This window comes from Jatropha curcas, chromosome 2 (genome assembly GCF_041381405.1).
Source record: "Jatropha curcas cultivar XTBG-Jc1 chromosome 2, XTBG_Jcur_1.0, whole genome shotgun sequence".
In the NCBI taxonomy this organism is placed as follows: Eukaryota; Viridiplantae; Streptophyta; class Magnoliopsida; order Malpighiales; family Euphorbiaceae; genus Jatropha; species Jatropha curcas.
In genome coordinates, this window is record NC_143152.1 from 9522960 (window position 1) to 9595048 (window position 72089).

Consider the following 72089-nt stretch of genomic DNA (forward strand, 5'->3'; position numbering starts at 1 on the left):
CTATAACATCAAAGCCTAGCATGAAGGCATGTACAAAATCTGCACATTTCTGCAGGTTACTAACATCTGGTGTATCAGATCTGGTTTTTAATTCAACCTTTCTACCCTTGAGGTTCATACGGATATCAATCTTCATTTGCTCATATACAGGAGTGTAAATATCCATCCACGCTTTCTTGAGAGGTGAATACCTATGTGGTGGAACCGAAACCTTCCTAAATTGAACTCGACCATCAGACATCTCATGAGCCTTCAAAGGCTCAAACTTTGGCTTTGCCGGCAAAGATGTTTCATCTATAACCTTTTCTACTTCCATTGAAGAAGGGGCTTCACCAGACTGCATTGTGATTGATAACCCAAATTCTGGAATAACAAAACATTTGATTTATGATGTAATATATTCATTCAAAAAAGCCATTTAAAAAGTTTTAACAATATAATCCTAACAGCATAAACCCATGAAAAAAGAGGTCCGATATGAACATGATAACAGACTATAAAAAGAAGGAATAAATTCCATGGCATGAAACTCAACACATGAAACAGCAAAATCACAATAATCAATGTAAATTCAAGCCATGATCTTTTCTCTATTTTCTTTGTAAAATACTATTATCTAATTAAAAAACAGAAGATAGGAATAGAATAGCAACGGGAATAAAAATTGCCCCATCCGACAATCTTTTGTCATTCACAAAATCCAAACCATTCCAGAACTGACTAATATAATCCCTACTTCTGTACGAAATCTGAGCTATACTAACTGAACCCCCCAACACAAAACAAAGAAAAAAAATCCTTTCCTTTCAAAAGTTTCAAGGAATTCCTTCACCAAAACATTCATGGAAGCGATTCGAATAAAAGTCTCACAAGCAAAATAAAGCTGAAAGCAACAGCACACCGAATTTCATTAATCAACAGCTATATTGTAAACCAACTCTGATTTTATGATCCAAAAGGCCATCACTCAGATTCATACTGTGCAATTGGAATCACAAGTTTATAACTTCAACCGAGAATAACAAAACAATCATAAATTTGGGAGCAAGAATCAAAGAACTATTATACCATTGAATTCGATTTTAAAACCACTGAATTAATGAGAACAGAAAACAAATCAAAGAAAATTCCTTACTCACCAAACGCAGATATAGCCAAATTTTATCAATGCTTTCGTTTGAGTGTGAAGGGGAGCGACTAGATGACTTGGGAGTTGGGGCCGAGTTCTGTCTTGTCTCGTTACTGTATTCGACGGAAGAGAAAATGAATAAAAGGAAATAGGGCTTAGGGTTTTTCAATTAGGTATGTAAAAGTGAGACTTAAATATGAGATGCTCGCTGCGACGCCGTCAAGTAGAAAGAAGTTACAGGTAGCAGTGATTTCACTTTAGTCCAAATCAGTGTTGTTAAATCCAGTCCAGATGTGACCCGGCTAAAGGACTGGGTGAATGGTTCATGGTTTAACCGATAGCTTAATGGTTGAATAATGGATCATAAAAATATTAATAATATATATTTAATTAAATAATTATAATTTAAAAAATTATAATATATAAAAAATAATTAAAATATAAAAAATCAGTTTAAATCAATTGGATTTGTGTAGATCGAACTATTTAACCATATCAGCCGTTTCAATCTGATTCTATTCTTTAAATGCTTTGAAAGGAAAACTCTGATTTTAAACTGATTCATCAGTTATCTGGATTGACCAGTCTGGTCCGCCCGATTTAATAACTATGGTTCAGATAGCCACTTATAACCGGCTAGCCGTGAAAAAGGTAATAGGTTTAAAATATATTAGAAGTCAGCAGTGAGAGAATAGACTGCTCCCACAAATCACAATAAAAATGGACGCAATAGCTAAAGCTGATCAGCATTCATCAGTTTCCACGGATTTTGCTTCTCAATTTCAGTTATTCTCTTTTTTTCAATCTTTTATTATATGGGAATTGGGGATTTTAGTGTTTGGTGTTCTGTTGAAACTAGTGTTTTGTTCAGTAACTATTTGTGGCATTGTTGGTTTGCATTAGATGTGTTCATTGACGGGATATATTTTAGGCTTGATTTGAAAAACTTAAACCGACATAAAAATTTCAGGTATTTAATCTTGAAAGTTTGTTGCAGATGGTTCAGTAGAAAGCATATAAATTGTACTAGGATTCTAAATTTGAAGAAATTAGCTATAAACAGAGCTGAAATAATTGAATTATAACATTTAAATTATAATAATTTTATATATAAATTCTGACCTATAATATGCTTTGTGCTGCTGATTTAGTTGCCATTTTATATATAATAATTTAACATCTATATGCTTCATTTTAAGTTCCCTTCCCTTGTTATGCAAGTTCTTGAAAATTTCTTTTTCCAGAGGGAGTGAATCAGATTAAAGAATTAAGAGTGGACATTGATGCATTAGAAACCAAAATTGCTGTCTTATTTTCTTAAAGGTTTCAGTAAGAGAATTTGAACAAAGTGATATATTTACTCTTTCCTTTTGTTTTGTTTGATCAGAAATATGTGGACATAGTTGAGAGCTTAAAGTTGTTGACAGATGAACTATGCAAGAGCTTGGAACAACATGGTATACTTACGATGCTAGATGGCCAGTTCAAGTAATTGGTCCTTAAAAGCTATAATGTTATTATAGATTCTGAAATAGAATTTTTCTATTTTGTTAGTTGATCTGTTTGGCATTGCTGTTATAGTAATAATTGGAAAAATCACTATCTTGAATATGTTGATTATGAACGATCAAACTTGTCTTTAACTTTAGGGCAAATTTAACCCAGATTCGCATAAAATGAATTATCAAGATTTCTCCAAGGATGATCTCAAGGAAGGGAGTGAAGAGGTTGCTAAATACAAGGTGTAGAGACTGGCCCTTTTAGAAATGAAATTACTATTTTGTTACTAATGGGCTCTATGCTAATGTTGTTAGTGTTATGTCTTCAATCATAAATTCTCCATATGTGATGAATGCTTGTTTGTAAACAGACTGATGCTTTTGTGAAAATTTTGAAATTTTACTGTTTTTGCTTGCAAAATTATGTATATTTGAGGTTTTTTGTGGTATGTTAGTCATACTCATTTTGATCAAACTATCAGAATTAAATTTGTACTTTGTTATCAAGCTGTCAATCCTCATTTATTTTGTTCCATGTCAAGCTGCAAGTACAATAACTAAAGGATTGCTAAAACAAAAATAACCTTAAAACTCAATTGTGATTCCTGCCTGTCCACTTGAAATCTTTCTTTTGGTCTTATTTTTGTTTCTTCTTTCTCCTGGACTGCTTAATTCTATTGATTTTTGTGGTTCAAGTAACACTGACACTTACACCAACAAAATGAATTTATTGATTTTGATTGATTTCTTCTTGATTGCTGGCATCGAAAATCGTTCTCCTCTAGACTATTGCATTGCATCAAAATCTGTCTTTGCATTTTCCATATCATGGCTTCATCTCCCTTTCGAAGTGAAAACTTCTGTGATAATATTTCATCTTACTTCATCAAATTTTGTCTTTTGGTATGTGTTTTCAAGTCTTTTGCCTACTAGTTTTTGTACTTCATTTGCTGCTTTATATTCTCCATTCGGCTCACTTTGCTATTGATTCTCTTCCTGTCAGGATTGCTCCATATGTCAGAGTTATTTTCTTTATCCTTTTCATCAGGTAGTAAGTGACAATAATTTTCCATTTTCATTTAAACTCATTTATGTTTTCATAAAGATCTTGTCTCTCTATTTTGTGCTGACATATCTACTTTGCATATTTCCAACAATCCTGTTTTTCACGAAAGAATTGAACATATAAAAATAGATTGTCATTTTGTAAGAGAAAATATCATCATTGGAATTATCTGTTAAAGATTGATTCAAATAATAATCTGTTCAGTTTAGATATTTGCTATTAGTTCTACTATTTTATCTGATAGTTTGTTAAGGTCAAGTCATGTTACTGTTAGTGCCATATTTATCTACTATTATTGTTTAGAGTATGGCTATAAATAAGCCTTCAACTCTCTGTGTTTAATCATCCAAAAGTGTGGTTTTCTTCATTTTCTTTCTATCATTTATTGTATTTCAGTTTCAGTTTCTTTCACTTTGTTTAGCTTGATACAACTGCAGATATCAAGTTCTTGTTTTTATCCAACATTGTGGTATCAGAGCCTGGTTCAGGTTCTTGTCTGGATAGTGTGAGTTTCAATAGAGTGAAAGAGAGAAACACGTGAGGGAGTGAAATACAATAGGAACTCAGGTCATGGTTGTAAATGGCGTCTCCTCTTCCACACAGCCACTCATACCCATTTTTGATGGAGAAAAGTATGAGTTTTGGAGCATCAAAATGAAGACACTCTTCAAATCCCAAGATGTTTGGGAATTAGTTGAAAAAGGTTTTGCAGCTACTGATGCTGATGAAGCAAGACTCAAAGAGAACAGAAAAAAAGATAACAAAGCTTTATTCAGCATTCAACAAGCTGTTCATGATTCAATTTTCTCACGGATTGCAGCAGCAAATACTTCCAAAGAAGCATGGGAGATATTGCAGAAAGAATATCAAGGAAATAAATCCTTGACGGTCAAACTTCAAACACTACGCCGTGAATTTGAGAATTTATTGATGACCGAAAATGAGACGATACAAGGTTTCATGTCTAGAGTGTCCACAATTGTGAATCAATTGAGATCATATGGTGAAAAAATTACTGATCAAACTGTGGTTGAGAAACTTCTAAGGAGTTTAACTCCTAGATTTGACCATGTAGCTGTTGCTATAGAAGAATCCAAGGACTTGTCTACTCTGACCTTTGATGATCTAAAAGGGTCATTGCAATCTCATGAAGCAAGAATGAACAGCAGATCTTCGGTGAAAATAGAAGATAAGGCATTTCAGGTTAAAGCTTCCTCATCATTCGGTGACTCAAGAACGGCTGGTAGAGGAAAAGAACATAACAGAGGAGGACGCAGCGGTAGAGGCAGTAGCAGAGGAAGAGGAAGAGGCAAAGGAAGATCTTATGAGCATGATGATCATAAAGAAAGTGGTGAATAGAGGCATTACAGCAGCAATGTTCAATGTTATCATTGCAAAGGTTATGGCCATGTGAAAGCAGATTGTTGGAAGCTGAAAAAGAAAGAAAAGGCAAGTTATGCAGAAGTTGAGGCAGAAGAAAAATTATTCATGGCCCAAGAGGTGGAGCAAGATGTGCAGGTGAAAGTGCCAACTGAGGTGTGGTTCATTGACAGTGGTTGCTCACACCACATGTCGGGTGAAAAGGCTGCATTCACATCGCTCAATGAAAACTTCAAGAAGGAAGTAAAGCTTGGTAATGACACCAAGATAAAAGTGGAAGGAATCGGCTCTATTGCAGTCCGGTCAAACGGTAATGTGAAATTACTAGATGATGTTTATTTTGCACCCAATTTGACAAATAATTTGCTGTGCGTTGGTCAATTAATGAACAAGGGGTATTCAGTTTTATTTGATAATAATCGTTGCGAGATTAAAGATAAAAAATCTGGCAAAATTATTGTTAGTGTTCCCATGGCTCAAAATAATTTGTTTCCCCTTGATGTGTCTGGAGGTGAAAGTTGTGCTTTAGTTGCTGACAATGAACTTAATGACTCTACCTTGTGGCACCTGAGGTATGGTCATCTAAATGTGGAAGGGTTAAAATTGTTGAGTAAAAAGGAAATGGTTTATGGGTTGCCTAGAATTGGCCAAATTGGTTTATGTGAAGGTTGTATCTACGGAAAATAGAGCAGAAAATCATTTCCTGTTGGAAAGTCTTGGAGAGCATCTGAATGTCTTGAATTAGTACATGCAGATTTGTGTGGACCCATGCAAACAAAATCTATTGGAGGGAGTCAATATTTTTTGTTGTTTACTGATGACTGTAGTCGTTTCAGTTGGGTGTATTTTCAGGTTACCAAGTCAGAAACTTTCCAAAATTTTCAGAAGTTCAAAGTTTTAGTTGAAAAGCAAAGCAGCCGAACCATCAAAACTCTTCGCACAGACCGGGGAGGAGAATTCTTATCTGCTGATTTTGATTCATTTTGTGAAAATAATGGCATTCGGAGGGAATTGACAGCTCCTTACACACCAGAGCAGAATGGCATTGCTGAGCGGAAAAATCGTACTATTGTTGAAATGGCGAGAAGTTTATTGCAGGCCAAAAATCTTCCAAACAATTTATGGGCGGAAGCAGTAGCTACATCAGTTTATTTGTTGAATATATCTCCTACCAAAGCTGTTTGGAACAGTACACCTTATGAGGTTTGGTCAGGTATGAAGCCTTCTGTCAGCCACCTGAAAATTTTTGGTTGTATTGCCTATACCTTAATTAACCAACAAAAACGACAAAAACTAGATGGCAAGTCTGAAAAGTGTATTTTTGTTGGTTATTCGTCACAATCCAAAGCTTATAGGTTGTACAATCCTATTAGTGGCAAAATTATTATCAGCAGAAATGTTATATTTGATGAATTAGCCAGCTGGAGATGGGATGAAAGTCAAGCAAAAATAACACCAACTGCTGAAATTCCTATTGACGATGAGGATTTGGTGGAAAAAGAGATACCTATTGTCTCAAGTTCCTCTCAATCAGTGACTAGGCCAAGGCGACAAATTCAACCATCTTCACGTTTAAGGAATTTTGAGGTGTTTCAAGATGATGCCATCACTGCAGAAGGAGATTTAGTTCAATTTGCAATGTTTGCAAATGTTGATCCATCATCATTTGAAGAAGCAGCAGATAGTGAAGAATGGCGTACCGCAATGGAAGCAGAAATGTCATCTATTGAGAAAAATTGCACATGGGATTTGGTTAATTTACCTGATGGAAAAGATGCAATTGGGTTGAAATGGGTTTTCAAAACAAAGTACCAAGCTGATGGGAGCATTCAAAAGCATAAAGCTCGACTTGTAGCTAAGGGATATTGTCAACAGCAAGGTATTGATTACGAAGAAACCTTTTCCCCTGTTGTGCGCTTTGAAACTGTAAGAATTGTTTTAGCATTGGCTGCACAGCTGAAGTGGCGGGTTTATCAATTTGATGTTAAGTCCGCCTTCTTAAACGGTGACCTGAAAGAAGAAGTTTATGTATCACAACCAGAAGGGTTCGTAATCAAAGGGAAGGAAAGTAAGGTATACAAGTTAAAAAAAGCTCTCTACGGGCTTAAACAAGCGCCGCGAACCTGGTACAGTAAAATTGACTCTTATTTTCTAAATTCTGGCTTTGTTAGAAGTGAAAATGAGCCAACCCTTTATCTAAAAAAACAAGAGAAAGATTTGCTTTTAGTATGTTTGTATGTAGATGATATGATTTACATGGGATCATCATCTTCTCTTATTTTTGAGTTTAAAGAAAATATGATGAAAGCTTTTGAGATGACAGATTTGGGGATGATTCGTTACTTTCTTGGCATGGAGATTACACAAACAGCAGATGGGATTTTTATATCTCAAAAGAAGTATGCAATTGATCTTCTTCGAAGATTTTATATGCTAAACTGTAACTCCACCACAACGCCAATGAATATTAATGAGAAGTTTCAAGTCAATGATGGTTCAGAATCTGCAGATGGGAAATTATACAGAAGCTTAGTAGGTGGACTGATTTATTTATGTCACACAAGGCCAGATTTAGCCTTCTCTGTTGGAGTTGTTTCCAGGTTTATGCACAGTCCTTCAAAGCAGCATCTTGGAGCAGCAAGAAGAATTCTGCGATATGTTGCTGGAACTTTAAATTTTGGACTTTGGTATACATCTAGCTCAGAATTCAAGTTAAAAGGATTTACGGATAGCGATTGGGCTAATTCTGTGGAAGATAGAAGAAGCATTTCAGGTCAGGTTTTCATGCTTGGATCATGTACAGTGTCTTGGAGCTCAAAAAAACAACCAACGGCAGCCTTATCGTCGTCTGAAGCAGAATACATGGCTGCAACCGCCTCAGCTTGTCAAGCAGTTTGGCTTCGAAGGATATTGAAGGATTTGAATCAAGAACAAGAGGGAGCAACTGAGATTTTTTCTGATAATAAATCCACTATTTTCATGGCAAAAAATCCAGGTTTACATGGGAGGACTAAACACATTGACACTCGTCATCACTTCATTCGAGAATTGGTCACAAGTGAGCAAATTAGTTTGACTTATTGCAGCACTGTAGAGCAACTTGCTGATGTTCTGACTAAAGCTCTTCCACTTAAGAAACATTTGTTCTTTTGTTCCAGCATTGGAGTGTGTGATTTTGAATCAAGGGGGTGTGTTAAAGATTGATTCAAATAATAATCTGTTCAGTTTAGATATTTGCTATTAGTTCTACTATTTTATCTGATAGTTTGTTAAGGTCAAGTCATGTTACTGTTAGTGCCATATTTGTCTACTATTATTGTTTAGAGTATGGCTATAAATAAGCCTTCAACTCTCTGTGTTTAATCATCCAAAAGTGTGGTTTTCTTCATTTTCTTTCTATCATTTATTGTATTTCAGTTTCAGTTTCTTTCACTTTGTTTAGCTTGATACAACTGCAGATATCAAGTTCTTGTTTTTATCCAACTTTATCAAAGCAGAGTATGTTAAGACTGATGAACAGGTTGCAGATTTGTTCATTAAAGCTCTATATCCAGGACAATTTGATAGAAATGACCCAGGCCCAAGGCCCTTTTTAGTGTATTCTAAAAGATGCAGGTCTGCTGATGGAGCAGAATTGTGGACCAAGAAAAGGTGCCACGTCAAAGGAATTAGTTATGCTGCAGCTTATATATGGAATCAATTGGAGAGGGAAGATATCTTTTGGCATATAGAATGTTTGGTAGAATTCTCTGCACGAGCAATTGCTTGGTTGTTGATTTGTCAGCCATTATCTTTCTTTTGCTTTGGATATCTATTATTTTCTTTTGTTCCTTCTTCGAGTAACGAGTTAGAAATCTTGTAACCTGAAAATACAATCAATAGAAACTCTCTCCAGATTTCCTTATTGAGTTTATATTCTTTATTGTTATCTCCTCTGCTTCTCAATGTTCTCATCTCTATCATTGGTCTCACCTGTTGGATTCGAACCAAAACCAGAATGGACACCCGAGTTGAAACATTAGAGAAGGACATTGCTTCCATTGAAGAATCCTTAACCGCCCTTCAGCTTGAACAAGTTGCTGTTAAGCAAGTTGAGCATAAAAGATTTGTATGCTCCACTGGAGGGGAGTATCAAAAGTAAAATTAATTTAATTATGTTTTCATTGATAGTATAGTTTGAGAATATAAAGTGTACAAGAGTAATTACAATGTCAGTAATTACTTTTATTATTATATTTGTATAAATAGTTAAGACAATTATCAATAAAAGTAACCATTAATATGTTTGGCTTTTGGAATCCTTTTCTCTTTTTTCTCGCTAGTCATATCAGTAGCTCTTACTTTCTACTCTTTCTTTTAATTTTTATTCACTTTAATAAACTTATATTTATGTTTTCTTTATTTTTGTTATTGTTGTTTTGTTTTCATATTTGGTATTTTTTGTCTCTTCATTGTAAGAGGAATGACCATGGTTTCAGAATCGCTGATTTTGGTTTCAAAACTACAGGTTTCGGTTATAAAAAAAAGGTGGAACCAAAATCGAACCACTTTTAGACGGTTTGGAATTGCTGGTACCTGTTTTATTCCGACTTTGAACCGAAATTAGATAATATATTTCAAACTTTTTAAAATGCTTTTTTAGATTTGTAGCTTAAATAAGTAAATAATAATAATAAATATTACTATTGAAAAAACTAAACCAGTTTAATAAAAATTGTTTAAAATACTTTAAAAAATCACAATAAAATAATAAAAAAAAAACAAATTGAAAGTTCTTTTAAAAATATGTTTTTCATGATTTCAATCAGAACCGCCAGCTCTAATTTCAAAAACCGAATAATCGGAATCGAATTTAAGTACATGTTTTTCATTGGTGCGTGGTGCGCCTATTCATCATTTGTTTTTTGCAGATAGCAGTTCGTTGGTTTTTCGGGCGGTAAACAGTGAGGCCAAGGTTGTTAAAGAAGTCCTTGAGATTTATGCTTCAGCTTCAGGTCAACAAATCAATATGAACAAGTCTTCTCTTTGTTTTTCAAAGAATGTCAGGTGCAGCTTTGAGACTTCAAATATGTGAAGCTCTGGGTGTTGAGGAAAAGGCTGACTTGGGTACTTATTTGGTTTTGCCTACTCGTGTGGGTTTGAATAAACAACAAGTATTCGATTTTATTAAAGAGAGACTATGGCAGAAGTTGAATTCATGGAAGCGTTGTTGTCTATCGCGTGCCGGTAAGGATGTTATGCTTAAGACTATGCTAAAAGCGCTTCCAATTATGTTTTGAATCTCTTTTTGTTACCCAAGACCTTTTGTTGTGAGCTTCAACGCCTAATGAGTAATTATTGGTGGGGTAAAGAGTCGAATCATGAGAAAGGCATAAACTGGATGAGCTGGGATAGGATGAGTAGACCGAAATGTTTGGGTGGTCTGGTTTTAAGAAGCTCAGGGAATTTAATCTGGCAATGGTGGGCAAACATGCTTGGAAATTATTGACGAATCCTTCCACTATAGTGGCTAAGTTACTTAGAGCCAAATATTACCCAAATATTAATTTTCTTGATTCACAGTTAGGGAAAAATCCCAGCTTCCTATGGCATAGTAGATGGGAGAGTCGAACTTTAATTAAGGAGGGATCTTGTAAGAGAGTTGGAAACGACTCATCTATTCTAATATGGGAGGATACATGGCTACCATCTAAGTTATCTATGAAAATTTCGACTCCAAGAACAATTGATTGTAATTTGTTCCTTGTTTCCGATTTAATTGGCAATTTTCGGTGGAGGTTAGATGTTATTTCCCACGTGTTTAACGTTGAAGATGCTGCTGCCAATGCTTCCATTTCTCTAAGCCGCCGTTGTGTGAATGATGAATGGAGTTGGAGGTTCGACAAGAAGGGTAAATATTCTGTGAAGAGTGCCTCTCGGCATTTGACCTCTATTCCTATCACAAATATGCAACAGCAATATAGGCTATTGTGGCGAAAATTTTGGCACATTTCTGCTCCACCAAAATGTCTGAATTTGGCATGGCGAGTCTGCAACTCTGCTGTTCCTTTGATTTCGACTTTACAGCATCTGACAAATTCCAGTTCAGGGATCTTGTGTTTTCTGCCATGGTAGTGATGAAACTAAGTTGCACTTGTTTGTTCTTTGTCCGTTTGCAAAGGACTGTTGGTTGACGTCTGATGTGGGTTATCGAACTCCAACAGGTCCAACTTTTCAGGATTGGTTTGCCTGCCGTGTTGAGAATTATTCGGGTGAGGTTTTGCAAATGGTGATAATGATGTTATGGGCATCATGGAAGGCACGCAAAGCAGCAATTTGGAAGCAGGTTTGGATGCGTCCGAATCAAGTCTATCGCAAGGCAAAGTACTTGTTAACAGATTGGTTGAATGCTAGAGATCATCATCCTCGGGTTGGAAATTCTGCAGGAATTGCTTCTCGGTCGAAACCTTCTGCAGATGTTATCAAGGTTAATCTAGATGATGCAACTTTCAATGCAAATTGTGTGGGTATTGGTTGTGTGGCACGGGACAGCTGCGGTGATTTTATTCAGGCCTTGAAAATTTCTGTTCAAGGAAATCATGAAGCAGATGCGGTTGAAGCCATGGCAATACGAGAAGCTCTAAGCTGGGTAAAGGAGGTAGGGTGGTCTACTGTGGTTGTGGAGTCAGATGCTCAACCTTGTGTTCGGGCTATTACTGATCCTAGCTATGGTGATAACTCTACTTTCGATTTAATTATTCAGGACTGTAAATCTCTTTCACTAGAATTGCGAGATGTGAGTCTTGAGTTTATTAGCAGGTCTGCTAACGGTGTTGCTCATAATTTAGTAAGAGCGGTCACTAGTTTGACAGACTGGGTGGTTTGGTCTACTCATCCACCATATGTATTTTTTAGCTATTAAGGCTTGAAGGTCAATAAAATGGTCTTTCAATTTATCGCAAAAAAAAAAAAATTTCTAAATGTAAATATTTTTGGATATAAAGATAAAAAAAAATAATATGAAAAGTACTTTTAACATTAATCTAAGGCTCCATTTGTTTCCGGAAAATAACTTATCTTTGGAAAATCTTGAAAACATTCATTGAAAATATTTTCTAAATGACTTATTGTCCGTTGTTTGGTTATAATTTGAAAATTAGTTAAAAATATTAAAATTTTTAACTTATAAAATCATAAAAATAAAAATACTAATAATATGGATTTCATATTTTAAAAATTTTATTGTTAAATACAAAAATAATGCAAAAAAAAAAGATAAATTATGAAAGTCATCGTTGACCCGTGGTGGTAGTCGATGGTGGCCAATGGTGGTGGTAGTTGTAGTGGCTACTAATGATTAATAAATTAATAAAATATGGATCTATAAGGTTATAATAAGTTTGTCAAATTTCAGAAAATATTTTACGCTCTTAAAAATGGAAAGTCATTTTCTTTGAAAATGACTTAATTTTTCTTTGACCAGGAAAATATTTTCTATTGATCTATTTTTCTTAATTCCCCAAACAACAGAAAAATAAGGAAAATATTTTTCTGTAAGTTATTTTACATAAACAAACGGAGTCTAAGAGAAAAACTTTTTTTCTCCGCAAGAAATGAAAAATGAGAGCTTTTTAATTTAACACTAACAATAATGACGGAAATAATTAAAAACATAAAAAAGAGTTGCCAATCAAAAATTAAAAAATACAAATTAATTGGTTATAACTTAGCAGCATGATGTAACAAATTTACTTACATGTATAAATAAATTAAAATTATTTTTTTTTGGACATTCGGTATGATATTAAATTACTCATTTTTCATCCGTGTGAAATTATCCTTGCATTATATTTTATATACACAATCCAAATCATATGCATTAATTTTATTTTTAATTATAATAAAAAAATCATAATACTATAAAGATAGTTTGTTACACTAATGAAATTAAATTCTAACATCTTCTTATTATTAGGTTTTAGGCATACAAAATTTTCATTTTTAGTCCATATCGAAAAGTATTATAAATTTATATATTATTGTAGTAAGATAGAAGATAAATAAAGGAAAAAGAAGAAGATAAAACTAAGCAATGTATTAAAGAAATAAAAAAAAAAAAAACTCAACTTTATAATTTTGTTGTTCAATAATATTCTCCTTTGATGGAAATCATTAAGTAAATTTTAATTTCTTCTGAAGTTATCATATGTACACAAATATGATATAATGTTGATTGTTTCTAATTTGGAACTTGGACTCGAGAGTTATGCGAAAAAATCTCTGATTAATGCTTCTTATTTCAAATATTGTTTTCAATTTTCATTTTTCTATGTTAAGATAGAATGAGATGAATAGAGGGAGGGGACAAGTGACATACAACCTAGAGAATAAGAGAGTACAAATGCCTTCTTAGTCATTATTAACTCACAAAACTCAATGCACTAATTGAAACAATACATTTAATGCTTGCAAAGAAGAAGAATGAAAGCCTCAAAAAATTGAGAAGGCTATTACGACAATTTAAATAAAAATGGTGGATTTGATCAGGATCAAAATGATCCATTAATTTTGCATTACTCTTTCAATTTTTCACTCCCCTTCAACACTAGTGAATGAATTGATTAAAACAATCATATTAATGTCATTGCTAATATTGAGATTAAAAAGTAACAAGTCAAGACTTTTTCGAAGGACTCTGCGTGTAATAAATTTACACATCTATTCCCACTCTTTCAATTGATCCCTCTTGTGCTTCCACTCAAAGGGATGAAAGTAACAATATACACTTGGCTTAAAATAAAAAGAAACTCAGTCGTTTGCTGTTGATACAAATAAAAATCTCTACAAATATAACGTCTCTTTTTAGCTTTGATTAGCTGTAGAGGACTAAATTAACCGGGCTTTTGAGAATTTTTTTGATTGTTATATTTGGAATCTTTTGTGTTTCGTCTTTTGATGACGAGTCATATACGTGGATTTTAGCTTCTCATATTACCTCTTATTGGGTTTGTCCAAGCCTCATCTTTCCATCACTCCTACATTTGTGGCTCCCCAAATCCTTTGGACATTAATTAGACTTTGTACTACGCTGCAATCATCAAACTCATCGAGTCGAATCAAATCATACAAGAAAAGTTGAGTTGGGTATTATACGTTTCGAATTTTGAAAAATTAAATGTGAAAGCCAAAATGTCCATTTATCTCCTCCAGAAATCTTTGGAAAAAACAAATTGCTTAACTAACTAACACTACTAATTAATACTTATAAGAGAAGCTCAAGAGTTGAAGCCCCATAAGACGCATATATACTACTATATAAGAATGTAAAACAACAGTTCTCCAATTAACTAACAAATATTTAGGGGTTAGAGAACAGCTAAGAAATAATGGATGAAAGTATTGTCGACCTGAAGCAAAAGTCTGTTTGTTACTATAATGACAGTGATAGTGATAGTGATAGTGATAGTGAAGATGATACACAAGTAGATTTTCTTCGTAAAAGTTTAGAAAAAAAGATGAATATTGGCCCCAAGAAAAAGCTTCTTGTACTTTCTCCAGGAGTGTTGTATTACAGGGTCAGGGTATCCAACAAATACGGGCCTAAATGTGAATATTGCAAGTTAAAGTTTTATTCTTTTTTTTTTTCATTGATTATGTTAATTTAACATATTTAGTTCTTATTAATTCCTTCTCTTCTCTTCTCTTCTCTTCAGTTTGCAAGAGACCCCATTGTGAAGATTTCCTAAAATTTTGTTTTCAGAGATTTGAAGTTGGAATTTGGTCGACTGTGATAGAGTTAGTGGATTTACCTTCACACCCTCCCTAATATATTGTGTTTTGTTCTCTTTTAAATAACTGGTTTTGCTTCATTTCTTGAAAATTAAACAGAAAGAACTTGAATAATGCCCTGGAGTTTGTCATGGGAAGTTCGAAAAGCAAACTTCTTTTTGCTTGGGTATGTGCTATCTGCAGTTGATATATATTATATGAAATGCTATGCCAAAAAAATATATATTAACCACCTAAATATATGATTGGATTGAGCTTTTCTTGATTTGCAGGACCAAAAGTACTGCACTGATTCTGGATTCAAGACTTCAAATGACAGGCACAAACCAATCTTTTTTAAAGAAATGGAAAATTTGTGGGATAAGTATTCAGGAAAATATTCATCATCAAATACTTTGTTAATAGATGATGAGCCTTACAAGTCACTTCTAAATCCACCTAACTCAGCTATATTCATCCCTGAGTACAATTCAAAACAGGCTAATGATAATGTTTTGGGTAAGAGATAATGGTTAATTTTGTTAAAAAAAAAAAAAAAAAAACCGTATTTCCTGCATATTTTTTCTTGTACTAATAGTTAAAGTTACTTCTCTGTGAATATATAGGTCCTAATGGCAAGCTTCGGTTGTTCTTGGATGGCATAACAGAGGCTGATGATGTGCCATATTATGTGAAGGAGAATCCTCTTGATTTTGGTCTGTCTGCCATATCTACTGATCATCCTGAGTGGAATTACTACTGCAAGATCATCCGTCGTTTTGGAAAGAAATAATCAGTTGTATTTTAATTTCTATGATGCCATTTTAAAAGCTAGATTTTGCGGTTATTTTGTTAGGCTTCTCTAACAGTTGGATTAATGCAATTTTACCTTATAATCATGGTTATTAAAAGCTAGATTTTGTATTATCGACTGTTTTCAATTTCGCTTTACCTTATAATCATGGTTATGCTTTCATTTTATCAATTTGAAAGTAATTGCCTTATATATAGATTGTGACCAATATGGTGCATTGTAAACGTTTTCTATTTACCCTAAATATTTAAAACAATTTTTTAGAATATAGATTAACCACAAAATAACAATAATTAATCATATATATATATATATATATATGATCATAGTATATTAATTGTTTTATTCTAATTTTCTATTGTTTGAATTTAATTTGTAAATAAATATAAAAATATAAATGTTAAGGCATAATAATTAATAATATAGTACTTAACTAAATAAATAATCATTTGACTAAATATATAATTCGCACAATAAAAATTTTTCACTAAATGAAATAGCCATTTCAAAATTATAAATTTTTATTTGGCTATGTAAATAAATAAAATAAAATATTTTATTTTTGTAACATTCCAAAAATATATTTTTTTTAAAAATGGTTTAATATCATAATTACAATTTAAAATTTTTTTAACTATATTTGTTAAATTAAATTTGAATATGTTTCAAAATTATTTATCTATAAATCAATTATATATATTAAAAAATAAATATTTATTAATTTATGTATGCATAGCACGTAGCTAATTTATTTAGAAGGGAAACAAAAACATTAATCCCAATATACATTGCAATCTAACAGCTAAAGGCACGTTTTTATAGCAGCAGATCCTTCATTCAGAAGAGTTCTACTTTCTCAGCTTTTATGTTTGAAAACGAAATGACTTTGAAGTACAAAAATTAACTTTTGTATTTGATAGTTACGAGAATTTAATTAATGACACCATACTATTGAAATTTGTATTTTAATCTCCTAAAGTTTCAATGTTAGTATTTTTTTAATTACTCCTCCATTTCATTTTATCTATTTGTTATTTCTTCTTTTTGGAAGATTCCAAAATATTGACAAAGTTTCTGAATTTATAAAAATAATAACATTTACATGCACTTTATGTTATAATTTATGTTATAATATTTTAGAGATATGTTTTTTTTTTTTAAGGTAGATTTAGAGCCATATCGAGAACTTATTATAAAATATCTTTTTTTTTTTTTGGCCAAACATCGTGCATAATTTGATTGTAAACAATGGAGGATGGAAATAAAGAATTCATAGTCAAATCCAACTAGTTTGAAATTAAAATTCAGTCGTTGTGGTTAAGATAATGTTGTAGAAATAAATTTGTGAAATGCATAGATCCATCTATATGAGAGGTTTGTATATTCATGGTGTTTTTAAAATCGAACCAGGCCCACCAGTTGGACCGGTTAACTTGCGAACTAATAGCTGGCCCGGTCTGGTTTAACACTCAAACTCGAATTGTCAGAAAAATGTTGGACCAGAAAAATTCAGACAAACTTGGAAATCGAAAGAACCAATATGAACCTGGTTTTTTGGTTTTTCTTAGTCATTTTGAACAAAATACCTGTTGATAAACCTCAAGAGACTATGAAGGCATTTAAGCTTTGTGTTTTGGTGATCCAATTTTTGAATAAAATACCAGAGATTGGTGGATCTATTGATGCAAGAGGAGATCCAATTTTTGGTAGTGTAGTAGTAGTAGTAGTAGAAAGAGACAGATGGTGAATCTCCAACTATCTGGAGATGGAGTTGAAGTGAGAAAAATATATGAATATAAATAAAGGAATAACAAGAGGATGAAGAATTTAGTAGCCATCGAAGAAAATGGAATTCAAAAGATGAAGTGAAAAGAACAGTTTGGTGGTTGCAGTTTGCTCATAAATGACTTGCTATGTGAGATTTTAAAAAATAATTTGCAAATTGATAAATAATATATCTATAATCTATTATTTATACTATATATAAATATGAAAATAGAGGGAAATAATCAGATTTTCGATAGTGTCCTCAATGAAATTTAGAATATACTAAAATAATCTTAGTCATAGTCAATTAGAAAATTACATTTTATTAGTTGATTGTACATATTTATAAAAATTATTTTTACATAAATACATATAAATAATTAAACATTTCAAAATTCTATATTTTAAATTTTAAATTTATTTTTAATAAGTATATATGAAAATTTTTATATTTATTTTTTTAAATATTTGATACTATTCTAATTATAATTTAAAATATTTTATTTTGAAGAAAAATAAAAAATAAAAAATATTCTTTTTTATTAATATTCTTTTTTTCTTTATATTTGTATAATTTGATTGGATATAATTTTTTAGAAATAAAATTTCAAATAGAATATACATAATATTTTATTTAGGAAAGAGATAAAAAAAGAAAAATATATATTATTTTTATTTAATTTTTTCTTTATGTTTGTATGATTTGATTGCATATATTTTTTTAAAAATAAAATTTGAAGTAGAATACACAATTAAATCTTTCAAAAAATTTTACATTTTTTATTTTTTAAAATTTATTTTAAATAAAATGAACAATGATATCATGTTTTAGGTACATAGGTTTTTATTTTAAGTACAGAGATTACGTGGCTACAGGCTTTAAAAGATGTTCCATTTTCTCTTTACATTTTTGATTTCAAATCAAACTGTAATATTTGAGGTTTTAGTTCGTTGGTTTATTAACCGTTTATTAATCGATTCTCATCGGTTCTCTCTGGTTCTTACTGACTTTTTAGCTCCCGTCTTTATTAATCAATCAGGACAGGATACAGTTCAATCTCTGATTAAACCAGTCGAATCGATCACTCCGCTTCAATTCTCAGAACCATGATATATAGCAATTTAGATCTAAATTATCTGTATGCTTCCACTTTAGTTATAAATGCAAAAGCGTGAAAATGGTGTCAATAAGAAGAAAAATATTTTTTTTAAAATTATTTGATTAAACAACAAACAACAAAATTATTTTAAAATTATTTTTAAAATTCATTTTTAAAAATTACATAACATAATTATTATTTTTGGGTCATATAATTGCTAGTTGTTATTTAGTCTTTATTCATAAGTATTTGCTTAAAATCCAAAATATATCAATTGAAAATATTTGTTACTTGATTTGTGAGATTTCTGGCTATTTTTATTTGGACAAAAATATACCGTGGCTTTTCTATTACAAGATACACATCAGCTTTCACTCCATCATCGATGTTGTAGCACGTTATAGTCACAGTTCACCATTGTAGCTATTACTCTCTTGGAGAAATTGTAGCATATTAGAGTCACAGATTTCTTTTATCATTCCATTATAGCAGCACCCAAATTTGGATCCCTCGATGCCATGCCGGAAGTGCTTAAAATTATGATAAATTATTCTGTTTTGGAAACTATATCCAAAGTTATGTTGTTCTCAAAAATTATGAACATATCATACTACTAAATCTTCATTAATATTTTATATATACATAAAAAAATACCCACCTCCAATTAAATAATAAGGGTCTATTGAAAGTGAAAAATTCTTAACTAAAATCATATTCTCTTTTAAGAAACCAAAATTATTCCCCAAATCTATATTTTTCCAGACAAATCCTCCAAATTCTAGACAAACGTGCCAAAAGTCTTCTTTAATTATCATTCTTGAAATAAAGCAACATTTAGATTGAATTAAAGAATATGCCTCAAAAAGATATTTCAAGAAAAGACTGATATCTCCTTCACAGATGCGCAATACAAGCTCTATAGATATGACTAAATATTTGCTCTTCACAAAACCTACCCTCTTTCCCTAAAGAAAATTCAAAATCTGAGGAAAGAAATTTTGCAGTCATCAAGAATTCCTTCTGGGAATTCCCTTAACTTTTCAAGAACTATACTGTTATACTCTCAGAAATTTAGGAGCGAGTAAATTGTGAATTAACCCCTCAATGGGGTAATTTCTAAGTATATATATTGGATTCAAGACAATTATACTAAGACAAGGATTACGAATCCTGCATTATCTGTTAATTTGAATTTACTTAAAAGTCTAATATCATTATTTTAATATTATTTATTATTGTATGTAAATAGTAGTCTCCCCCTAGTTTTTTAGTTATTTATGTCTAGAAAAGGGTTATGAGTAAGTGTATTTTCTCACCATTTTTATTGCATTTTTATTATTTTATGTGTACCATTTATGTTAGAAAAAAAGACAACTCCTTCTATGCGAGGAACGAGGAGTTGGTTTGTTAGCCGAGGGATATTTAAGAGGCTTTTGATGGGTGTGACCTTTTCTCGCCCCTTTCTATATATAGGGGTCATTTTGCTTTCACTTGCTTTCACAACTTCATTTTCTATCTTCAGAGCTTCTCTCTCTAAATTGCTTTTGTCAGAGCTTCTCTCTCTAAAGTTTTCTTCGGAGTAAGTTTCTTTTTTCTGTCTTTCTTTTTCCTTGCTTGTCGAGGGGACTATGGGTTCATCTAGTGATGAGAAGATGCATACTCTAGTTGAGCTTTCTGAGGACGAGATCATTGAAGCCAACGAGGCCGAGGAAGGCGAAGCAAGGGATAGGGTGGAGAACATCAGAATATCTGTTGTTTCTTCGGACATTAGTGAGGGCGAGCTCCTTGCTATTTATACAAATTATGACCTTGGTGCAGATTACAAACTGACTCGCCTTGGGCCAGATGTGCGAGCCAAGGCCCCTTTGGATGATGAAGAGTTTATGATACTGTACGAAGAGCATCTTCGCTCTGGTGTTCAGTTTCCTCTCTCTGAGCCTCTAAGGTCATTTTTCAACGAGCATGGGATCACTATCAGTCAATTACATCCTAACGACTTGAGGCTACTATGTGCGATTGCCGAGCTAGCGTGCAGAGATGGCACTATGTTAATGGCTCGAGGTATGGATAGACTTTACCGAGTGTAACATCGATCGACTAAGGATCATTGCTTCCTCCAAGCTAGGAAAGATTGCAACCTATTTTATAAATCTTTAAAGATGTTGTCATTAAAGAATTGGAAGCATAAGCTTTTCATTATTCACCGAGTTAGAGAGTTCGGTGTTCCTACCTGGTGGTCTGGCGAACTTGCAAAGCACCACCCTTCTTCGCCTACCTCAGATGATTTGAAGTGTGTAGAGTTGATAAAGTCTAGGGGATTGAGAATGGCGAATTTGAAGCAAATTTACCGAGGGTTATCAAGTTCGCCCTTATAGTGGACCCATAGGCCCCATTCTTTCGTTTTTGGTATATACTGCTTCTGATTATTTTAAGTATTACCCTTGTACTAACATTCTTTAATTTTCCTTTTTTTCTTTTTCTTTGATGCAGATATGGCCCTGAAGAAATCAAAGAGCTCCAAGCTGGTCGAAGTCACCGAGGCAATGAAAAAGAAAAAGTTGCTGCGGAGAGTTCGGGAAGAGAGGTGCCTTCAATGGTATCGACACTCCTCCAACTGGTGTTGACCGAACTACCGGGGGTGCCCAATTCGAGCTGCCTCCCTCAAGCCCATCGACCTAGCAACCCAGGAAAAGACAAAGAGAGATTCCTATTCCTGCGCCCCTCCAGTGCCCCCCATATTCCTTCAAGGCCCTTGGACATCCGTAGCTACTTTATGCATAAGTATGGTGCGAGCTACAGTCTTCAAGATGATGGGCCTAGCCGAGAAATGTCTTAGAACTGTCTCTTCCCAACCAATGCTCATTATTACGAGCATTTAGACGATGTGTCGATTAGGTACTTCTTAAACCAGTGCTTTTTTCAGGCCATTAATGCTAACAACATGAAGTTCACTTCGATAACAAGTTAAAATCATGTTATCCCAAGATGAAAGTTAAGAAGAATCAAATGGAGGATGCCTTGAAGGATGCTAAGGTCGCCATGAGGGAACGAGGGGCTCAGCATAAGTCGTAGATTGTAGCTCGAGATTCTGACATAGAAATTCAAAAAAAAAACTTCAGTAACAATGTTTATAAAACATAAATTAATAAAATAAAAAATTATTAATTTCATAATTTATAGTGTTTCTAAAAATTATTTAATATTTATAAATTCTTTTTGTAAAAAATTATTTAGTATTATACATTCTACAATCTTAATTATTTTTAAAATATATTTAAAAATATTATATAAAAAAATTTGATTGGCCCGTATTGAACACAGTCCATAGTGAACCCCTGCTGAAACATCCTGTAATTTTGCTTTCAAAATATTTTTGATTTATATTAAATCAAAAATCTTATTTTTGAAGTTATGGGCCTTTGTAGGGATTTAAGTTAATTTAATTAGGCTTACAATAGTGTCAAACCCAGGTTCATAACGGTATTGTTGGGTATCAACAATTTGAGAATTTTTTTCTAAAAATAAAAATACTAATAATAAATAATAATAAATAAAATTAGTTCTTGTAACACAAGGCTCTAAAAATAAATTGAATGCTAGCATTTTAAAAAAAAGATAACAATAATAAATAAATTCTTACTTATAACCTTCTTAAGTTGTGTCACGTTCAAGACATGCTTTTCTTTTACTTTGCTTACAATCCGTTCCATGCATGCCATATTCTTTGCAAGTTAGTTGTTCATATATTTGTTAAGATATAGTAAAATACTGTTAGCTTATACTATGAGATTCTTATCTCTCATACTTGTATTTAAACCCATGTAACCTTTTAATTAATATATCAAACATAAAGAATTCTTCTATCTAGAACTCAAGATCTAAATTCTTCAATCAAATAAAATCAAATATCATACATTTATTGAGTATTATACTTTTCACAAAGAAGGGATGATACCCTCATGGAAGAAGGGGTGAAAAAATTTCAAATGTGGAGACAAAACAACAATAATAATAATAATAATAAAAACAAAGACAAAATAGATAAGAAAGTAGATATGAGTCAAATAAAATATCAGGAGAGAAAGAAAAAGTGAAAAATAAATGATTATTTTTACTTGGTAAATAACAAAGCTTAATAATGTTTAAATAATAAGATTAGCGAATGAAATAAATGTTAGTTAATAATAAAACGTATAAAAACAAATGTGCTATATTTTCTTTACAACAACAATGATGATTAATGAAAAATAATTCATTTTATTTAAACCAATTATTTGTTTTCATTGTTAAAGTTTATTATTTTAATTATTTGACTTATGCTCCGTTTATTTTCGTAAAATAACTTGCTGAAAAATATTTTTTATGAAAAAATTTTTCTTGAAAAATAATTTTTAAATGATTTATTTTCTGTAGTTTGGCTGTAATATTGAAAATTAGTTAAAAATATTAAAATATTTATCTTATAAGATGATAAAAAATATTAATAATAATAGAAATTTTATAATTTAAAAATTTTATTGTTAAATATGACAAGAATGCAAAAAAAAAAAAATGTAAATTATGAAAGCCGTCGGTGGTCGGTGGTGTTGCCGCCGGTGGCTGGTGGTCGGTGGTAAATGGTGATTGGTGGTGATGACTACAATAATTAATAAATTAAAAAAAAAAATTAGATTCATAAGATTTGTCAATATCCAGAAAATATTTTACTCTCATGAAAATGCGAAATTATTTTCCTTAAAAATGACTTAATTTTCCTTTGATGACAAAATATTTTCCATTGACTTATTTTCTTGAACGTTCCAAACAATAGAAAATTATGAAAAATATTTTCTTATAACTTATTTTACATAAACAAACGTGTGGAGCCTTATTATAATATATATTTCTATGAGGCTATGAATTGAAACCCAATTCTTCTCACGACACATTTAATTTTTCCTTATCAAGTGGAGAATAAGTTATTAACTTTTCTTCCAAAAAAAGTTGGAATTTGGAATGAATACAACTTAAGAGAATAGAGAAATAAATCATTAATTGTACCAACTTTACACATCAAAAGACTTAGCATCTTATTTAGTTATTTCCACAAAGAAAAGAAAAGAATACATACTTTAGTTCACAACATTATACTTGAATACTCTATAAAATGGGATGTTCATAAATTCTTTCTAGCTCATTCTCAAAAACCGAAACCCACTTTATAATTTTTCAAACACAAAATTAAGACATGGCTATAGAGTCATTTGCTTTTAATATAGCTGAAAAAGTATTGGAAAAGCTAGCTTCTAATGCTTACAAAGAGATCTGTTTTGCATGGGGTTTTGAAGGGGAAGTGAAAAAGCTTGAGGATATCTTGTCAACTATAGAAGCTGTGCTATTGGATGCAAAGGAGAAGCAGGAAAAGAACCACGAGTTGCGCCTTTGGTTGGCTAAGCTTAAAGACGCCCTTTATGATGCTGAAGATGTTCTTGATGAATTAGAGTGCGAGACAAAGAGAAGGGAAGTGCTTAAATTATATGGAAGCACCAGAAAAAAGGTACATGCCTCTCAATTGTTTTCACTCTTCATATAGGACAGGATAAGATTTGCCTAGATGATTAAAAGGTTTTTTAAAAAATGATTACTCTTTATTCTTTTATCTCCGTGTATGATTAGAAATATGTTAGGATACTGAATTGTAAATAATAGGTGATGTGGCCGTTATAAAAGTATAAATATTAATATGAAACCAATTGCTAGGGAACAACCTAACTAGAGTGATTGGGAAGAGAGAAAATAGAGAGCAAGATAGAGAAAAATAGAAACAACCTAACTCCTTAACTAATTGCTATTATATCCTAATAAAATACTTTCATTTGATTCAAAAAATTATTTTTAATTGATTTGGTGTATAGGATGAATGTATACATCGAATATAGATAAGTTATTCTCCTTCATATATATAATTTTCAGACTTTATATCGATAACGCAGAAAATTCGATATTGGAAGATTTTCCATTTTTGTTTCTTTCTTTCTTTCTTTTTTTTTTTTTTAACTGCCAAGTACTAGTTTAATGGCATGAGAAAATACTAGTTAGCAGTTATTAACTAGAAACAAAAGGCAATAGAATCAAATTACAGAAAGACACACACATGCTTATGAACATGTAATAATAATTTCAATTAGTATTACATTAATGTATTAGTTTAATAATACTTCTCCAATCAAATGTGGTCTGATTGGTCTTCCGACCTTTTATAAAAGATGAAGGAAGTTAGAGCTCTCAAGTTTTAGTGAATATTATTTAAAGAAAAGAGTTACCCCTGCTGTGTAGCCCACAATATTATTTCAGTCCATTAGATAAAAGATGAAGGAAGTTAGAGCTCTCGAGTTTTAGTGAATATTATTTAAAGAAAAGAGTTACCCCTGCTGTGTAGCCCACAATAGTATTTCAGTCCATTAGATAAAAGATGAAGGAAGTTAGAGCTCTTGAGTTTTAGTGAATATTATTTAAAGAAAAGAGTTACCTATGTTGTGTAGCCCACAATATTATTTCAGTCCATTAGGCTTTTTATGTATCAAAAAGAAATTTAGAATACAGAACTTTCCACCATATCTTAACCCAATTTGTAAAACCCAACCTGAATCTGTCCGCCCAAACTCTACCTGAGTCCAAACCTGAATGACCCAACTCCGGTGAGGGTCAATTGTGGGTTGACTTAGTAGGTTAACTTGTTGACCTCATTCAAAGACCCGATCCATTAACTAGACCCGAAACTGTCACTTGTTTGACATATAAAAAATAATAAAAATAGATTTTTTTTTTTTACTGTAAAATTTTTAAAATCAATATTATGATACTATAATAAATATACTTTTTGCATTAACTTATTTTAATTAATATACAATCAATTCAATTCAGTTATTATTATTTATTTTTCTTGTATACAAAATAATAAAAAAAGATGAGCTAGTTCTGTGTTCTCCAATTAGTCGGTAAAAAATAAATATTTCACAAAAAAAATTAGGTTTCAGTTCACATTTTTGTTTAAATATATATGTAAAGTCATATAATTTAGAAGAGAACTTTCAATAGCATGGATAATCATTTATTTTGAAAATAAAAAATGAATTATTTATCATTAATTTTCTAAAATTATATTAGAATTATAAATATTATGCACAAAATATTATAACTTAGTTGTCTAAGTCTCTTTATTTAGTAAGATCTATATTATTAATTAGTTTTAAAATTTAGATATTGATAGGTCAATTTTGTTAAACTTGAAGAAGGTTATTAATTGTATATTTCTTGAACAATATATAATTTTTTATTATATAATAGCAAATGAATTGTAAAAAGTTACATTTTCACATATTATTTCAATATATTACATGGTTTGTTAATATAACATATTATATCATAATATTATATTATATTAAATTACACGGTGAGTTTTATTTTCTATTTTATATCGAATAATAAACCTTATAATATATTTCTTAATAAATAATAATATATTGCATATATTTTTTATAGTATAGGTTACTTGTAGGAAATAATTATAACTAATTAAAATAAAGATTTATCAAAAATAATAACTAAATGTATCGTATTCTTAACATATTTAATATCTACCTTATATAGGATATTTAACCATTCAAAATTAAATTACCTTTATTTTTTCAACTAATAAAATTAATAAAATTAAAATCCTCTCTTTCAAAAAAAAAATAAATTAAAATCCTTAAAACTTCTTAAGGCATTTAATATATACCTTATATAATATATAATACAATTTTATTTACTCAATAAAATTTAGATTTAAATAGAAAATTAACATGATCAATCAAAATTAAAGTATCTTTATTTTTTTTACCCAATTAATCAAATTAAAATCCTTAATGATATTTTTTTCAATCGATAAACTTAGAATGAGCTTTTTGACAATGACATTATTCACCCACTTATTTTTACTTTTGTATATATTAATTATAGTTATAAATTTATATTATAAATATAGATATATAAAAGTTATTTATTGTCAGGAAATATATAATTCCCTAACTACATACTTATTATAATTCCCTATGTTCACCTCTCATTCCACTTTTATATATTCTAGATATAGATTTTATATATGTAGATTATAGATAATATTATATATAAAGTTTATTATCATTTATTTTAGAAAGAAAATAGAAATCAAAATTTTAACTATTATTCATAAGATTGCAATTTCTTTTATAAATTTTCTTTTATAAATCGGTAATCTAATCATATTTACCGCGTTAGATAGCTTACATAAATTAAAAGTCAGGCCATAATTAGGCATATGTGGGCCTTAATTCGTCCCACTAAACAATTTGGTTTTTCACTTCATCGGTAGACACCAAATTGGAAAAAAAAAATGCAAGTCAAACACCAAAAATTACATTATCCCATTAAAAAATTGCTACTTGTCAAAGATGTGATATTCCGGTTAGCGGAGATACATAATTATGTTCATAGACATTTTATTGTTACATAAATTAAAGATCAGGTATTCTTAAGTTACAAATTGAAGTTATACTCTGTTCAATATAATTCAGGGCAATCACTTGTTAATCAAATGAATAACCCGACTCGTCTGCAATCTGAACTCACTATACTCGACCCTCTTTCTTTCTCTAAATTTATATTATACTTATTGAATTTCAGGTTGGCCGCTTCTTTTCATCCTTTAATCCACTTGCATTTCGTTTTAAAACGGGTCAGAAAGATTAGATGAGATTGCAAGTCATAGAGCTAAATTTCATCTCAATGAACAACATGAAAATAGATACTTTGTGCATAGGACAAGGGAGATGACCTACTCCTATATGCAAGCCTCTGATATCATTGGAAGAGACACAGATAAAGAAAACATCATCAAACTTTTGATGAATGATGGGAAAATATCTGTTATTCCAATTGTTGGAATAGGAGGTTTGGGCAAAACTGCACTTGCTAAACTAATTTACAATGATGATCGAGTAAAGAGATTATTTGAAGTTAAAATGTGGGTTTGTGTATCAGAAGATTTTGATATAAAAATATTAACAGAGAAAATTATTAAATCGACAACCAATGGTATGAGACTTGAGATAGAAAACTTGAGCAATTTGGAAATGGAGCAATTAACAAAAGTCCTACAGAAAACCATTGGCGAGAAGAAATATTTGCTTGTTTTAGATGATGTTTGGAACAATGACCCCATGAAATGGAATCAATTGAAGGAATTGTTGTATATGGGTGGCAATGGAAGTAAAATCTTGGTAACGACTCATAGTAACCAAGTTGCCTCTATTGTGGGTTCTGTTCCTGCTTATGAATTGTTAGGTCTTTCTCATGATGAGTCTATGGCTTTGTTTACTAAATTTGCATTTACAAAAGGCCAAGAGAAACGCTATCCAAACTTGTTGAAAATTGGGGATGGAATTGTGAAAAAATGTAAAGGAGTTCCCTTAGCTGTGAAGACACTGGCTTCTCTCCTTGTTTCAAAAACTGACGAAGATTATTGGAATTCTATAAGAGACAATGAGTTATGGAAATTGGAGCAGGGGGAAAATGGCATTTTACATGCTTTAAAATTAAGTTACGAGCAATTGCCATCTGACTTGAAAAGATGTTTGGGTTATTGTTCATTTTATCCAAAGGACTATATGTATAATGATGTTGAATTAGTTCAAGTTTGGATGGCACATGGACTTGTTCGATCGATGAATGAAAATGAGGAATTGGAAGATGCGGGTTTGCATTATTTGAAGGAGTTAGCATCTAAGTGCTTTTTTCAAGATTTCGAGGAAAATTATGGATTTATTAACTGTAAAATGCATGATTTAGTGCATGATCTTGCATTATCATTGACACAAAATGAATATTTAATAGTGACCTCTAGCACTAGACAGATCCCCAAAAATGTTCGACATTTGTTATTTCCTGACAATGCTTCACTTCCTCAAGATCTCTCCACGATTTTACAAGGATTAGACCATGCAAGAACAATTGTTTTTATGAGTAAGGAAAGGGATCTTAACAGCAAATTAATGTTGGACGTAAATTTGTCAAGATTTCAATATTTGCGGATGTTGGATTTAGGTCATTTGAAATTAGACGTTCCACTAGAGAGAATAGGCACTTTAAAGCATTTGAGATTTTTCCGTTTACATGGAAATTCTAAGATTATCAAAGCCCCTGATTCTATTTGCAAGTTGCAAAATTTACAAGCTTTGTTACTTTGTCAAGGATTTGAAGAGTTGCCCACTAATATAAAGTCCTTTATCAGCCTTAGATTTTTACTAATGACAACAAAAGAGGAGAGGTCGTTAAATAATGGAATTGGATGCTTGAAATCTCTTCGAATTTTGTTTATTATTAAATGTGAAAATCTAAAATACTTGTGTGAAGATATGCAAGGTCTTAGTAAACTTCGAAAACTAGTTATTGCAAATTGTAAAAGTTTAATTTGTTTGCCACCAAGCATAAAATATCTGAGTTCACTAAAAACTCTTACAATTGGTGGTTGTGAAAATATCGATTTGGACATGGTGGATGAGGAAGATTTCAATCAACTCAGCCTTCAAAATTTGGCACTTGTAAAGTTGCCAAAATTAGTGAATTTTCCATATTGGCTTCTCCAAGGATCCAAGTACACTCTACAAAACTTACAGCTTGAAGATTGTTCTAATCTTGAAGAATTACCTGCATGCCTGCAAAATATAGTTTCTCTTCAACAACTGAAGATTGAAAATTGTTCTGCATTGGGAGAAAGATGTGAACGTCAAAAGGGTGAAGATTGGTCCAAAATTGCTCATATTCCTCAAGTTATTGTTGATGGCTGCAACATTCAATCCTCGCTTGACAGTGATGATTAGGTGCAAGTAATCTTATTTCTCCCTTCATTTAATTTTTATTTAGATTAATTAAAGTTCAAATTAACTATATGACATTTAATATCAGGCTTTATGATTTGGGAAAATTGAAAAAAAAATAGAGTGTATTTATCTGATTGGAAAAGTTTGTTTTACAAAAATGTTTGAATGATTGAGAAAACTAAAAATAATGGACACTGAAATGCTTATAATGTTTGAAAGGTATAAATAATTATGATTCTTTACTTAATATAATTTTCCTTTTAATAAAAATTGAAACTAATTGATCTAAAAATAAAAATTTAAGGACTAAACTGATAAAAAAATTAATTTTGGATTTGTTTAGATATATTTAAAGTAATAAAGAGTCACTTTAGAACTCAAGTAAATTTTCAGCATAAGCCTAATTTCAATTATGATATACTTTCATATTTTAACTATAAAATCATCTTGTTTTTTACTTTTTGCCATTTGCTGTGTCAAAAGTTTAGCTCTTACATTGAAATTAAGGAAATCTTTTTCTTCCTATCCAGCAGAAAAGTAGAGTGTCCATGTATGGGAAGTTATGCTGCCTCTACATGCTTATGAGTTTTTTACAAACAAAGGTAAATAAACTACTTGTCAGTTACTATCTAATCCAACTTTTACAGTGTTCGGTAATATAATATTTAAACCAGTTTTAGAATTTCATAAAAAGCTACTCAAATGGCTAATAGTTAAATGCTACTAAAACAACTAACTACTATTAAAACAGATACTTTTGTCCAACAGACTGTACATATATTCCAACATTTAAGCAAGAATTCTTTTAGGTTTTAAGTATTACACATGCTCTTCTTATTGCTGCCTTTTTAGATCCCACCCACTAATTAAATGAATTACCTTCTGCATATTATTTATAGTCTAATACATAAATTTGATCATAAACTTTGGTCAATTATCCTTGTGGCATCTTGATATGAAAGTGTAGGGTTACGATGGATTCTCCACAAAGTTCAAGGGGCCACAAGAATAATCGTCAAAAATACAAGATCAAATTTATGCATTTGGCCTATCATTTATGCATGTTTGTATGCAATTAATTTCCCAATACAATCATAACAATGAGATTTAAATTTTTGAAGCTTTCTTGTTCTCATTTGGTTATTTCCAATTTCTGTTGCAGCTACCATATTCACGGGGACGGGACTGAACTGCAGAAAGTTTCAATGTATTTAGTTATAGTCTTCTGTCTTTTTACATACATTGTTATATAATTTGCATTTTCTACATTATTTATATTGTATTAATGCCATCTCCTTAATTATATATATATTGCATATATTTTACATGTAAATAATGTTTGGAAAGATTTTTACTGGTACTTCTTAATTCTTCTTTTTAATTTATCTGTGATAATTAAGTCAATTTTTAGGAGATTCATGACATTTGTTCTCTATGCAACCAAAATATAGCTTTTATGTACAACAGATATATATAATCCCAACTAGTCATGTACTCGCCATGGACGGATCTTGTAATTTTATATTTTTTTAATTGATTTGAATAGATAATTATTAAGAAAATTATTACGATTTATATTTATGTTGCTTTAATTTAAATGATTTGCTAATATAATTGATTAAATGATGAAAGGTGAAATTACATGGTTCTTATGTAATTCAACTGATATAATTATTTATTTTCCCTTTAGAATTTTCATATATTTAAATGAAATATTTATTAATTTTCTATAATTAAATAAGGCATAAGAAGATTTAATTACAATCCAATAAATTTTAGTGAATTGAAATTATATTTTAATTATACCAGTTCACAATAATATTACAGTAACTTAATTATTTAATTAATGTTTATTAATTATAACTCCATTATATTGATCCATTAGTTTTATGATTCTATTATTTATTAAAAAAAATTTAATGTTTATTAAATGCAAAACAAAATATCAATTATAATGGAATCCATTATAACTCCATTAGATTTCATTATTTTGTAACTCATTATTTAATGAAAAAAACTTAATGCTTATTAAATTTTTTTAAAAAAAGATTAATTGTAATAAGAAAAAGATAAAATGTTACATTTGTCACGTCAACATCCATATTTTAAAATTATATATTTAAAATTGCAGGAAACAACATGAGATTTGTAAAAAGAATTCCAATACCTAATGAAGAAAGAAATTTCCATAAATTGAAATTATTAGTCAAAAGATGTAAATGAGGATTATATCTAGATTAAAATTTTTGAGAGAACAAAGAGTATTGTCCTATGAAAAATAAAAAAAAAAATGCCAAAATAGGCTGAATTCATAAATATGAGGATATATTAGGTAAAACACAATGCATATTTTAATCTATTCAGAGGCTATGTTTGGTTGGTATAATGCAATGTAATATAATCAAAGATATAATGCCATAAAAAATATAATAGAATGGAATATAAAAAAAACATATTGAATTAAGATTTCATTACTATGTTTGGTAATATAATAGATAAAATTTATGGAATATAATCACCATTCTATTTTTATGTTGTTTGTAAATATATAATGTGATGTAATTAAAACACTACTCCCACCAATCACACCGCCCCCACCACCACCATCATAACCACCAATCACCACTACCACCACCACAACCACCATACCACCACCACCTCAAACACCACTCCACTACGTCATTATTAAAATAAAAAAAAATATCTGAATTAAAAACTATTCATTATATTAAGCTATTAAAGATTATTTAGATTCATAAATTTATTTGAAAAAAAAAAATAAAAAGAAGGTAAGCCGAAAAAAATGTAATTTAGGAATGATCATTTGGTCAATTCGGTCAATTTGAGTAAAATTTTTAACCGAAATAAATTAATCAAATTTGTTTTACTTAACCAAATTAATTTTTTTAACCGAACTTAACCAAATTATTTGGCTGAGAACCAAAGTTAAAGAAAATAAAAACTTAATTAGCCGACCGGATTTAATTGAAATATATAATTAACCGACTCTAACCGAAATAAAAATTAACCGAAGTTATTAATTACTACTTAATCAAAATAAAAACTGAAATATTTTTAATTTTGAATTTTATTATCTACTTAACCAAGACGACGTAGTTTTGAGAGTTGATTAATTTGGTTAAATTAATTTTTAACCGATCACCAGAATTTTAATTTTCTTTAATCGAACTTTTGACCGAACGTTTATTCATCGAATCAAATTGACTGAATTAATTGAACTAATCGAAGTAACTGAATTGACCTTACTAATCAATTTAATCAAATCGACCGAATTTGCTCACCCCGAATGTAATGTAACAAAATAAAAGTTAATTAAGTCATTAAAAATTAACTTTTTTCATATATTTTCATTGAGTAAATTAAATTACAATATAAAATTTTGGGTATTTTGATGTTTTTAGTGATTTTTCATTTTATTCTGTTCATTCCTATAATAAAATAAAATAATAAAATATAATTTTATCTTGTGTTGCATATTAAACACAAAAATATAATTTTTATTATGTAGTGGTTGTGGTGGTAGAGTGATTGAGGTGGTGGCGTGCGAAGTGATGGTTGTGGTGGTGGTGATGGTGGTTAAGGTGGTGGAGGTGGCTGAGGTAGAGGCAGTGGAGCAGTGATGATGGTGGTGAACCGATGGTGGTGGTTAAGGTGGTGATGTGATGGAGCAATGGTGGTGGTTGATGTGGAGGAGCGATGGTGGTTGAGGTGATAGAGCGGTGGTGGTGGGGGTGGAGTGTTGATGGTGGCGTGATTGGTGGTTGAGGTGGAGGTGGTAGTTGAGATGGAGGTGGTGGAGCAATGGTGATGGTGGTGGAGCGATGGTGAGATGGTGGTGATGTGGTGGAGCAACGATGGTGGTGAGAGTGGTGGTGACTGAGGTGGAGTAATGGTGGTTGCGGTGGTGGAGTAGCGATGGTGGTTGAGGCAACGATGTGGGTGATGGTGCGGTGGTGGTGGTGGCAATGGCACGGTGGTGGAGGTGATGGTTAAGGTGGTGGAGCAATGATGGTGGTAGAAGTGGTGGAACGGTGGTAGTGATGGTGGTGGTCGAGCAATAGTGGTGGTGAGGGTGGTGAGAGTTGTGGCGCAATGGTGGTGGTGGAGTGGTGGTGGTGATGGTGGAGTAGTGGTTAAACAATGATTGTAGTGGTGGTGTTGTGGTGATGGTGGTGGAGCGATAGTGGTGATGGTGGTCCTTGAATGGTAAAGTTTTTATTGGAGTAACTTTGATGTAATTGGTATTACATGTACTTGATGTAATGGACAATACATGTGTTTTTTAATGTAATTAATATTACATCAAATTAAATAATGAAAATTACACATGTAATCTCAATTACATTACATTATTCAGAACAAATCTAACCAAACAATGTAACCAGTCATGTAATGTAATCCTCATTCCATTATATGGTTGACTACATCATACCAAACATGGCCTTAGTGTAATCAGAGTAGGAGTAGTAGTAATGGAAGCAACAATTGAAACAAAAGACGCTGAATCGAAAGCATTATCAATTCTAATTGCAACAGAAAACAACAGATGCATTGATATTCTTTATAATGAATCGTTTCAGCAAGTGGCAACAAGGCCACCAAGACAAAAATGCAAATGACAATTAAAATCACAAAAATTCAGCACATCAAATCTCAAATGGAGCTATAATGACAAATACAATTATCAGAACCTCTCAGCCAATTTGGCAGTAACTTGTTTAAGCTTCGAGTATACCTTTCCAGCAGGAGACCCTAAAATGAGGCTGCACAGAGAATCTCTAGCAATTTTAATGTTTTGAAAAGATCCTAATATGTGAATTCAACCTTTCTACCCTTGAGGTTCATACGGATATCAATCTTCATTTGCTCATATATAGGAGTCTAAATATCCATCCACGCTTTCTTGAGAGGTGAATACCTATGTGGTGGAACCGAAACCTTCCTAAATTGAACTCGACCATCAGACATCTCATGAGCCTTCAAAGGCTCAAACTTTGGCTTCGTCGGCAAAGATGTTTCATCTATAACCTTTTCTACTTCCATTGAAGAAGGGGCTTCACTAGACTGCATTGTGATTGATCACCCAAGTTCTGGAATAACAAAACATTTGATTTATGATGTAATATATTCATTCAAAAAAGCCATTCAAAAAGTTCTAAAAATATAATCCTAGCATCATAAACCCATGAAAAAAGAGGTCCGATATGAACATGATAACAGACTATAAAAAGAAGGGAATAAATTTCGTGGCATGAAATTCAACACATGAAACAGCAAAATCATAATAATTAATGTAAATTCAGGCCATGACCTTTTCTCTATTTTCTTTGTAAAATACTATCATATAATTGAAAAACAGAAGATAGGAATAGAATAGCAACGGGAATAAAAATTGCCACATCCAATGGCCTTTTGTCATTCACAAAATCCAAACAATTCTAGAACTGACTAATATAATCCCTACTAACTGAACGAAATCTGAGCTATACTAACTGAACTATACTAACTGAACCCCCCAACCCAAAAACAAAGAAAAACATCCTTTCCTTTCAAAAGTTTCAAGGAATTCCTTCACCAAAACATTCATGGAAACGATTTGAATAAAATTCTCACAAGCAAAATAAAGTTGAAGGCAACAGCACACCAAATTTCATTAATCAACAGCTATATTGTAAACCAACTCTGATTTTATGATCCAAAAGGCCATCACTCAGATTCATACTGTGCAATTGGAATCACAAGTTTATAACTTCAACTGAAAATAACAAAACAATCATAAATATGGGAACAAATATTATACCATTGAATTCGATTTTATAATGAGAACTGGAAACAAAATCAAAGAAATTCCTTACTCACCAAGCGCGGTTATAGCAAGATTTTATCTATGCTTTCATTTGAGTGTGATGGGGAGCGACTAGATGACTTGGGAGTTGGGGCCGAGTTCTTTCTTGTCTCGTTACTCTATTCGGCGGAAGAGAAAATGAATAAAAGGAAAGAGGGCTTAGGGTTTTTCAATAACGTCTGTAAAAGGGAGACTTAATTATGGGTTGCTCGCTATGACGCCGTCAAGGAGAAAGAAGTTACAAATAGCAGTGATTTCACTTTAGTCCAAATCAGTGTTATTTAATCCGGTCCAAACGTCACCCGGCTAAAGGACTGGGTGAATGGGTCATGGTTTAACCGATAGCTTAATGGTTGAATAATGGATCATAAAAATATTAATAATACATTTTAATTAAATAATTATAATTTAAAAAATTATAATATATAAAAATAATTAAAATATAGAAAAAATGGTTTAAATCAATCGGTGGATTGAACTGTTTAACCATGATCAGCCGTTTTAATCTGATTCTATTCTTTAAATGTTTTGAATGTAAAACTCTGATTTTAAGCTGATTCATCAGTTATCCAGAATGACCTGTCTGGTCTGCCGAATTTAATAACTATGGTTCAGATAGCCACTTATAACCGGCTAACCGTTAAAAAGGTTATAGGTTTAAAATATATTAAAAGTTAGCAGTGAGTTTAGAGATAAAAACTAGGCAATAGCTATGTGGATGGCTTCCTTGAATCTTGAAACAAATCTTGGATGCTTGAAATCTTTTAGAGAGAGAGAACTATGTAGAAAAAATACTAAATTTCGAGATGCTTGTACAATGACTAGCTCCCCCCTTTATATAGGCCTCCTGGAGGAAAATCTGACTCTGTTTAGGAAATAGAATCCTTATCAATTATGAAATCTTCTTTGGAGATCTTAACTGATTAGGCCTTGGATTTCTTCTTAGTTAGGACTCTTTCCTCTTCCTAATTAGATTTAGATCTTGTTTAGCATGTTTAGGAAAATATTCGAGGCGGGCCCATATGAGAAGAAGATTTGCTTGCGTTTTTAGTTCAAGTCAGCTCTGCCTTCAAAGCACGGGCGTGCCCTCTAGCATGGCTAGGGCGTGCTAGAGTCTGGAACTATGAATGGATGAGCACGGGCCGTGCTATGCAACACGCTCCGAAGAGTCTTTGTGGCACGAGCGTGCACCTCAGCACGGCTAAGGCGTGCTAAGCTCTGTCCTTCCAAGATACATTTCATCATGGGCGTGCTAGGCAAACACACCCTGAGGTTCTTTTGGACACGGGCGTGCCAGTTAGCACGGTCAAGCCGTGCTCGCCCCTGACTCTCCACTTGATTTTCCTTAGTTTTAGCACGGGCGTGCTAAAGTGCATGGGCTAGGCGTGCTAGAGCCTGAGTATTTTGCTTTGTAATGCTCTTTTCTATGCCAAAACCCTGCAAATTTCTTTTAGATCAAGTGGATTATGATTCAAGGAAGCTTTGAACAAAAATTATACTGAAAATGAAGTAAAAATAAATCAAAGTGATAAAATTTACTAAAATTCTAATTAAAAACTATACTAAAAATACTGTAAAATTAACACCTATCAGATTTAGGTGCTAGCCCAAAAGTTCTTAGCAAAATTCTTTCCTTCTTCAAAAACCACAAAACTGCGCAATGAGATAATGACATTTGCTCATCATGATCAAGAAAGCTTGTATGAAGCTTGGGAAAGATTCAAAGACTTGTTAAGAAAGTGCCCACATCACAGTTTGCCTAAGTGGTTACAGGTACAAACTTTCTATAATGCATTATCTCCTAACATCAAAATCACTTTAGATGCAGCTACAGGTGGATCCTTTGAGAAGAAGGGAATTGATGAGGCATATGAATTGATAGAGGAGATGGCAAGCAACAGCCATTATCAAAACAATACCGAAAGGAAGAGAACTGCAGGAGTCTATGAAATAGATGCCATTACAGTAGTTAATGGTAAGGTAGATAACATGGTAAGAAAACTGGACCTGTTAACTACTAATCCTGTAAATTCTATTATGCAAGTTTGTGATAGGTGCAATGGACAACATGGGATTGGAGAATGCATGATCGATTCTTTGAATCCGCAAACCTTGGAGCAAGTAAATTATGCGATGAATCAAGGAAGGAAAAATTACCCATACTCCAATTCATATGACAATAGATTGAGAAACCATCCTAATCTATCCTATGGAAATCCTAACAATGCCTTGAACGCACCACCAGGCTTCCTTCCTCAAGAGAAGAAATCTCATGATGATCTCCTCACTGCCCTTTCTAAATCACACATGGATTTCATGAACGAAACTAGAGAAAACCATAAAATCCAGTAGGCGACAATAAGAAATCTGGAGATTCAGCTAGGACAATTTGCAAACATGATGACATCTCGACCTCAAGGTACGTTACCTAGCAACACTGAAAAGAATCCTAAAGAGCAGGTGCAAGCCATCACCTTGAGAAGCGGCAAACAGCTAGAAGAGCCACCAAAGGAAGAAAAGAAAGTGGAAGAGCAGAAAAAGGTTCCCATCATTGACCTAGAAGAGCGAGAAGAAGTAAAACCCTATGTTCCACTTGTCCCTTTTCCACAAAGGTTGAAGAAAGCACAAGATGACAAGAGCTTCCTAAAGTTTCTGGATGTATTCAAAAAGCTTCAAATCAACATTCCTTTTGCTGAAGCTCTTGCTTAAATGCCTAGCTATGCAAAATTCCTAAAAGATATCCTGAGCAAGAAACGAAAAATCGATGATCAAGGAACAGTAATGTTAACTGAGGAGTGCAGTGCAATTATTCAAAACAAATTGCCTCCAAAGTTAAAGGATCCATGAAGTTTTTCTATCCCTTGCAATATTGGTAATCTCGATTTTGAAAAAGTTTTGGCAGATTTAGGTGAGCATTAATCTTATATCTTACAAAGTTTTTAAGATGCTAGGTATGAGCGAACTCAAACCAATAAGGATGTCTCTACAATTAGCAGATCGATCGATCAAATATACAGGAGGAATTGTAGAAGATGTGCTTGTAAAGGTAGGTACATTCATCTTCCCTGTTGATTTTGTTATTCTTGATATTGATGAAGACAGGGAAGGATCTTTAATCCTTGGGAGGCCTTTTCTTGCAACTGCAAGAGCATTAATTAATGTTTATGAAGATAAGTTAACTTTAAGGGTTGGATAGGAAGAAATAGTCTTTGATGTTCTTAAATCATGTAAACTTCCTATGGACTATAGTGATTATTTTTGAATTGATGTTGTTGATGAATGTGTGGAAAACATATCAAAAGTAAAATTAATTTAATTATATGTTTTCATTAATCGTATAGTTAGTAAATATAAAGTGCAAAAGAGTAATTACAGTCAGTAATTACTTTTATTATTATCTTTGTATAAATAGTTAAGACAATTTATTGATTTGTTAAAGGTAAACGAACGCTGTAATTTTTTATTTTTGATCTAGTATTTGTAATATTTGATAGTATCATTATTAATGAGTCATATTTTTTCAAAAAAAAAAAAAAAAGTAAGCATTGATATTTTCAATTTCAAAAATGTTATTTGGATGAATTTGATCCAGATCAAATCCACTAAGTGCAATAAATGGTAATATTTAAAGACTAATTTATCCTTCATCAATTTGGAAGGAATTTTGGGAGAGAAATAATTGCATAATGGAAATTGGAAAATTGTAGCAATTAATGCTCCATTATCTCTCATTGTAAACCGTGGTTATTTAATGAGCTCTTCAAATCTCAGGTGACCTTTTATTGGCACTTGGCGTTTAACGGGTTTTTATAGCCATCCTGATAAAGCTAGACACTGTGAATCATAGACATTGCTCCAAAATTTAATGGGATGCAGTAACTTACATATGGTCTACTTAGGTGATTTTAATGATGTTTTACACCATTATGAAAAGAAAGGAGGTAGAAGGCAGCCACATAATTTGATTGATGGTTTCCGTCAATTTGTTATTGATGTTGGTTTACATGATTTACCGATGGGGGGCTATCCGTACACATGGGAGCATGGTCAAGAATCCAAAAATTTAATGGAATCAAAACTTGATCGGATTTTGGTTTTTGATAATCGGCTAATTTCTTTTCCCATGGCCCAAGCATACACTCTTGATACAACTTCTTCTGACCACTTGCCCTTATTTTTGGAGGTTCGAAAGTATTTAGCAAGGACTGTAGCTAAACGTTTCAGGTTCCAAAATTGTTGGATTCGTGATCCAATGTGTCGTAGCTTGGTGCAGAACACATGGAACGATAGAATTAGTCTTGATTTGCCCAATCGATTGAAGTTGTGCAGTGATGCGTTATCTTCCTGGGGTTCAGATTTGAGAAATAGCCACAAATTGGAACTTGCAGAATGCCGTCGAACCATGAAAGAATTGCAGGGATCTCGGGGTTTGGCTGATGTTAATCGTTTCTTGGAAGCCAAGGCGAAATTTAATTCTTTGTTGGATGAGCAGGAAATCAAGTGAAAGCAACGTGCGAAGACATTCTATCTTAAAGAAGGAGATCGAAATACCAGGTTTTTTCATTTGGCGGCTACAAATCTCAGAAAGAAAAAACCAGGTTTTGCATTTGAAAGATACGATTGGCTCTTGGGTTGAGGATGCTAATAGGTTAGAATCTTTAATTACTTTTTATTTTGCTGACATTTTTACATCTAGCCAGGTTCGGTTGATCAAGTGGTTGATCATGTCTCTGTTCACATTACATCAGAGATGAATTCTGATTTATTAGCTCCGTACATGGTTGAAGAGATTAAATCTGCTGTTTTCAGTATGCAGCCTAATAAGGCTCCTAGTATGGATGACTTCAATCCGTCATTTTATCAGAATCATTGGGACATTATTGGTCCTGCTATTTCGGCAGCTTGCATCCAATATCTGCAACAAGTTATTTTCCCTTCTTGGTTGATTAATACCTTGTTAGTTCTTATTCCAAAGAAATCGATTCCTGAGTCTATGGGAGATTTAAGGCCTACTGCTTTGTGTAATGTTGTTTATAAGATTATGAGCAAGGCTATTTCTAATAAATTAAGGAGAATTTTGCCTGGTATTATTTCACCTACTCAATGTGCTTTTATGCCTAGTTGTAGTATTTAGGATAATAGTATTATTGCGTATAAGTTGATACATTTTTTCCTGAGTAAACGATGGGGGGAGGAAGGTTTTGCAACTCTTAAAATGGATATTTCAAAAGCTTATGATCGGCTTGAGTAGAACTAAATTTTTGCTATGCTTAGTAAGATGGGTTTTGATCAACAGTGGATAAGTTTGGTAATGGGTTGTGTTTCTACTGTCAAATACTAGATTCTTCATCAGGGTCAGTATTTAGGTCCTATCATTCCTTCAAGGGGAGTTAGACGGGGAGATCCGATCTCACCTTACTTGTTTATTTTGTGTGGTGAAGGTTTGTCTCGTCTTATTCAGGCTAAGGTCTCATCGAATTTGTGGCATGGTTGTTCATTAGCGCGTGTTGAGCCATCTATTCATCATTTATTTTTTGCAGATAGCAGTTTGTTGGTTTTTTCAGGCGGTAAACAATGAGGCCAAGGTGGTTAAAGAAGTCATTGAGATTTATGCTTCAGCTTCACGTCCACAAATCAATATGAACAAGTCTTCTCTTTGTTTTTCAAAGAATGTTAGTGTAGCTTTGAGACTTCAAATATGTGGGGCTGTGGGTGTTGAGGAAAAGGCTAACTTGGGTACTTATTTGGGTTTGCCCACTCGTGTGAGTTTGAATAAAAAAGAAGTATTCGATTTTATTAAAGAGAGCTATGGCAGAAGTTGAATTCATGGAAGCGTCATTGTCTATCGTGTGCCGATAAGGAGGTTATGCTTAAGACTGTGATACAAGCACTTCAAATTATGTTATGAATCTCTTTTTGTTATCCAAACCTTTTGTTGTGAGCTTCAACGCCTAATGAGTAATTATTGGTGGGGTAGAGAGTCGAATAATGAAAAAGGCATAAACTGGATGAGCTGGGTTAGGAAGTGTAGACCGAAATGTTTTGGTGGTCTTGGTTTTAAGAAGCTCAAGGAATTTAATCTGGCAATGGTGGGCAAACACGCTTGGAAATTATTGACGAATCCTTCCTCTGCAGTGGCTAAGTTACTTAAAGCCAAATACTACCCGAATGTTAATTTTCTTGATTCACAGTTAGAGAATAATCCTAGCTTCCTATGGCGTAGTATATGGGAGAGTCAAACTTTAATTAAGGAGGGATCTTGTAAGAGAGTTGGAAACGGCTCATCTATTCTAATATAAGAGGATACTTGGCTACCATCTAAGTCATCTATGAAAATTTTGACTCCAAGAATAGTTGATTGTGATATGTTCCTTGTTTCGGATTTAATTGGCAATTTTCGGTGGAGGTTAGATGTTATTTTGCATGTGTTTAACGTTGAAAATGTTGCTACCATTGCTTCCATTCCTCTAAGCTGTCATTGTGTGAATGATGAATGGAGTTGGAGGTTCAACAAGAAGGGTAACTATTCTGTGAAGAGTGCCTATCGGCATTTGACCTCTATTCCTATCACAAATATGCAGCAGCAATATAGGCTACTGTGGCTAAAATTTTAGCACATTTCTACTCCACCAAAATGTCTGAATTTGGCGTGGCGAGTCTGCAACTCTGCTGTTCGTCTAATTTCGGCTTTACAACGTCGACAAATTCCAGTTCAGGGATCTTGTGTTTTCTGCCATGGTAGTGATGAAACTAAGTTGCACCTGTTTGTTCTTTGTCCGTGCAAAGGACTGTTGGTTGACGTCTGATGTGGGTTATCGAACCCCAACAGGTCCAAATTTTCAGGATTGGTTTGCCTGCTGTGTTGAGAATTATTCGGGTGAGGTTTTGTAAATGATGATAATGATGTTATGGGCCTTATGGGAGGCACGCAGTGCAGCTGTTTGGAAGCAGGTTTGGATGCGTCCAAATCAAGTCTATCACAAGGCAAAGTACTTGTTAACAGATTGGTTGAATGCTAAGGATCATCATCCACGGGTTGAAAATTCTACAGGTATTGCTTCTTGGTCGAAACCTTCTGCAGGTGTTATCAAGGTCAATCTAGATGGTGCAACTTTCAATGGAAATTATGTGGGTATTGGTTGTGTAGCACGGGACACCGGTGGTGATTTTATTCAGGCCTTGGAAGTTTCTGTTCAAGGAAATCATGAAGCACATGTTGTTGAGCCATGACAATATGAGAAGCTCTAAGATGCTCAACCTTATGTTCGAGTTATTACTAATCCTAGTTATAGTGATAACTCTACTTTCAGTTTAATTATTCAGGACTGTTACGAGATATGAGTCTTGAGTTTATTAGCAGGTCTGCTAATGGTGTGGCTCATAATTTAGCAAGAGCGGTCACTAGTTTGACAGACCAAGTGGTTTGGTCTACTCATCCACCCTTATGTATTTATCTATTAAGGCTTGAAGGTCAATAAAATGGTCTTTCAATTTATCGCAAAAAAAAAAAAAAAAAAAATTCTATATGTAAATATTTTTGGGTATAAAGATAAAAGATAATATGAAAAGTACTTTTAATATTAATCTAAGGCTCCATTTGTTTCCGGAAAATAACTTATTTTTGGAACATCTTGAAAACATTCATTGAAAAAATTTTCCAAATGACCTATTTTCCGTTGTTTGGTTGTAATTTAAAAATTAGTTAAAAATATTAAAACTTTTAGCTCATAAGATCATAAAAATAAAACTAATAATATAAATTTCGTATTTTAAAAATTTTATTGTTAAATATAAGAATAATGCAGAAAAAAATGGTAAATTATGAAAGTCGTCGTTGCCTGTGGTGGTGTTCGACGGTAGCCAGTGGTGGTGGTAGTGGATACCAATAATTAATAAATTAATAAAATATGAATTTATAAGGTTGTAATAAGTTTGTCAAATTTCGAAAAATGTTTTACGCTCTTAAAAATGAGAAGTCATTTTCTTGAAAATGACTTAATTTTTCTTTGACCAGGAAAATATTTTCCGTTGACTTATTTTTCTGAACGCCCCAAACAACTGAGAAATGTGGAAAATATTTTCCTGCAAGTTATTTTACGGAAACATATAAAGCCTAAGAGAAAAATTTTTTTTCTTCGCAAGAAACGAAAAATGAGAGCTTTTTAATTTTAACACCGACTATAATGACCGAAATAATTAAAAATATTAAAAAGAATCGCCAATCAAAATTAAAAAATGCAAATTAATTGGTTATAACTTAGCAGCATGATGTAACAAATTAATTTACTTACATGTATAAATAAACTAAAATTAATTTTTTTTGCACATTCGGTGTGATATTAAATCACTCATTTTTCTGTGTGAAATTATCCTTGCATTATATTTTATATACACAATCCAAATGATATGCATTAATTTTATTGTTAATTATAATAAAAAAATCATAATACTATAAAGATAGTTTTTTATACTAATGAAATTAAATTCTAACATCTTCTTATTATTAGGTTTTAGGCATACAAAATTTTCATTTTTAGTCCTTATCGAAAAGTATTATAAATTTTCATTTTTAGGCATACAAAATTTTCATTCTAATATGATATAATGTTGATTGTTTCTCATTTGGAACTTGGACTCGAGAGTTGCATGAAAGATTTCTGGTTAATGCTTCTTATTCCAAAGATTGTTTTTAATTTTCATTTTTCTATGTTAAGATAGAACGAGATGAATAAAGGGAAGGGACAAGTGATATACAACCTAGAAAATAAGAAAGTACATGCGCGTTCTTTATCATTATTAACTCACAAAACTCAATGCACTCATTGAAACAATACATTTAATGCTTGTAAAGAGGAAGAATGAAAGCCTCAAAAAATTGAGAAGGGCAATTACGATAATTTAAATGGAAACGCAGAATTTGATCCGGATCAAAATGATCCATTTAGCATTACTCTTTCAATTTTTCACTCCCTTTCAACACTAGTGAATGAAATGATTAAAACAATCGTATTAATAATGTCATTGCTGATATTGAGATTAAAAAGTAACAATTCAAAACTTTTTCCAAGGACTCTGACGTGTAATAAATTTACACATCTAATTTTGACTTGGGTGGGTCTATTCCCACTCTTCCAATTTATCCCTCTTGTAATTCCACTCAAAGGGATGAAAGTAACAATATACACTTGGCTTAAAATAAAAAGAAACTCAGTCGTTTACTGTTGATACGACACCTTAATCCGAAGCTACGAGAAAATAAAAATCTCTGCAAATATAATGTCTCTTTTTAGTTTTGATTAGTTGTAGAGGACTAAATTAACTGGGCTTTTGAAAACGAGTCATATATGTGGATTTTAGCTTCTCATATTACCTCTTATTGGGTTTGTCCAAGCCTCCTATTTCCGTCACTCCAACATTTGTGGCTCCCCAAATCCTTTGGACATTAGACTTTGTACTACGCTGCAATCATTAAATTCGTCGAGTCGAATCAAATCATACAAGAAAAGTTGAGTTGGGTATTAGACGTTTCGAATTTTGAAAAATTAAATGTGAAAGCCAAAATGTTCATTTATCTCCTCCAGAAATCTTTGGAAAAAAACAAATTGCTTAATTAACTAACACTACTAATTAATACTTATAAGAGAAGCTCAAGAGTTGAAGCCCCATAAAACGCATATATAAGCATGTAAAACAACAGTTCTCCAATTGACTAACAAATATTTAGGGTTTAGAGAACAGCCAAGAAATAATGGATGAAAGTATTGTCGACCTGAAGCAAAAGTCTGTTTGTTACTATAATGACAGTGATAGTGATACACAAGTAGATTTTCTTCGTAAAAGTTTAGAAAAAAAGATGAATATTGGCCCCAAGAAAAAGCTTCTTGTACTTTCTCCAGGAGTCTTGTACTACAGGGGCAGGGTATCCAACAAATACGGGCCTAAATGTGAATATTGCAAGTTTATTCTTTTTTTTCAATTGATTATGTTAATTTTAACATATTTAGTGCTTATTAATTCCTTCTCTTCGCTTCTCTTCTCTTCTCTTCAGTTTACAAGAGACCCCATTGTGAAGATTTCCTGAAATTTTGTTTTGAAAGATTTGAAGTTGGAATTTGGTCGACTGTGATAGAGTTAGTGGATTTACCTTCACACCCTCCCTAATATATTGTGTTTTGATCTCTTTTAAATAACTGGTTTTGCTTCATTTCTTGAAAATTAAACAGAAAGAACTTGAATAATGCCCTGGAGTTTGTCATGTAAGTTCGAAAAGCAAACTTCTTTTGCTTGGGTATGTGCTATCTGCCACTGATATATATTATATGAAATGCTATGCCAAAAAAATATATATTAACCACCTAAATATATGATTGGATTGAGCTTTTCTTGATTTGCAGGACCAAAAGTACTGCACTGATTCTGGATTCAAGACTTCAAATGACAGGCACAAACCAATCTTTTTTAAAGAAATGGAAAATTTGTGGGATAAGTATTCAGGAAAATATTCATCATCAAATACTTTATTAATAGATGATGAGCCTTACAAGTCACTTCTAAATCCACCTAACTCAGCTATATTCATCCCTGAGTACAATTCAAAACAGGCTAATGATAATGTTTTGGGTAAGAGATAATGGTTAATTTTGTTAAAAAAAAAAAAAAAAAACGTATTTCCTGCATATTTTTTCTTGTACTAATAGTTAAAGTTACTTCTCTGTGAATATATAGGTCCTAATGGCAAGCTGCGGTTGTTCTTGGATGGCATAACAGAGGCTGATGATGTGCCATATTATGTGAAGGAGAATCCTCTTGATGAACAAATTATAGAGATGTGGATATTGAAAATAGATCCATTAAGCCATTAGTTTCTTATTCAAAATCAAGCAAAATATTTAGCTAAAATTTTTCTCTATCTTCTCATCTTCTGGGACATAAAAATTGACGGAAAAGAGAAGCAGAAAGCTTAGAGAAAGCAACAGGAAAAGTGACTTTTTTTTTGAATTTGAATCGGGTAGTAACAACTGGTCCGGTTCACCGGTTTTTGCCCGGTTTTCACTTTTTTTTACCGGTTCTTATCCGGTTTTTTAACTTCCGGTTTAAATGTTCAACTCGGGCCAGATCACAGTTTGATTTTTTATTAAACCGATTGAACAGGATGGTCCGATTGAATCTGTTGAACCGACTGTTTGGTTCGATTTTCAAAACTGGAAATTAATGTTTAAGAAACTGAAAAAAAAAAAAAGAACTAAATATTTCTATTTTTGGGCACTTTTTGGAGTTTTAAGAATTTGTGTGTAATCATATATTCCTTGGCTAAGTAATACTGCTATTGTAGCCAAAATGATTATAGTTATCAATTCAGTTTGAGACCACTTTATTATATAAAAGCAGAATTAAGTACATAAAAAGTAGCATTACAAACAAATTATATGGCAACGTGTAATATAAATAAACTTGCCACTTATCTTTATTTTAATCTAAATAAAAATTTATGTTTTAATAATATATAAATAAAAAATTAAAAAAGTATAAAAATAAGTATATAACAAGCATAGTCAACATATATCGCACGTTATAAAAATGTTATAAAAAATACTAGTATATATAAAAGTACGAATAAGAAATACTGAATTTCTAAAATGCCCTGGTTAAGTTTGTAGATTAACAAAAATATTATTGAAGAATTTAATTTTATTGGTTGGAAAATAAAAATAATTTAATTTTGACTGGCTGTGTTAATTTCATATTTGAACCTAAATTTTATGAGGGAGTTTAATCTAATTCTAAATAGAAAATTGATATATAGCATGGTTCTGAAAATCGGATCAGACCCGCCGGTCGGACCGGTTTAATTGAAACCGAACCCTAGTCCGATCCGGGTTGAATACCTAAAATGGGGAGTCAACAAACCGGATAAGAACAGGTAAAAATTGGGTAAAAACCGTCGAATCGGACCGCTCATGACTACGGTTCAACTCAAAGGCAACAACTGAATTAATTTCTTGGAGTTTTCTGACCCAGGCAACCATCCGTGCATTACAATTGTTGAAATTACCAAAAACTAGTTAATTAAACCCATTTATAGTTGCTTAAATAAAAGATTGTGCTTAATTTTTAAACTCGATTTTCCTATTTGCCCAGGGACAAGGATAGGAATCCCGATCGCTACTGCTAGTCGGAGAGAGAGCGAGAAAGAGAGGCTAGATGGGCACCTTGGCAGCGAAGAAGTCATTCAAAGAGTCGAAGTAGAGCAGAGATCGCAAGAGGCAAGGCCACAGCAGCAACAGTTCTAAAAGGTCGGGGATGGACAGAGCCCAAGAAAAAGAAAGAAAGGAATGAAAAAAACAAGTCGTATGCTTGCTGAGGCTTTATTGGAATAAAGTTATCTTTATTGGACTTATGTGTCTATTATCCACTACTAGACTAGCTACCATTATGGCTAGGGAATGGGTTATAGAATTCATTGTGGCATTAAGATATTCATTTGTTGTTTAATGAAATATTAATTTTGATAGTGGTGAATAATTAAATAGATTTAGTATGCTTTGTGGCATTAAGATCAAATAATTAAATAATTACGTTTGTTACATCGTTTTGTTCTTTCATTTTATTGTTAAATGGGTTGTATCAGCATTAATAATGGAAAAAAAATTCAGTAACAATGTTTGTAAAACATAAATTAATAAAATAAAAAATTATTAATTTCATAATTTATAGTGTTTTTAAAAATTATTTAATATTTATAAATTCCTTTTAAAAAATTATTTAGTATTATACATTCTACATTCTTAATGATTTTTAAAATATATGTAAAATATTATAAAAAAAATTCAATTGAACCGCATTGAATCCAGTTGAACCCTCCGGTTCAGTGAACCCCCGGCTGAAACATCTTGTAATTTTGCTTTCAAAATATTTTTGATTTATATTAAATAAAAATCTTATTTTCAAAGTTATGGGCCTCTATATAGGGATTGAAGTTAATTTAATTAGGCTTACAATTCAGACCCAGATTCATAACGGTATTGTTGCGTATCAGCAATTTGAGAATTTTATAATAATAATAATAATAATTAGTTTTTATAACACTGGGCTCTAAAAATAAATTGAATGCTAGCATTAAAAAAAAAAAGATAATAATAAAAAATAAATTCTTACTTATAACCTTCTCATTGTATGTTCTCGAGGATTCAAGGGATTCAACAACATCTGTCAGAGAATCGAATGAGAGATGGATAACTAACTAATACTGCTTGAACTATGGGTAGTGGCAAGTATTATTCATACCTCAATCATTTATTCTATTCGTGTTTCTTTAGTCAATTAATTGAGATGAAACTTATACTTGGTATTATTTACTTATTTTTTCCTGGATTAATGATTGCTCATTTACTCAATTTTTCTAGATAGGACAATGAGTCAAACCTGCATTTATTGTTATGCAATTATTTTGATCAATATTACCTCTAGTTACTGCAATTTTTGAATTTGTGTTATTGGTGCCTAGTGATGCAATTTTCATGCTTGTCGTATTTATCGCGCTGCCTTGATGATGGGAATATGTTTGGATGGAATGTAGTATGAGTGTGGAACTTTCATTCTGTGTTTTAAATAATAAAGAGAAAAGAGAAGAGATGTAGAATATGATGATGGAACTACATGAATTGATGGTACCTTGACCGTATGGGAGATCGGCTCCTCGGTTGATATTTGGGGATAAGCTCCTCGGTTCGTAATAAAGGATGGACTCATCATGCCCCGATAGAGGGATGAGCTCCTTTATTGTGAAATATGATTAACAGAGAAAAAGAAACTATTATAATGTGTGATCCGTCTTAGTGAAATATAAGATAGTATAATGTTTCAAAACTCTACTTTTGAATGTATCTTCAATAAATATAATTTCATGCTTTAAGGTTTATATCAGCTTCTTTCCATTTATGTTTTTATTAAATTGTATTGCAATACTAGGTGACTTTGTGTGACTGAAGTGTGTGACATTTTAAAATTTTAACAAAATCATTTGTGTGATTGTGTGTAGTATTTATAATGCTTATTACTATTCACTGAGTTGAGGCTCTCACCCTTGCGTCATTTTTTTTTTTCCAGATCATTAGATCTATCTATCATTTGCTTTGGATCCCTCTGGAGCAATTTCACCCCTTGTCTTAGAAGGATTCCTGTGTATATAAATAATAGACTAATTCCGCAATTACTATAAACTTTGAACTTGTTTAGTAAACTATGAATTTATATTTTATATGTTCTAGATCAAATGTTAGACCTTACATAATATTGGGCCTAGAAGTGATAACAGATAGAGTCTTAGTATAGGCTTTGGATGCTTTATGCTTTCCTAAGTCTTAATGCTGGTCCGGCCCATGGAGACGGATCGTGACACCTACCTTCACCAATTGACCGGTCTAATTTTCAAAACATTGATATATAGTATAGATTATAGATATTTTTTATTCAATTTAGAAATCTTAAAATAAAATACGATAATAATTAAAGTTAACTATTTACTAAAATTTATTTTATTTTTAATTATTGTAATGTTATATAATAAGACTATACATGAATTTCAAATTGATCTTTCAAAATGTCAATTATTAGAATTTGTACTTATAACTTAGAAGGATTATTAACAAATGAGGTCGAGTTACAGCATGCACAAAAGTCAAGATGATGATAATGATTTGATTACAAAATAAAAAATAATTCATCAAAAAATTTAATAGCAAATGCAATTTGCTTTTTTTTTTTTTTTTTAAAGAACTGCAATTTTCTTTTGATCTTAAGATAGAAGTAGTGTTCTCCATTTAAACTTCTTATTTCTTTGGATGGAAAAAAGCAAAAAAAAAAAAAAAAAAAAAAAAAAAAAATCCAGATGTAAACAAATGTATGAACAAAAGTCAAGAGCCATATATATATATATATATATATATATATATATATATATATATATATATATATATAGATTAAAATGAACTTAAAGTCTTAATTATTTGAGATTAACATGTTTGAAAAATTAAGAAGTAATTAAACTTGCACAGGTAACAATGATATCATGTTTTAGGTACATTGGTTTTTGTTTTAAGTACAGAGATTACATGGCTACAGGCTTTAAAAGATGTTCCATTTTCTCTTTACATTTTTGATATCAAATCAAACTGTAATATTTGAGATTGTAGTTCGTTGGTTTATTACCCGATTCTCATCGGTTCTCTTTGGTTCTTACCGACTTTTTAGCTCCCGTCTTTATTAATCAATCTGGATCAGATACAGTCCGATTTCTGATTAAACCTGTCGAATCGACCAGTCCGCTCCGATTCTCAGAATTATGATATATAGCAATTTAGATCTAAGTTATCTGTATGCTTCCACCTTAGTGATAAATGCAAAAGCGTGAAAATGGTGTCAATAAGAATGAAAAAAAAAGTTTTTTTTAATTATTTGATTAAACAACAAACAGTCCACTAATTACATAACATAATTATTATTTTTGGGTCGTACAATTGCTAGTTGTTATTTAGTCTTTAGTCATAAGTATTTGCTTAAAATCCAAAATATATCAATTGAAAATATTTGTTACTTGATTTGTGAGATTTCTGGATATTTTTATTTGAACAAAAATATACCGTCGCTTTTCTATTACAAGATATACATCATCTATCACTCCGTCGTCGATATTGTAGCACGTTATAGTCACAGTTCACCATTGTAGCTATTACTCTCTTGGAGAAATTGCAGTATATTAGAGTCACAGATTTCTTTTATCATCCCAATATAGCAGCACCCAAATTTGGATCCCTCGATGCCATGCCGGAAGTGCTTAAAATTATGATAAATTATTCTGTTTTGGAAACTATATCCAAAGTTATGTTGTTCTCAAAAATTATGAACATATCATACTACTAAATCTTCATTAATATTTTATATATACATAAAAAAATACCCACCCCCAATTAAATAATAAGGGTCTATTGAAAGTGAAAAATTCTTAACAAAAATCATATTCTCTTTTAAGAAACCAAAATTATTCCCCAAATCTATATTTTTCCAGACAAATCCTCCAAATTCTAGACAAACGTGCCAAAAGTTTCCTTTAATTGTCATTCTTGAAATAAAGCAGCATTTAGATTGAATTAAAGAATATGCCTCAAAAAGATACTTAAAGAAAAGACTGATATCTCCTTCACAAATGCGCAATATAAGCTCTATAGATATGACTAAATATTTGCCCTTCACCTCTTTCAAAAAAAAAAAATATTTGCCCTTCACAAAACCTACCCTCTTTCCATAAAGAAAATTCAAAATCTCAGGAAAAGAAATTTTGCAGTCATCGAGAATTCCTTCTAGTAATTCCCTTAACTTTTCAAAAACTATATTGTTATACTCTCAAAAATTGAGGAGTGTGTAAATTGTGAATTAATCCATCAATGGGGTAATTTATGATTATATATACTAGATTCAAGACAATTATACGAAGCCAAGGATTACGAATCCTACATTATCTGTTAATTTGAATTTACTTAGAAGTCTAATATCATTATTTTAATATTATTTATTATTGTATGTAAACAGTATTCTCCCCCTAGTTTTTTGGTCATTTATGTCTAGAAAAAGGTTCTGAGTAAGTGTATTTTCTCACCATTTTTATTGCATTTTTATTATTTTATGTGTACCATTTATGTTAGAAAAAAAGACAACTCCTATGCGAGGAACGAGGAGTTGGATTGTTAGCCGAGGGATATTTAAGAGGCTTTTGATGGGTGTGACCTTTTCTCGCCCTTTTCTATATATAGGGGTCATTTTGCTTTCGTTTGCCTTCACAACTTCATTTTCTATCTTCAGAGCTTCTCTCTCTAAATTGCTTTTGTCGGAGCCTCTCTCTCTAAAGTTTTCTTCAAAGTAAGTTTCTTTTTTCTGTCTTTCTTTTTGCTTGCTTGTCGGGGGGACTATGGGTTCATCTAATGATGAGGAGATGCCTACTCTAGCTGAGCTTTCTGAGGACGAGATCATTGAAGCCAACGAGGTCGAGGAAGGCGAAGCAAGGGATAGGGCGAAGAACATCAGAATATCTGCTGTTTCTTCGGACATTAGTGAGGGCGAGCTCCTTGCTATTTATATAAAGTATGACCTCGATCTAGATTACAAACTGACTTGCCCTGGGCCAGATGTGCGAGCCAATGCCCCTTTGGATGATGAAGAGTCTATGATACTGTACGAAGAGCATCTTCGCTTTGGTGTTCGTTTTCCTCTCTCTGAGCCTTTAAGGTCATTTTTCAACGAGCATGGGATCACTATCAATCAATTACATCCCAACGACTTGAGGCTACTATGTGGGATTGCCGAGCTAGCGTGCAGAGATGGCACTATGTTAACGGCTCGAGGTATGGATAGACTTTACCGAGTGCAACATCGGCCGACTAAGGATCATTGCTTCCTCCAAGCTAGGAAAGATTGCAACCTATTTTATAAATCTTTAAAGATATTGTCATTAAAGAATTGGAAGCATAAGCTTTTCATTATTCACCGAGTTAGAGAGTTCGGTGTTCCTACCCGGTGGTCTGGCGAACTTGCAAAGCACCACCCTTCTTCGCCTACTTCGGATGATTTGAAGTGTGTAGAGTTGATAAAGTCTAGAGGATTGAGAACGATGAATTTGAAGCAAATTATTGTCGAGGGCTATCAAGTTCGCCCTTATAGTGGACCCATAGGCCCCAGTCTTTCGTTTCTGGTATATACTGCTTCTGATTGTTTTAAGTATCGCCCTTGTACTAACATTCTTTAATTTAACTTTTTTTCTTTTTCTTTGATGCAGATATGGCCCCGAAGAAATCAAAGAACTCCAAGCTGGTCGAAGTCACTGAGGTAATGAAAAAGAAAAAAGCTATTGCGGAGAGTTCGAGAAGAGAGGTGCCTTCAATGGTATCGACAATCCTCCAACTGGTGTTGACCGAACTACCGGGGCTGCCTAATCTGAGTGCCTCCCTCAAGCCCATCGACCTAGCCACTTAGGAAAAGACAAAGGGAGATTCCTATTCCTACGCCCCTCCAGTGCCCCCCCCCCCCCCCATGTTCCTTCAAGGCCCCTGGACATCTGTAGCTACTTTATGCATAAGTATGGGGTGAGCTGCAGTCTTCAAGAAGATGGACCTAGCCGAGAAATGTCTCAGAATTGTCTCTTCCCAGCCAATGCTCATTACTACGAGCATCTAGACGATGTGGCAATTAGGGACTTGTTAAACCAGTGATTTTTTTAGGCCATTAATGCTAACAACATGCAGTTCACTTGGACAACAAGTTAAAATCATGTTATACTGAGATGAAAGTCAAGAAGAATCAAATGGAGGATGCCTTGAAGGATGCTGAGGTTGCCATGAGGGAACGGGAGGCTCAGCATAAGTCTTAGATTGTAGCTCAAGATGTGACATAGAAAAATTAAGAGAGGAGAACTGGGAGTTGGTTAACAAAGATAAGGACCTGGAGAGCAAGGTCAGTGATCTCGAGAACAAGGCAAAGGAGATGGAGAAAGAGCTGCAAAGGTATAGGGATCAGGAAGGAGTTGAAGAGGATAACTTAGCAAGAACGTGCTTAAGTTTGAGGGTGAACATTCTGTTGGAGCTAAGGGCAAGGCAGCTTGAGGTAGATCAGATCTGGGTGGATGACATTTATCCTGACGAGGCTGATGAAGAGGATGAAGGTGGCAAGGAGGCCTGGGGTGACGATGTACCACATGATTCAAATAGGGAAAGTTTTTCTCCTCGGCTAGAAGGGGATGCAGATGTCCATGCCATCTCCTCTGAGGGGTGAAATGATGATGTAGCCTAGTTTTGTATGTTCGTTGTACTTAACTTGTCATAGGAACTTTCGCCTCAACCTATGTAACATTTTTTGATTTAATGAAAAAGCAAAGAGGTTGTTTTCTTTTGTTCATGTGTTGTGCTTTTCTTCTAAGTGTTTCATTAAATTAGTGTTCTTCTTTATCATCTCAATATTTATACTTAGCTTTTGCATAAATGAATTGTGTATATCCGAGCTATGTACTTAGTGAATAGGACCACTTAGGTCACCTGGGCATGCTAGGTATGTCCGAGCTATTGACTTAGCGAATAAGACCACTTAGTTCATTTGGGTGAGCTAGGCATGTCCGAGCTATGGACTTAGTGAAATTGGACCGCTTAGGTCACTTGGTGAGCTAAGTATGTCCAATCTATGGACTTAGTGAAATTGGACCACTTAGGTCACTTGGCGAGCTAAATATTCCGAGCTATAGACTTAATGAAATTGGACTGCTTATGTCACTTGGGCTAACTGGGTATGTCCGAGCTATAGACTTAGTGAAATTGAACTGCTTAGGTCAGTTGGGCGAATTGGGTATGTCCGAGCTAAACAGAAGAATATTTAAAGTAAGATCCTTCAGAAAAAACTCAATGTATCATGCCCCTTGTTTCTTTGAAGGGCATGATATATTGAGTGAAAAAACTTGAGTCCATATTGTTATTCAAATATAAAACTACTTTACATATTACTGAGTGGAGATACAATATGACTTTTTTAGATTATCAGCATTCAATGTCCGAGGTAGCTCAGTTTCTTTAATCTTCCTTAGCTTGTATGTGCTCAGGCCCAACTGCTTTGAAACTTCATAAGGTCCTTCCTAATTCTGCCCTAATTTGCCTACACTTGTTGAACCTTTGGTGATTTTTACCTTTCACCATACTTTGTCTCCTTCTCTGAATTGCTTGTTTCGAACTTGCCTGTTGAAGTATCTCCTCACCCTCTGCTTGTATGCTTCATCTTGGACTATCGCGTCTCCTCTAAGCTCCTCTTCCAAGTCTAAGTTAATCTCTAGGCTTTTATTGATGCCGAGCTCCTTATACTCTCTTGTTCTTTTATTGGATATGCCTATTTCTACTGGTACTACTACTTCTGTTCTGTACATTAAGGAGAAAAGGGTTTGCCCTGTTGCTTGCCGAGGTGTAGTTCTATAACCCCACAGTACATTGTTTAGTTCGTATGCCCAATTAGCCTTTTCTCCATCCAACCTATTCTTTAAGCCTTGTAGGATAGTTCTATTGGTGACTTCGGTAAGACTATTGGTTTGCGAGTAAGCTACTAATGTAAAGTGGAGCCTAATATGCCAATATTCATAAAAAGATCTGAAGGCTCCAGAATCAAATTGCTTTCCATTGTTAGTAACAATCTTATGGGGCACGTCATACCTGAATATCACATTGTTCCTGAAAAAAATTGATAACTTGAGTTGGGGTAATGGTGCTTAGAGCTTCGGCTTCTACCCATTTGGTGAAGTGATCAATTATGACTACCACAAACTTCCTTTGCCCGATTATTACAGGAAAAGACCCTAAAATGTCTAATTGAGCAAAAGGCCAGGCCGAACCTAAAGGTTATAGTTCTGAGGAGGGTTTTCTAGGAAGCCGGTCATATTTTTGGCAAGCATTACAACGGCGAACGTTTTGGCAAACATATTTCTTCATTGTTGGCCAATAGTAATAGTAGAATCTTTCCAAGTATAGCATCCGAGCCCTCATGTGCCCTATAGACACCTTCATGGGTCTCTCTTATGATATAATTGCCCTTTTCTTCGGTTACACACTTCACATAGGGGTGTGATTTTGATCTGTTATAGAGCTCTCCATTTTTCATTGCATAGTTCACCACTTTCCTATAAAGTTTGATCGCCTCTTGTTTATCACTTGGCCGAACATCATTCTATAAGAAATCAATGATTGGATGCATCCAATTATTGTCAAGTTGGGATACCAAGATTTCTCTCGTCTCATAGCTCGGGCAAGTTTGGTGTTCGATCATCACCTCTCTTGGCAACTCATCTTCCTAAGCTGCCACTTTGGCTATGACATTGCTTCCTTATTGTTCACCGTTCTATTTGTGTCATCTTCCAAACACAGCCCTTTCCCTCTAATTTTTGTAAGAGAGACAAGGCTATAGAATGGTACTTGATTAGGTTCGGCTCCTTGGTGGTGAATATGCCTGTAATTTGTTTGACTACCAGTTGTGAGTTTAGGAAAATATGGAGAACTAGAGTTCATACCTCGAGGGCCACCTTAAGCCCTGTAATTAAGCCTTCATATTCGACACTATTGTTAGTTGTTGAAAAGTTCAGGCACACAACATATTGTTTTTTTATCTTCCCTGGCCTTTGTAGGATTACCCTTGCTATAACCCCCGAGCTCCCTAAGGCCCCATCTGTGTGCAACTGCCAAGTACTATAATTGGTGCTCGATAGTTTGGCTTCATGTTCACCCTTCTCATCTTCGCTAGAAAACTCAACCACAAAGTCTGCAAGTACATGTACCTTCATGCTGCGATATTAAACTCTCCTAATCTGATCAACCATTCCACCAATCTCCTAGAAGTTTTCAGCTTAGTGCATGATCTTTTTTAGGGGGTGGTTAGTTCAGACGATTATAGTGTGAGATTGAAAGTAGTGGCACAACCGGTTTGCCGAAGTTAGGATGGTGAACGCTAGCTTTTCAATATTTGGATACCCCAACTCGGAACCCCTGAGGACTTTGCTAATGTAATAAAAAAGGTACTATTCACCCTCTTCTTCTCTAATCAATACTGAAGCCACGAAATTTTCAGTAGCAGCTAAATACAAGTATAGGGGTTCATCTTTTTTGGGTCTACTTAAAAGAGGAGCAAAAGATAAAAAAATCTTTAATCTTTTCGAAGGCGAGCTGGCATTTATCATCCCATTGAAAACCCTTCAGCTATTTTAGGGTTCGGTAGAAGGACATACACCTTTTGGCCAAGTAGAAAATAAATCGCCCTAAGGCTGTAATTCGACCATTCAACTGTTAAACTTCATGGATGCTGGTAGGTGCCCGCATCTCCAGAATTGCCTTGATTTTTTTAGGGTTCGTCTCAATCCCCCTTTGTGATATCATGAAACCCAAGAACTTCCTCGCCTTAACTCCGAATATGCATTTATCTAGGTTGACCTTTATACTAAACCTGTTCAAGATTTCAAACGCTTCTTGTAGGTCTTTAGGATGGTCAGTAGCTCGGATGCTCTTTAATATCATATCATCTATATATACTTCCATGGTTTGCCCAATCTGGTCTTGAAACATGCTATTGACCAACCTTTGGTATGTGGCTTTTGCGTTTTTTAGTCCGAATGACATGACTTGATAATAATAGATTCCCCTATTAATGACAAAGCTCGTCTTTTCCTTATCCAGTTTGTTCATTCTTATTTGATGGTACCTCGCTGTTGTATCCACAAAACTATACACTTTATAGCCGGCTATTGAGTCTTCCAGCTGATTTATATTGGGCACAGGCTAAGGATCTTTTGGGCATGCTTCGTTCAGATCGGTAAAGTCAACACATAACCTCCATTTTCCATTGGACTTCGGTACCAAAACTACGTTCGCCAGCCATTCTGGATAGTTCACCTCCCTTATAAACCCTGCCTTCAAAAGTTTATCTACCCTAGTTGCTATAACCTACTGTCTCTCTGGACCATGTTCCACTTTTTTATTTTTTCATTTTAAAGCTTAGGTCAATCCTAGCTTGTGGGATATGGTATCAGGATCCATGCCAACTATGTCTTCCACGGTCTAGCCGAAGCTATTAACATTATTTTCTAAAACTGCCTTAATATTATCTTGTACCTCTCTTGGTAGATCGGCTCCTAGCATCAAGTTCTTCCCCTGTTTCACTTTCTATGTGATCAGCTCGCTACAGGTTTTGGACTGAAATCTACATTATGTATAGGTATATCAAAAGGTTGGAGTTCAATCGATTTTGTGGGTGGTTCTTCCTCTGACATCCACATGGTTGGTATGGTAAGTGGTAACCCTTTTAGTGCTATCATATATGCTTCTCGAGCCACTTTCTGGTCTGCCCTAATAGCAACAACCTCACCCTTATGAGAGTAAAATTTCATTGTTAGATATATGATACATGTGGCCGCTTCTAGTTCATATAGGGTCGGCCTACCCAATATAACATTATATGGAAAGTGAATGTCTACCATCATAACTTCCAATTTAAGTTTCCTTGATGACACTTTAGTTCCAAGTTCCAGGATTATGTCTATAGACCCAGACACTTGCACAAGTTTTCCTGCTAGGCCAACTAAAGGGGTTCGGACAGGTCTAGTTTCAAAGCCTTGAATACTTGAATGGTCAACAAGTTCACCATACTACCTTCATCCACTAAGATTAGTTTAACCAAAAAAGTTTTCCAAGATCCCTTCAATTACTAGGGTGTCATCGTGTGGGGTATGTACAAGCTCTCCATCGGCTTTAGAGAATGATATGGGCGGCCTAGTGCTCGGCTTGTGCTGGGGTAGAATGGAATAGATCTCCCTGGCTCTCCTTTTTCTGGCTGAATTGCTATCACCCCCCACCCCTCGATGAGCCTCCAAATATGGTGTGGATTGTGTCTAGGGTTCGACATTTTTTCGGCTGCTTATCTTTTTGTTCACTTTCTCTCTAAGCCCTTCCAACAAACTACTTCAATTTGCCTCTCTGCACAAGGTGTTCTATCTCTTTTTTTTAGTTGCCAATAGGCCTCAGTCTCGTGGCCTACATCCCTATGGAACTCGCAATACTTGCTCTTATCTCGATTGCTCGAGGTATCCTCCTTCATCTTTCTTAAGTAATAAAACTGAATTTGATCACCTTGTTCTCTTACCCAAGACAATATTTCCGAGCGTGGCCTGTTCAAAGGGGTAAGCTCCTGATCTTGCTGTGGCTTGTCATCTCTTGAGTATGGCGTTCGAACAGAATAACTAGCTCGTGGGAGCTAAATAGGCAATCTCTTTCGGGGCGACCATCTCCTTACCAAGGATGAATGTCTCTTGTGTTTATACCTCTTCTCTCTGGGCGATCTGTGTTGTTGAGCCTCATAAGCTTCGTTTAACTTTGTGTATTTGTTGGCTCACGCCATAAGTTTGGCGAAGTTTAGAGGAGGGTTTATGCTTAAACTGTCAAATAATCTGCTATACCTGCAATTTTTTGCTATAGCGCTAACGACTATCTCATCATTCAAGTTCTCCACTTGCATTACTATTCTTTGAAATTTGGATACATATTATCTTAAGGTCTCTCCATCCTCCCTTTTTAAATCCTCTAGATCAGATAATATTTTTCTGGAGGCTGTTCATGGGTTAATGATGGTGAATTTTGAATTTGGCAATTTATTAAATGAGTTGCTAAAAATAGAATTGGAGTACCTATGAATAAATGTAAGAAGAGAAGATGAAATCTGATTTGAGGTTATTAATTGAGCAAATTACAGTTATGGAGGAAATATATTTTGATGCTCTTAAAGTTTAATGTTTGAGGAATTCACAAAAGAAGAGCCAAGGGATTTCAGTCTTTATTTGTATCAAGAAATTATATCTAATGTTAAGAAGAAAGATGAGGCAAAGAAACAATTTGAGAAGGTTAGGAAACTTAAACTTAAGAATCCTTAATAAATTAGTTTTTACTCGAAGTTAAATTTGGCTTCAAATTCAAGTTAATAGACAAAGGCAAATCCGAAGAGAATTTGCTGTGCTACAATCTGTGTTTGATGTGATAAGGAAAGTAAATTAAAAAGGTAATTTTGTCTCAGTAATTAATTTAGCTATGGAATTAACAATCTGTGCTCTGGAAATAACACCACCCAAATTAAATTGTCTTTATTTTTTCAACCAATAAAATTAAAATCCTTAAAAATATTTATATTCTTAACATATTTAATATATACCTTATATCGTATATAATGTAATTTCTTATTTGATCTAATATAATTTAAATTTAAACAAAAAATTTCAAATGACCAATCAAAATTAAATTAACTTTATTTTTTCAACCAATCAAATTAAAATCCTTAATGATATTTTTGTCATTTCATAAACTTTCATAGATTTATTTTTGGCAATCTCAATATCTCCTCCCCTGCCAATTTCCACACACACACACAAAGTTATTTATTGTTAGTAAATAAAGGGAGTCTTAAATTTGTTATTGCTTTCCACTTTATGAGAAGAGCATCACTATTTGATGGATAGTTTGCTACATAAAGACAAAATATGTTGTTTATTATAAATATATACATAGACAATTAATTGATATAGTTGATTTTTTCTTCTAGAGTTGTTAAATGCAAGTTGATGTTTCTATATTTTATTGGAACATTTATCTATTACCTTGATAGAAATTTAATACTTTTCGATCAATATATTGATTTTCTATATTTGGTTGCAACATCTCTCAATTATGTATATAAGATATTTAAAATTCTTCAATGAGGTTACAAATTAAACAGGGGAAAGGGTGATTTTCAAATTAGGATGTAAAGGATTTTTATTTTGGCTGCTAGGTCAGGATTTCACTAGCTTGTTACGGTACAAAAAGTACCCTTGACTATTTTAGACATGAAATGTCTCATTTTTATTAGTGAAATTTGACACAAGTAGAAAATTCCACATTTGAAAGATGGATTTTAGGAAATTTAATGATTATATATTAAAATTTTATATAAATTTGAATTTTTTTAAACTTTACATTAGGGACATACTGGAATCGAATAGTTTCATCTTATTTTATATATTTCTTTCAATTTACATTTAAATAGGAAATTAATATGACAAATCAAAATCAGATTATCTTTATTTTTAAACAAATCAAATTAAAATCCCTAATGATATTTTTGTCAATTCATAAACATTGTATGGGTGTTTTTGGCAATCCCAATGTTCCTCCACACACACATAACAAACCATACAAATTTAATATTTTGTATGTGCTAAAGTATCTTATGCAGAATTTTTTTTTTTATGAATATTTCTTATTCCTATGACTTAAAAATTATCATTGAAGACCATGAACATAAAAGTGAAGATAATCTTTGTTGGCTCAAGGTCAATTTATGCTAAGATTTTGATAATTAAACAAACTAAATAAATTTAATATTTTGTATGTGTTAAAGATATTTTATGCAGAATTTTTAATGTTGAAGCTATTAAAGAAATCAAGCTCCTAAATCTAAGATTTTTATTGAAGACCATGAAGATATTTTTAGTGGTTAGTATTTTATTAAGTCTTAATAATTATTGTAGATAGAGAGAAAATTATATTATCAGCACAAAATTTATTTTATCTCTCTTAAAAATCATTTTGAAATATTTTTTATAAAACTTTTACGAGAAAATAGCCAAATCATTGCTTTTCACTTTTTCCAAAATGAAAAAGATTTTTGGAGTAAAACTTTTTGTTTGGTATTAAATGAGTTTCTGCAAAAACTGTTTTGTTTCTGATGATACAACTATCATTTTCTATTATAAAGCAACACAACTTTCTAGAACAGCTTCTGCATCTTTAAAGTCGTGCATGTGTGTGAGCAATAAGTGCCCTGACAGATTTTTAAATACACTCCATGAACTGTCTCTTTAAGCTCACCATGTCAGAAATATTTGTTGCTTTATGCCCAACGTTTATAATAAGAACACCATTTGTATATAAAAATGTTTTTCATCTCTCTCTAAAACTATTGGCAAGAGTAAGATACCATTGTTCAAAGATTCAAATCACTCAAAGCTCTCTCTTCAACCTCCTTCATTTCTTTTCTTCTCTATTCTTCAAGAAATATTTATAAAAGAGGAAATTTTGTAACAACTCTTTTGAAAAACAGTTCTGATATTACTTTCTATTTTCAAATTTGTTTTTTATCTTCCTGTGTTTATAGTTGCATTTCTCTCTATCTATATAAATTCGTTTAATATGTTGTAGACTAGAGATTTTTAATGAAAAATATTTGTGTATAGCTTACGTGAAAAGCTATGTTGTAAAAGGTTATCAAGCAACCTTCTTCTTAGTGAGATTATAATATCTTAATCTAAGTTTTCTGTTCTCTGTAAAATAGAAGGATAGAGGTCAACTAGAACTTGTGTCAATCTAGTGGGTTTAAGGTTAGATTTAGGTATTAAATCTATTTCCTTTTTAATGTTGATTGTCTCTTACCCTTTAAAAGATATAACATAGTGGAGGATCTCAAGATGAGTCTTGAGGAGTGGATGTAGGCGAGTTAGTGTCGAACCACTATAAATCTCTTTGTTATTCTTCTTTTACTTTCTGAAGTGTTGCTTGATTATATTCTAATTACACATCTATTAATGTTCTTAGAAATGCAAAGTTGTTTATGATTTTCAGTTTCTAATCGTGCTATAAGCTTTATCTTTGTGTATCATTACAACTCTGGATTTCTATACTGTGATTTCTCCAAGTTCTAATTTTTCCTTTTACATTTAGTAGAAATCAGAATCTGAATTATAATCAGTATTCTAATTTTTCATAAGCTTTGTGAGGAAGTTCTAATCTTGATAACTGTTTCTCACAAGTACTTTCTAATTTTGTTGCTTTGGAATTCTGAACTTGTATTTTTAAAAGATAAATTTTTAGAAAATCTAATTCACCTCCTTTGGATTGTGCCTTATAAAACGGGACCCACAATCTTTGATTAGTTTATATGAGTTCTAGGATTGATGTAAGATAAAGATATTATATTATTATAAGCACAAAGTATTTTTTATTTCTCTTTCAAAATTATTTTTGAAATTTTTGATTGAAAATTTTAAAGGAGAAAAGCCTTTGATTATTGTGGTTCACGGAAATCTAAAAGCAAAAATATTTTATGCAAAAGTTTTGGAGGTTATGTCAAATCAAGAAGTATTTTCTGCAAAAGCAGTTATGTTCTGACAGAACTGACAGATTCTGATAAAAAGCATACTTGTTTTCCAAAACCGTCTGTTACCTACTCAGTCTTGCATGCTTTTGTGCAAAAGGATGGTTGACAACTTTTCTAAGCACCATACCAAGTATTCATTTTTAACCTTCCATGTCAGAAGCATATCTTCCTCTAAAAGATATTTCTTAACATTGCAATTCTAATGAGAATATATTTTCTCTAAGTATAAAATGCCGTCCTCTATTTAAATGAAAGTCAAGAGTAAGAGAGTAAATTTTTTCAAATATTCAAAACATCCAAGGCTCTTCTCTTCGGTCCCTTTATTTCTTTTCTTCTCCATTCTTCTTGAAAAATTTTTAGTAAGAAAAGAAATTTATAAAAACACTTTTGAAGAACAGTTCTGATCTTAATTTTTATTTTCAAATATGTCTTCTGTTCTTCCTATGCTTATAATTGCATTTTTCTCTGACTATATTGATTTGTTGTATCTGTTGTAGACTAAAGATCTTTAATAAAAAAATTTTGTGTTTAGCTTTTGTGATAAAGCTATGTTGTAAGGATTATCAAGCAACATCTTCCATTAGTAGATTCTAACGTCTTGAATTTGAGTTTTCTATTCCCTGTAAAACAGAAGCGTAAAGGTCAACTAGAACTTTTATAAATCTAGTGGGTTAAAGGTGAGGTCTAGGTATTTGATATATTTCCTTTATAATGTTGGTTTGTCTCTTACCTTTTAAAAAAGATAACACAGTGGAGAATCTCAAGATGAGTCTTGGAGAGTGGATATAGGAGGGTTAGTATTGAACCACTATAAATCCTTATGCTTATCTTCTTTTAATTTTGAGTCTTGCTTGATTGCACTTGTTCTACTTACACATCTGTTTATGATTTCAGAAATGCAAAGTTGTTGATATTATTCTAATTCTGAATGTGTAAAAGCTCCACCTTTGTGGAATTAATAGAATTCTGGACTTCTATTTATGATTTCTCCAGTTCTAACTTATTCTACTATATTTTAAAGAAATCTGAATCTGAGTTATATTCAGTGTTCTAGTCTTTCTATAAGCTTTATGAGGAAGTTCTAATTATAATAATGAACTCTCATAAAAACTTTCTAATTCCTCTACTTTAGAATTCTGATTTGTGATTTTAAAAGTTAAATTTTTTGAAAGTCCAATTTACCCCCTTCTTAGGCTGTGCCATATAAGGGACCCACAATAAACTATAGATAGATATATAAAAGTTATTTATTATCAGAAAATAAACAGAGCCTTAGATTTTCTAATGCTTTCCACTTTCCAGAAGAAATAGTGTCACTATTTGATGGATAGTCTGCTATGTAAAGACATAACATGTTGCTTATGCTAAATATGTGGAAAATTAAATGAGTCGAGTTGTTTGTAAGATGGTCAAGAATCGACTAGATAAAAGCTCGCTTGAGTTCCTTTGATAAGCTTATCGAACTGAGTTTGGGACAAATTATCAAACTCGTTTAATAAATGAGTCGAGCTTAAGCTCAAGTTATTTACTCACGAACTAGCTTTATCGAACCGAGCTGAGCTCGCAAGATAGCTCAATAAGTCAAAATTAATTAAACTTGGATTAAAACGAAATCATTTTGGTTTGATATATTTTGAGCTCGAGCTCAAACTTGACTTGTTTATAATCATCAAGTTAAGCTCGAACTCGATTGTTTTTAAACAATCTGAGCTCGAACTTTGATTTCTAAAATCAAAACGAGCTCAAGTATATTCTTATGAGCTAAATTCGGGGTCCTAATGATGACAAAAGATAAGAGAGTTCGAAGGGTAAAAGACAAAAGAATTAATACTTAAACATCTCATATTCTTTAATTTTTATTTTCAGTATTAAAAAAGAATTGTAATTAATCATTTGTGTTCCATCTCCTATAATGATGACAATTGTGAGTAGTTGCCTCCTAATGCATTTGATTCCAAAAAAACATCCTCTTAATCTTTTTCGCATTGACATCATTTTTGGCATTCATTTATATAAATTTTATAACTAGATATACATATTCATGAATCCCATGAAAAAATGTGCGTTCACAGACTATAAAATTCATAATTTTTTAGGATTATCATAATTGAATAACTTGCACTCCTATGAAATTACAAACTCATTTGAAGATTCTATCAATTGATTCAAATATAACCAAATCCAGTAAAAGGAAAGTATAAATTTCTAAATGAATATTTATTTATATCAAATAGGAAGACGCCAACTGTAAATAAATTTCAAAATTTTTTATATCAAATGTTTATTTGCCAAACAAGGCTCTTGGTTTGGTCTTTCATCACATCTGGAAGCAGAATCTAACAAAAGAAGAAGCTCCTCGACAAAAATGTCAAAAAATCCAAATTTTACCAACAATAATCCCAGACGTAATGACAAGATTGCTAAAGAAAAATATAAGAACGACTAGACACAGCTAACTCGAGTGTTTGGCTAGTGTGTGTGTGTATATATATATATATATATATATATATATAATCATTTATTATATGTTATCATCAATAACTTGCTAACATTTCTTTTTCGTAAATATTATTATTTATTGGTAAATATTATTTGCGGCGGGATTATTTTTTTTTTTACACTTATTGTTAAGGATTATAATTTTTTTTAAATATATTGATAATTTTTTCTAGGAAACAACTGTCTCAGCAGATTTACTCAATTTATATATGGGACTTAGGCATAATTGAATCAAGGTTTTCTATTTTTTATTTGAATAATCATACACTTATAATTTTGATCAAATTTAATTCAAAACAAAATATATTAAACTTATTAGTTAATATATTATTTGATATTTGATGGTGAATTGTTTGAAACAATTATATATTTCACAATTATATCTTTACTTTTTCTATAAAATGATTTATGATTATTTTTATTTTATAAATATTGATGTTTGTCGGTTCCACCAAATTTAAATTACTGAATTTAACTGTAGAAGTGGTGAATTCAGGTCGAACCTTAGAGACTGAAATCTTAATTTTTGTGTTTAAAAAGAAGGGGGGGTTTGTTTGTGAAAAATTCAACTTAACAGTTCAAAAAGAAAATTAATTAATTAAACTCAAGTATTAATGCAAATTGATGAAAAACCAATTCAAGGTGATTTCTAATCCAATGCACAATTGATCACAGACAACTTATGATTTAATTACTCTTTGAATACTTAACTGAAATTTACCAAAAAGCATGATAAATTCCCAAAACTCCCCTATTTCGTTAACTTGAGCCGAGCACCCTCATTAACTCTAATTATTAAACGATCGGGTATTAAGCAATCCCTTTCAATTTAATAAAAGCATTAAGAATCAGGAAGTAGTTAAACTTGAACAACAATTTATAAAGCATAAACCATTTAATTCAACCGTATTGTCTCTATAGATTATTAGAGAAAACCTGAAATATAATCAGTAATACCTAATTGCTACTAACATTCAAACTTTCATAACAATTACGGATTATGAAATCTGAAATATCACTTAATCCTACCAAACAATTCACTAATAGGCCTTTTTAGCAAAGAATTCAATAGAATCAACTCAATAAGAACAAGAAACAACAGATATTCAAGAAGAAACTATTCATTTAAAACCCGAGTCTCACAAAAGTGCAAGGATGATAAATCCCTTGAATTGGTGTAAAAAAATTAGCCACTCATAATCATGGCTTCCAATCACCAAAACAAAGAATAAAGAACAAAAACCTAGATTAATAGATGAACTAAGAGAAGAAAAACGTGCCTCCTAGCTGCCGTAGAATCACTCCATATATAACACCTCCAAAAGGAAAAAGAATCCCTAATCAATTGGGAAATTCAAAAGCAGTAAACAAAAAATATTTGCTGTTCTGATTTCTCCCCTGTTTTTCAGCATCTTTTGTTCCAAATCTGGCTCTGACTCCTTCAATAAATTTGAAAATCTCTCTCTCCGCTTTCTAACGAGCTAAGGTTCGCCCAAAACGGACATCTACAACAAGAATATGACCTAAAAAACGAAATCAGATTGAAGCAGAAATTGTGCTCAAAACGTTAATCTTCTATGACGTTTTTGAAGACCAAAACGATTTCATTTCATTTAATTGTCTTCACAACAACTATAGGGCTGTCTTATAAGAATTCAATGGGCCTGGGCTGAGTTAGTTTGGACACTTGGAACTCCAGATATGAAGTCCACAACAGAACAGGTTGTGCTCAGTTATACAGCACATATCTTCAAAATTCAGAGCTGAATTTGATCAATATTGAGACTGAATTAGCTTCTGATTCCTCCTTGACAATTGTAGAACTTTATTTCATCTTTCCAGCGCATCAAACGGAATCCAATTTGAAGGTCTACAACTCCAGACATCCCTGAAAAACCGAACAAGGGTCAAGATAAAAAAAATGCTGGAATTTTACCAATTTAATCATATTACTCCAAATGCAACTAAAATAATGTCTAATTTGTAAAAATTGACTAACAAAGTGAATTAAGCACATAAATAACCCAAAAATGCATACGAATATAGACAATAAAAGCACTTGATAATGCACTTATCAAATATATTATAAAATTTAAAAAAAAAAAAATATAAATCCGACTGAACGGAGTTGACCTGATCCAACCGCGATTCAATTGTGAGATCGGCTCAATATTCGGTCCGATTTTAAAAGCCTTGGCATGCATTTCATATAAAAAAAGGTTCTCGTATATCCAAATCTAGGTAAGGACTATCCTATTTTAAAGAGACTCATGAGTCATGATATAAATTTTAAGACTTAATTTAGCTTATTTATCTTAAGTTATTATTCTCATTATTGTTTATAGAAGTAAAATTTACATTGCAATTATATAATAGGGAAACACTCTATGCAAACTTAAGGTTTTTATTTTTCTATTTCTCAAAAAATTATTTCTATAATTTAAAGAGTTTCTTTTGTTTATTTTTGTATATTGTGTTTCTCCATTTGGATAGGGGAATATTTAAGTAAAGTTTAATGGAGTATTTAATTTATTTATTTTCATTATTAATAAATTACTTATTTAGTGTAGTGTGTCCTAAGCGTGTCAGTGTCCTACTTTTTAAAAAATTATCATATCCCGTATTCGTGTCGTGCTGTGTCCCGTATCCCATATCTGTATCTATACAATCTGGAGTGCAGCTAGTAGAGATAAAAAAATTGTGCATCTTAATAAAAAATAAATAATAAGAAGATTAATTTCTAAAAAAAGAAAGTGGAACGCCTACATTCTTAGTTTGCATTACCATAAATGTCTTAATTTCATTTATGTAGGTACAATAATATCGTTTGCAAGAGAAGTGGAATGGCTAAGCATATGCTTTAAATTGATCATTTAGAAGAGGCTAAATCATTAAAAAAAAAAAAAAAAAAAAACTCAAACTTTGCGCGTAGTTTTAGTTGTACCTTAAATTAAACTTTCTTCTCTTAATATTATGAATTTAAATTTCAATTAAATAACACTCTAATTTAATGAATAAAATATTATTTTATTGGACTTATATGGTCAAGTTAACCAAAAACTCACCGTTTAACAACACCCTAACTAATACTAGTTATGGATTTTTTTAAAATTCAAAAAAAAACCAAGTAAAATAATAAATTTTTGTTAGTTGTAAGCATAGAATATTAGTTTAGATGTTTGTTTCGCCATTTTTAAAGTATGGAATTTTAGTTAGGGTTTATTGAAATTATACTTAAGTTAAATTTCTTATAAAAATTGTATTTATTCATTATGGCATCATTTTATTTTAGAAAATCATTAATTGTTGTCAATATTATATAAATAAATAAAAAGTATTGTATTTTAGATGGATATACTATTTTTTATTTTAATATGGGTACAATTTGAAAATAAAATTTTATTCATTAAATTGTACCCAATTTAATGAATAAAATATTATTTTTTTATTTCAATATTGGGTATAATATAAAATTAGAGTGTTATTGTAACTAAAGTTGAAGTTTAGTGTACTGGAAGAAGGAAGTTGAACATATCATATAATTAAATTACCTGCAAATTTCGGAATTTTTTTTAATGATTTAGCCTTTAAAAGATAAGGCAGCAAAAGACATAATTTGGCCACTCAAATTTGAGTCCCTTGATGATTTCTAAATCCGTTTCTAATCCCTTTTTAAATCCTATACAAGATTTTGAATCCAAGGATGTTGTTAATTCGTTTCTAATCCATTGCTAATTAGCAACGAATTGATCAATTTCTAAAAAACTATTGCCATTTCGATATTTTCTTGTAGTGTGCTAGTCACAATAACGTAACATTGGTTATTCATAAATGGATATCCAATTTTGCTCGGAGTGATTTGTTCATTTATAAAACACAAATGGTCATATGTCACTCTGAAATTTTAAATTAGTATTTTTTTAATTAAATTCGAATTAGGTATATTGGAATCAAATTAAATTAAGACACTAAATTAAAATTAAATTAAATAACAATTGATCTTAACTGGAAAATTTAAAAAAATGTCAAAATGACTTGTACAAGAATTGAGCTTGGGATCTTCTTATATACCATTTGAGCTATAACCCTCATCCATTTATTTTGGTTGATGAAATAAATTTATCGGTATAAATTTAATCTATTTGAATTTGCATACTTATCCATTACAAAATATCCAATATATATTCATTACTAATATTAAAATCTAATATGTAATAGTGTAACTAAGTGAGTTAATTTAGTTCAAATTAGGTTGTCTAAGTTTAATCGGATTCCAAATGTGACTTAATAAAGTGAAGAAGAAGAATCATTGGTTATGGGAATATGTATTTAATGAATAAATTTTTCTCTAAAATTAAGTTTATTTCCCACCCATTTATTGCTCCAAAATATTTGGGAGGTTATATTTGTGAATTTATAGGCAATGATCCTGATTTGTCTTGAGCCAGATAACAGCGCTTATATTAATATCCGTTAAAATTAAATGATCCATATTAAATTATTCTTGAAATTAATGAAATTACAGTTAAACTTTTGACTAAATAGAGTTTTCTTTGAAGATTAAAGATTGATATTTTCATTTTTTTTATCAAGAATTTAATTAATGATAATATAATGATTTGACTTATATTTGTTAACGAAGAAGTATATTAAATAAAGGCAAAATAGTAAACTTCAAATATTATTCAGAGAAGGAAATAAGATAACAACTTGCCAGTTGGAACTAATGAGTAGGACAAAAATTATAGGATGAGGGAGTAAATAATAGAGGAGTTCTAATATCAACTATCTCATGAAGGTGAAAGACAATAGGTGGAAGCAGTAATTTGTGTATAACTATTTAGTGACTTTTATTTTCAAAATCTAATTATATACATTTCTTTGATTTTATTCTCATTATACTTCATAATGATTATATTTATTTTTCTTATTAATAATCATGATGAGTTTCAAATTTGTGGGCATAGTTGCAACAAGATGATTGAAACAATAATTGAAAGTAGAAGGGAGTTGCGACAGGCTAGAGCATCATAGAAGGGAGTTGCGACAGGCTAGAGCAATCATAGAATTGAATGTATCTTTAAAATAGGACTTGAGGTCCCATACATAGAATTCTAGAAGACTCCTTGTAGATTACTTTTCAGGAATGTTGATAGTGAGTATTTGATTAACATTTCACTTTTTGGCATAGCTCGTATTGACTATGGAATAGGACTTATCTCCATGTCCATAGCTTAAGCATATGCTAAGTTTCTATTGCTTGGTGGCTAAGGCTTGGGCTGAGCCACAATCTTTTTGTCACTTTTAAGTTTGGGCCACGCTGATGCGGCAATTTTTGTTGCCTTTTGACGATAATTAGCTGAGTGTATTAGATTATGACTTTATTAAATTTTAAAAAATTTTTAAAATTTCAATAGTTTTCAATCTAATTTTTTTAGAGTCTATTAAAATCTTGTGGTTATTTAATTCAGACTCTTATAAAATTTATAAAAATCTGATGGTATTCAATTATGACTTTTTAAAAGTACATACAAATTTGATGGTATTCAAAAAATTACTGATTTGGAAGGATTTTATAAAATTATTGATTTTCCTGGATTTTAAAGTGGTAGATATGAATAAAAGAGTCATTCACAAATCCATCTTCCAACCCAAAGATTTCAAAAATCTTTCAAAATCTAAAATCGTCCTTGCGCGAACTCTGGCAATTGTCACAGGTCCTGGTTAGCAGTGGTTGTTGATTTTCGATTTTGAATAGTTGTCGTTCAGTCAAGGGACGAGAAACCTGTGGTCTTCTGACTACATTGTGACTATTTTGAGAGCACAGGATGATCGTCGGCGGCGTTGGCCATTGCAAGGCCTTTCACTGTTGGCAATAGTAAAGTTTTAATGAGAAAAAAAAAAATGATTTTGGAGAAGATGATTCAATTACTTTTTGGTCTCTCATTATTTTTCAATTTTTCAATTGGGTTCCAAAATCTTTTAATTTGTTCAATTAAATGTTTAAATTAATTTTGATTAGATATATAAAAATCATTATAATTTCATCAAAGTCAATCAAAATCTATAAAAAAAGTCTCACCAAATCCACAAAACTCTATGTAGAATTCTAGTGAAATATGTGGAAATCTTAGGAAATCTTTCAATTCCATCAAACTCAACAATTCTTTTAAAATCTTACACAATCCTAATCCAATACACCCCTTAATTATTAATGAAATATCGCTATTATCTCTAATAAATATGTGTCACAAATAAAAGTGCTTAAACAGGGAATTGCTATTTAGTCTCTAAATATATTCGAATATACTAGTCAAAACACTTTATTTTTACAAATTAATTATACATTTCTTTAATTTCGTCCTGTCAGACTATTTAATCCTTCTCATTAGTAGTGAAATTAATAAAAGAATTTAAGTAGCATAATGAAATAAAATCAAATGACAATATGATTAAATTTTAAAAATAAGGGCTGTAACTAGTGTATTTGAGTAGAAGTTCACCTCAATTCTTTTATTTTGTAATAATAATTGCTTGTTATATATAATTCTATGCGAAAGCCTGAACACAAAATGGACATTCTGTTAATTTCAAAAAAAAAAAAAAAAAG

The 72089-nt window shown here is 32.1% G+C and overlaps 3 protein-coding genes, 1 non-coding gene and 2 pseudogenes across 5 annotated transcripts in view; 4 read left to right on the top strand and 2 right to left on the bottom strand.

Annotated features, from left to right (window-relative positions):
* The window catches only part of LOC105629091 (uncharacterized), a 1781-nt pseudogene extending 500 nt beyond the window's left edge, over positions 1 to 1281 (bottom strand). Inside the window, exons 1-2 of the transcript XR_016319420.1 lie at positions 1140 to 1281; positions 1 to 363 (exon numbers count right to left, since the gene is read on the bottom strand). The exon at positions 1 to 363 is cut by the window's left edge and continues 500 nt beyond it. The product of XR_016319420.1 is annotated as an uncharacterized LOC105629091 (transcript). The remainder of the gene's footprint in view (positions 364 to 1139) is intronic.
* Positions 1282 to 14439: 13158 nt separating this feature from the next.
* LOC149498212 (uncharacterized) lies at positions 14440 to 15614 on the top strand. The gene is made up of 5 exons (XM_089717256.1): positions 14440 to 14659; positions 14728 to 14848; positions 14942 to 15008; positions 15115 to 15340; positions 15448 to 15614. The coding sequence occupies exons 1-5, from the start codon at positions 14440 to 14442 to the stop codon at positions 15612 to 15614; spliced, it is 801 nt and encodes a 266-aa protein (XP_089573382.1).
* Positions 15615 to 23679: 8065 nt separating this feature from the next.
* On the top strand, positions 23680 to 27309 carry LOC105629102 (disease resistance protein RGA2). Its single transcript, XM_037635532.2, has 2 exons — positions 23680 to 24038; positions 27185 to 27309. Exons 1-2 carry the CDS (start codon positions 23730 to 23732, stop codon positions 27248 to 27250), a joined length of 375 nt encoding a protein of 124 aa, XP_037491460.1. The 5' UTR covers positions 23680 to 23729; the 3' UTR covers positions 27251 to 27309.
* A 21-nt stretch (positions 27310 to 27330) lies between these two features.
* Positions 27331 to 30585, top strand: LOC149498213 (putative disease resistance protein RGA1). The gene is made up of 3 exons (XM_089717512.1): positions 27331 to 29379; positions 29913 to 29981; positions 30542 to 30585. Exon 1 carries the CDS (start codon positions 27331 to 27333, stop codon positions 29377 to 29379), a length of 2049 nt encoding a protein of 682 aa, XP_089573638.1. The 3' UTR covers positions 29913 to 29981; positions 30542 to 30585.
* A 6310-nt stretch (positions 30586 to 36895) lies between these two features.
* On the bottom strand, positions 36896 to 37002 carry LOC119369311 (small nucleolar RNA R71). Its single transcript, XR_005176992.2, has one exon. It is a non-coding gene; the product is annotated as a small nucleolar RNA R71 (small nucleolar RNA).
* Positions 37003 to 44993: 7991 nt separating this feature from the next.
* LOC149498214 (uncharacterized) lies at positions 44994 to 46107 on the top strand (annotated as a pseudogene).
* Positions 46108 to 72089: the final 25982 nt, after the last annotated feature.

What these genes read in the sequence shown, in the direction of transcription:
- LOC149498212 (XM_089717256.1), top strand. Translation starts at nt 14,440, where the DNA reads ATGGATGAAAGTATTGTCGACCTGAAGCAAAAGTCTGTTTGTTACTAT. An exon ending in GCAAACTTCTTTTTGCTTGG is followed by an intron (nt 15,009 to 15,114) that starts GTATGTGCTATC and finishes CTTGATTTGCAG; the next exon opens with GACCAAAAGTACTGCACTGA. An exon ending in GGCTAATGATAATGTTTTGG is followed by an intron (nt 15,341 to 15,447) that starts GTAAGAGATAAT and finishes GTGAATATATAG; the next exon opens with GTCCTAATGGCAAGCTTCGG.
- LOC105629102 (XM_037635532.2), top strand. Translation starts at nt 23,730, where the DNA reads ATGGCTATAGAGTCATTTGCTTTTAATATAGCTGAAAAAGTATTGGAA. An exon ending in ATGGAAGCACCAGAAAAAAG is followed by an intron (nt 24,039 to 27,184) that starts GTACATGCCTCT and finishes ATTGAATTTCAG; the next exon opens with GTTGGCCGCTTCTTTTCATC.
- LOC149498213 (XM_089717512.1), top strand. Translation starts at nt 27,331, where the DNA reads ATGACCTACTCCTATATGCAAGCCTCTGATATCATTGGAAGAGACACA.